A 72,089-nucleotide genomic window follows, 5' to 3' on the forward strand; every position below is an offset into this window, starting at 1 on the left:
ATTTTTAACGCAATCTATATGTTTGAAAACACTTCCTTGTAAACTACGTTTGTCGTACTTGTGCGCACTCCGTGTTCTTTGTCAAAAGAAAGTATCTTCAGACCTTTTTTGCTCGTAACTCTGGAAGCAGCAACATAAAATTGGCTTTGGCTAAAAACAGGTCCCGGGAGATACAGGCCTACATGAGACAAAGATTGTCCTTGACTTTTATTTATAGTCATAGCAAAACAAACCATTAAAGGAAATTGCGTCTCTGAAATCTAATAGGAAACTTGGTGGAGTCCGACGGCACAATGTCATTCTTGGATAAAAACTTTTGCACCCACATTACTTCCGAAAATAACAGTAGCTTCAATAACACAATTACCTAAATGATTGACGACTAACCTCGTGCCATTACATAATCCAGATGTTTAATCAATATTACGTAGAAGCATAATCGGCGCACCAACCTTTAATCGTATGCTATGATTTGGGAGGCCAGAGCATTTTATTGTATTGAGGAATTCAGTGGATTATATTTCGTGGACTCCAAAGTTTCCTTCCTCTTTGCTTATAGCATACGAACTCAAATAGACTCTCTCTTCTCCTGGAATAGTAGATAGAACATTATCATTTACTATCTCCACTATCTCATTTGTTAGGGCCAAAATAGCTCTTTTTTGGAAATATTTAGCTTCCCAAATATGCTCCCGTAGGTCTGGATACGTGCTCTCAACAATTGCTGAAATCGGATCGGCCCCGGGATGAATAAGGATATCTTTTGCAATCTCGATGACGGCTTTGCCATCATTAGGACCGCTAGCATTTCCATCTCCTACGCTTATAATTAGTATCCACTCTGAGAATTCTCACAATTCATCAACAGAAGATTTCGAGGGACCTGATTGTAATCTCATATTGGGAGTAAGTCTTAGGACCTTACACGAATCCCATAAGTAAGATGAATTAACGGTGGCGAACACGATATCCTGCCTAGTTCCTTTTGGTACAACTGGTAATATCTGCCTGAGATCAGCACCGAATACTATCACTATACCTCCAAATGGTCGATGCAAGTTATCCCTATCAACAAACCTCATTATGTCCCTCAAACTTCTATCAAGTGCTTCAAAACAATACTTATGCATCATTGAAGCTTCTTAATGAGAAGAGCAGCTAATTCTGACCCAGGGCAAATCCCGGCACAAGTAGAATTCTCATTTACATTCAAAGGGATACCAAATCTAGAATTAGTTGTTCTTCCGCGTGGAAGGAGGAGAGAAATAATTCCACTCGAAGCTACTGGCAATACGATTTCGCCCTTCTTTCTTATTGCAGCACATATTGTTTTCCAAACATATGTTTTACCCGTCCATCAATAGCCGTAAACGAAAAATACACCTCCTTCTTCACTCGACACGGTATCTTATACTTCTCGATAAATCATCGACTGCTCATCAGTTAAACCTTTATACAATTTGTCGTGTTCCAAGGTCATTTCCTCAATGTCATATGAAAGCTCATCTGCTATAAGCTTGTTTTGTCCTTCAAACATGATTAGTTCATCTGGAAAAGGCATTTCACTAAATTTATGCAAGCTGCTACCATTATTTTGGAGCATAGTTTCAATCTCAGCCAATGCAAAAGCTTCGATTTGATTGTCAGTTAAATGGAGGTCTATGAAACATATAAAAAAAACAGTAAACTATAGTAAGAATGCAAATTGCTAAAAAGTATCGTTTTTTACTCAAAAAATTTTCGTAGTTATTTACATTTATTTTTTTTGAAGACAACGGTGCTTGTAAAGTATGTCATCATATAATAACTGCCATGTCTTCTGCCAAACTTCCTCCGACTTTGACATGCTACCAGATAATAGTAACATAGAGAACAAATGTCTTAGATAATACCCTGATTCTCTAAAACTTGCTTCTGTTATTGCATCGACATATTCCTTGTTATCATCAAGTAACTCCCTTGCGTAGCAAACTTCCTTGAATGTAGGATACACTAAACCATCAACTGTTCTAATGTCATCATAGCATGTCGCGCCTTTTACAAAATTCAATAAAGTTCTAAGATAGAACTTCTCCCCAGATCCTGGTGAGACGTGGTAGATTCGTCCTATTGTGAAACCGTTAGCTCTTGGTGTCCACTCTCTTTGTGTCTGTTTCCAAACAAATTTTGTAGGGAACTCCACATAAGTAAGCACTCTAGATTCTTCATATTTTTGGTTACGTTGCATCTAAGATAGAAATTTTGTATTGTCAATATGAGGTCTGTCTAGTACTGATTCCACATCAGCATGGTCATTAAACAAAACGATTTGTTCTCCTGGTAGATGAAAACTTAATCTTTCAACAGCAGGGGTTTGATAATGTATGCTGAATCCAAAAATCCTCCAAATTGCTTCACAAGCTGAAATATATCGGCAATCATAGTACATCTTTATCTCATCTATTTCTTTAGCTTCACCTTCTTTCTGTTTATCTTAATAAGCCGCAGTTGTAACCCTATCATATCCCTTATTTATATATTTAAACAAATATTTAATTGATCTAGATTGGTTACACCATTCCACGTTTATGTGTCCTTGATATTTAAGAAGCAATTCAGCATTATACGGAACAACATACCGATTATCAAGGTGAACCCCACTCTTCTCAACTATAGATCCATTATCTCTTTGCCTGTACACTGGATATCCTTCATCATCTACTCTAGTTTCATCATTGAACCTCTTGGGAAAATGCTTACTGCATTGCTTGTCAATCATACACGGAGCATTTGTATTTGCTCACCCACATGGACCGTGCATCATGTACTCGCTTACTACTTGATATAGTTTTGGATCTTCACATTTATCGGGCAACTCAGCACAAATAATCTATCAATATCTGAAGTAACAAGGTATTTGTCTTCCTGATGCATGAACAACAAAATATGAGCGTGCGGCAAACCACGCTTTTGGAATTCAACTGTATAAACCACTGAAAATAAGCAGACAACAAAATAATTTTTGATATTCAAATTAAATACAATATATAACGATAGCAATCCAATTTAAAATAACATAATATAATAATAATAATAATAATAATAATAATAATAATAATAATAATAATAATAATAATAATAATAATGATAATGATAATAATAATAATAATAATAAATATAATAATAATAATAATAATAATAACAACAATAATAATAATAATAATAATAATAATAATAATAATAATAATAATAATAATAATAATAATAATAATAATAATAATAATAATAATAATAATAATAATAATAATAATAGAAATAAGGACGATGTCTAACATACCGGCCCTAACCCTGCCAAATATTTTGCGGTCTTTCAGATCTTTCACCAGCCGGTCTAGTTTCATCTTAAAAACTCGACATATGATGTCTGGCCTATCCTCTGGCCTTAGGCCTCTTTTTTTTTACAAATCTAGTAAGCTCTGGCCACTTCGGATTACACGTAAATGTTACGAATATATCTGGATAACCATACCATCTGCAAATAGCCATCGCATCTTGATAGTTTTCTCTCATATAACTATGTCCTCCTGTGAAGGAAGATGGCAATACTATACGACTTCCAGTCGAAGATCCCTCCGTTTCACCTCTTTCGACAACACCTCTTAAATTCTTAACATTCGCGGCTCTCAAGCTTTGTTGGTTGTGTCTAAGAAAAGACAACCTTTCAGCTTTAATCATTGTGTAAGCATCTACTAAGAATTGTTGTAACAACCTCCGAGATAATAGTATTGTTGCCGCCTCCGGAGCTCGGTCTTGTATTTTATATGCAAAAAACTCACGCATTGTGAGTTTAAACCTCTTTCCTGTTGAACCGTCTGTTGGAGTTCTTATCTCTATGCATAATATCTGCTCTAAATCCATCTTCTCCGTATGGAAATAATAGTGGATATTGCATAGCGAGGTAAGAAGGATGAAGTTCGAAAATTTGTTGTAGCTTTCCACCCTTCGTTTCGATAATTATATCTCTTTTGTCGGCACTATCAATATCTCCTACGATAAGTGCAACTACTTCTTATGTTGTTAGCAAATTGTAAGTTCTTCCATCAGACTCTCTTTTGCCGATAAGTTTTAATTTCAAATTCTCACACGTGTTAGATGCGAACCGATCCCTAGCCATTCTAAAATTATGAGCTAAAGGGTTATTATGATCTAACATATCTTGTAATTGTGCGACTAAGCGATCTGCAAACTTGTCTGGGTTTGACGTACTGGTAAGACATAATGAAAAATAAGTTAGATTTTGAAACAGAATATGTAAATTAAACAATTAAAGTTGCAATGATACTTAAATCCATTTACTATGTTGTACCTTGCAGCTGTTTTCCTGTTCTTTATTTCATCCTTAGTATCATATATATGTAAAGTTGAGAAAACTTTGGTCGTGCACCATCAGCAGGCAACAAAGTACCTTTAAGTGATGATTTTGACCACCGATTTTGTAATTGTATGGACCTCGACCTTTAGTTGTAGGTGCAATAATCCTTCCACCCATTGATGTAAACGAATACATCATATTATATCCTCTTATATTCTCAAGAAAGTGGTTGCTTCTATTATGTTTATTCTTCAATAGATCATAAATAATTTGAGGTGGATGTTTTAGTAGAGGTAACTGAACCTTCCCTTGCATGCAACACAACGAAAACTTTGGCTTGATTTTTTTGGTTTTCTTGTTGACTCTCTCATCAAACCACATTTCCGCGCCACAAAACTCACAAACATATGTTGGGTCTCCTAAATTTGAGTAGCTCTCTGTGAAAAAACAAAATCAGTAATAAACATGCGATGTAAACATAAATAAGAAGAAAACACAACAAATTATAATAATAAGTACGACGTTTCGCATGATTTGCAATAGTTATTAAAAAATTATATGCCAACCAGTAACGATATCCATATAATTGAGGTCTTTGTCACTATCGTATCCTGTAACACACTCATCTTGAACGGTAGTATTTGATTGGTCATGAGAACTTGATTCAATAATTTCATCTTTATATAACAGTCATAAAAAATAATGCATTTTAGATATGATGTGAAAAGTACTTCAAATATTACATATATTAAATAAGTAAATAATAAATTAATACCATTTATAATTCTTCGTGTAACTGTTTTAAGGATATTTGAACTTCGAACCACATGTCTCTTAGATCTAATATTACTATGAGATTGTGCCAATTCCAACATGTCTCTAGAAACCATAGAGCTGCCTATTAATTATTGCGTTTTAGTTAATATAAATAAACAAATCGATGTAATTATCGAATACAATCACTTCATTGAAAATTAGAGAATGCATACCTCGAGCTCTTTTTTCTAACATAATCAGCTTTCTGTTACTTCTGGCAATATCAGAAGGAGATTGTGTGGCTAAAGTAAATGTCAAATAAATATCATCATGAGATTTTGCATATTAATTTTATCTAATCGATTAATATAAATAATAATAATTAAATATCGGAATGTATGTATAGCTTATACCGTTAATAACAATGCTGGTAGGATTATTGTTAGCAATAACTATGTTTAGCGGTGCCTCAAAAGACGACTTAGAAGATGATGATTGCAAATCTAGAACAATTAAAATTTGTATATTAATTATGTTAATATCAACATTAAATTTAATTACCATATAAAGGGAATTTATCATATATTTACCTATACGCCCCAATGGAGTAGTACAAATAATACTTGAATCATTAAATATTGTTCTTATTGACGGTGAATTAACAACGGATCATCTGAATATAATACGAAAAGATAAAATAAGTTTATATTTAACTTACGATAATATTTTTTATAATAATAGCCTCTATAGTACACATCTATATCGTTCAATGAACGACAAAAAACATTGGAATTAAATACGGATTGTTGCGTCCCTAAATTGGCCGAAACTTTTTCACGTCTTTGTAATAATATTAGTTTTCTTTTTTGCCTTGCACATCGTTGTTCAATTTGTTTTGATACAATTTGATTTAGAGATCTTGAGGATACTGCAAAAAAACAAAAACAATACAATACAAAAAGTAAAGTTATATAACGATAATATAATTGCCAAATGAAAACCAAACAAACGATAATTTGTCATTATACTAATTAATTAAATTTAGAATAACAATATTTTATTATGACTATATCTTAAGTATTCATAGTATCACAAATAAATTAATATTGAGAGGGTTAAAGATAATATGTTTACATATAAAGTCTTCTTAAAATTCATGTTTTTTGACATTAAAATAGACTGCTTTCATGAAATTAACCTATATATTATTTGTTTTCTTTTAAAAACATAGAATAACATTAGTAACATACCATTTGACTATGTACATTATAAGCCAACATGTAGTGATTATATTTCGGTCAAAACAAAATTTATAACCAACATTTGTTATTATATTTGTGATGATTCACATTCCTCATTTACTTCATTTCATTTCTCAAACTCATGCAACAACTTCTTTTATTCTCTATCTCTCTAACTTCTCTCTATGATTCTTCAAATACCTCTTCATCTACTCCTCCAAAAATTTCGAAATATTCTTCATTTCTCACGATTTTGTCCTACAAAATTTTTATTTTCAAAATCAAATACACAAATTCACCATCAAACATGAGAACACAAAAAAAATCAGATTTATTTGGTTCGAAATATCTCCGGTAGACAATAATATGGAAATGCTACATAATTCCATTTTTTCGAAGTTTTAATTCGGAATTTCTCAAATGTTGATTAGTTATGGATAATTCTAGCAAAATGTAGTTGCATGCCATCATCTCAACACATTCAAGATGGAAATTAAAGATTTTTGGTAAGTTTTAACATTCTTTTATTTTCGTTTTTGTTTATATAGTTTCTGTTATATGGATATGTAGTTTTATATTTTTTTTTGCTTTTTCTTATAAAAATATGAACAAATACAATAATGAATATTCGAAATTTGTTTTGCATGTAAAATTTGATGAATAATGGGTGAATTTAAGCTAAATAAGTTTAATAGGAAGTGACAAAAATATTTCGTTTACAATTTTTTTCTTCTGATAATAGTATACATGATGAATCTATAATTAAAATTTTTCTTTCATTATAATTATTCATATTACTGGTTATTAATACAAATATGATTGAGTAGTTAGATTCCATATTAATGTTTCTGGAAAATTACATTTTTATCTTCAATATAATGAATGTAAGAAACAAATATTTTTGGTAATTTTAACATGTTTTTTTTTCCGTTTATGTAGATATAGTTTGTCTTATATTTATATGCAGTTTTTTTTTTTGATGTTACTTAAAAAGATATGAATAACTACAATAAATTATATTGTTATATTGATTTTCATGTAAAAATTTGGTCAATTATGGGTCAATTTAAGATACAGAAGTTTAATAGGAAGTGAAAAAAATATTTTGCATATACAATTTTTTTCGTACGAACATATAATATACATGATGAATTTATAATTACAAATTTTTCATTTAATTATTAATATTATTGGTTATTATTACAAATGTGATTGAGTATTTAGATTCATGTTAATATTTTTTTAAAATTAAAATGTTATCTTCAACATAATAAAATAAGAAATAAAGTCCTAATATTTTTTAATTATAATTTAAATTTAAAACAGTGTACTATTGAATAATAATATGATTTTATTGGTTTTAAAATTATAGATCTTGGTGGAATATCAACTATAAGTTGGTATATTTTATATTCGGTTCACTTGAATTGAATTTCAGGTAAAATTTTATATTTAATGTTTTTTATTTCTGTCTATAAATATATATTTAACCAAGGTCGATTATAATATTTATTTATACGAATTTTGCAATTATGTAGTTAAAATTAAAAATGGGGCATGTCAGTATGTTGCAAAGGAGATTTAGTAGACTTCAAGAAAATACATTATAAGGTATTAATTTCTTTATTTTTTTATTTTTATGCACAATATGTATACTTTCTTGAGTAAATAAAAATTGGAAAAACTTAAATATGCACAACATAATCTAACATAAACATATTTTAATTTGAAAAAACAAATATTAGTGCAATACAAATAAAATCTAGATGTTTATTAATCAAATTTTTGTGCTGTGTTTTGTAATTAGATTAACTTTGATTTTCCAAATGCAAGCTTAAATTATTTGAATCAATTGTTAAGGATATGTATTAAAATGTTATTCCATACGACTAAACGAATATATGAAGAAAAATTAATTTTTTTATTTACAGTAAATTGGTAAAAATGTTGTTTCTATTAGTTTTCAAACTAACGATAAATAAAACAAAAAAAATATGATATCTATTATTACTATAACATATTGTATGTCATCTATAATCACAAATAGAGTAGTATAAAAAAATAACATAATTCATGAGCTTTTAACTATTTTAACATTATAATGGGAATATTATGCAATATAAATACCATTAGATATATCGCATAAAGGAGTTCTTCGAGTAATACAACTTATGCGACTTCTTTGAGAATGAAAATGTAGTTCTTGTTCTTGACTAACATTATCTGCAAAAAATCAAAAAAATGTTAAATGATATATTAGAAGCAAATATGTATAGACAAATACAATGAACAATATATACCATGTAACATGTTATGATTTTTGTTACGCTTTTCATGTAATAAATATTTCCTGTTTTCCCTTGCTAATTTGTACTTCTCTCTTTGCGTATTGCCCCTTGCATATATGATTGGTGAATATGGATTTTCATTTGATTGCACTTGTATTTCAAAGCTTGTCACAACTATATCCATACCTATTAAAAAGTGGGAAGCTATGTTATTGTAGCTTAGTAACAGTGGAATTACAATCTTGCCCTCTCAACTTGCTAAAATTAGCTGGCTGCCATTAATCACGCCTCGTGTGTTCAGCCTGGTCTTCACCTTCATCACCTGCAAGTTTCCACATCTTCATTTTCTCCATCTTCATTGCCTCCTGTCGTCTTCACTGTCTCTCCTCTCTCCTCTCTCTTCTTCTTCATTCCCACTTTTCAAATTCCATCCCCTTTTTTCCGTCGAATTCCTCCGTTTTAGGGTTCCGTCTACTTACACAAAATCAAACCCAATTTCTAGGGTTTTTGCGACAATGGCGAGAGTGAAGAAAGAGGCAGGTAGCATAAGCAATAATACTAACACACGAGTTAGAAAATTAAGGAGTAGCAAAATTGAAGCTAATTCAACTTCTAATCAGCAGGAGCAGCAACATGTTGATGAAGTTGTAGTAAGGAGAAATTTGCGTTCTAGATATCTCGCCGTCAAAAACTTACTTTCTGGTAACTTTTTATTTCAATTTTGTGGTTTGATTGGGAGTTTGTGTTTTGTTTGAATTGTAATGCTAAATAGATTGTTGTAATTTGTAGGTGATACGCATGATTTGTCGCAGCCGGATTCGCAGAGGTTTAAGTCTATTATTGATGAAGGGGAGAGTTTACATGCGAAAGGTATACACATTAAGTTTAAATTTGGGGTTTATGTTGTAATAATGCCGAAATTTGCTAATAATTATGATGCTCTTCATTCATTGGTTATTTTGATGATTTTCAATTGCTTGCTATTTAAGTGTTTTAGGGTTTTATTTTAGTTCTGAATTGACAAATTGTTAGAGATCAGCAAAGAATATGTGATTTACTCCTGTTTTTACTTCATTTCTCTTCACTTGTGTTGATTTCTTACTAAAATTTCCCAAAGAATATGCGATTTCCCCCCATTTATGAGTTTGTGCTTCAGATTATCCTTTTCTCGTGGTAAAATGTCGGCTTTCTTGATCGATTTTCTCAGTCCCCTCTCTGTTTTTCGATTTTATTAACTAGATTTGTTATCTGGTTTCAACTATTATTTTTGCTCAATATTTGTTTTTTTTGCTAGATTTTTTATTTGATTTCAATTGTTAATTTTATTATCTGAAAATAACATTTTGCTTATTAACATTAGAAGCTTAGATGATGGAATGTGATCTCACCCATTATATCTAGCTTAGAGATAGCCTCATCTCTATGATTCTTACATGATGCAAGAATACAATGGGACGCCATTGGGAGAGCTATGCCCTCATGTTTGTGCAGTTGCTGAGAAAGGGAATTATCTAAGCATATGTGGATTGACCCTTGTTTTGCTTTTATGAAGTTGTTCAACTAATCTGTGTACTGTATAGGCTTTTGATGAGGCTATCTCTGAGCTGGATACAATGGGTGAGAACTCATACAAGGACAACCCATTGATTATGCAGCTGCAGCGTGAGCCTGACCTTGTTGATTTCAGATAATGCGGTATATCTATCTATTCCTAATGAGTTTCCTTATGCCTTTTGCAGCTTATGCCTATTAGGAGAAAAAACTGACATCACTACTCCTCAATTCCCTTTCAAAGACTCTATACTCATTTTCACAATCTCAACTCTACAGATTTCAGCCTAAAGTGATTTCACAAACCCGATCTTCACTTCAATTCGCCGCCTGAGATTTTCATATTTGACTGTGCAACTATTCATGTGCTCCAGCTATTTGCACGTTGATCATCAATTGAAGGTTTCATCTTCATTAAAAAGTTGAATTTTGTTATTGGTGTATTGAGTTTTGTTACTCCTGTTTTATATATGTGAAATTATGATGTTTAATTGGTTTTGTCTAGATTGAGTTCAATTATATGTGGCTTAATTAATGGCTTTTGGGGTTTCATTTTCTGAATTCACCTACCTAAGCTTCAAGTATCTAAATTTTCAGTTTCTTGGATATTCAGTTTGGATAATTGGTGGCTGAGTTTTCATATTTCATAAATGCATTGGAATGTTCTTGCTTAAATCCGTGTATACCATATATGTGTGCATGGTTGTGTCCTGGAATTTATTTGTTTAGCTAATTATGGTGGAATAGTTGATATTATAGTGATTTATTTGCTGCTTTCTTTCGAATTTTTGTACGGTAATTTGTTGCTATTATTTTGAGATGGGTTCGGGGTGTGTGTTACTGTTGTAGTTTTTGTTGCGAATTCGATTATTGTTGATGTGTTGTTGTTACTGCATTTTTAACTATGTGGTTGATAGAAAGGGGTGGCGGTTGATGTATTATGGCTGCTACTATAAATCCATATTGTGCTACCTCTGGTGCTACGATATGTTTTTAATTTGTTACTATACGCAAGCTGCTGCTGCCCCTCTTTCTATTGTACCCTGCTGCTGCTTCACCCCTACAAAATATAAACCCTGAAACTAAACTTGAACACCAAATTACACTTTAGTGAGGAGTAATAGTGAGTTGATGCTCTAGAAAGGCTACCATAACTTTCACCAGTAGTCGATTATTGTTGATGTGGATTTTTTCAGCCTACTTTTGTTATGAATGTATATCTTACTATATTACTCGAGCTCTACTTTTGGTCTCTTATTAATAATTATCTATAATTACCTCTACTCTTATAATATAAATATATAATCATCTATAATCAAGCAATCAAGTATTATATAATCAGTACTATATAATATAGTCCACTTTATTAAAAATTTCCCTTTGCCTTTAGTCTCTTATTAATAATAGTGCTTTGTTATGTGGATTAATAAGAGAGTATTAATAAGGGTGGAAGAATAAGCGAGTATTAGTAAGTGAATGAGTGAAAACATGTACGTAAAAGTGGGGTTGCCTCCACTTATTATCTTACCAAATACACCCATAACGTATGTTGTGAAAATAAGTTGTTATGGAAAGACCCACCTCACATTCCCCTCTACCCTTATATGCTGCTTCCCCTTGTTGCTACCCTTCCTTTCTTATATGAAGCCCCTTGCTGCTCCCCCTGTTGCCTGTTGTTTACAATTGATGTTGCATTCTACTATTGTCACTGCTGCCACGTGGTAGATGATGCCGATGTGCAAGCCCACATAACAATGTGGCATGGCGCTTGTTTGTGGGTTTATATATATGTGTGCGTGATTCAGTTTGTATAATGTGTTGTCGAGATGTTAATATAGTTCAATTGTTTGTTACACTACCAAATTTTATCCTATTGTATATGATGCCAAAAAATGATTGGAAAGTCATTAAGCTCTTACAAATATGATGTTTGTTTAGCATTCCCGCCTTTGGCCCTATTCCAAAAATGTTGGCAAGGATGACTTTCAATGATATTTAGTGTAACTAACATGTATTATTTCTTGAGTAAGAATTCAATATAGATGTAATATGCTTTCGTTCTTATTTAATGGAAATTTCTTTTATCTTAAAACAACCTTGTCAGTACATTATCAAGAAAATACCTCGGATCTTTTCACTACAATAAAATTTCCTTTATCTTAGTGAAATTTTTCTTTATCTTAAAACAATCTTTCTATAATTTATATTACAACTTGAATCTACAATAAGGATTATGATTACTAAAATGTTCATATTATAAAATATGAGTTAGAGAGGGGGAAAGGGTATAAGGTGAGAGAAATAAGGGGAAGAGAAAAGATGGTGGAAGATAGAAGAATTTATAAGACAAGTTAATGCAAGAAGCCTTAAAAAAGCAACAATAAAAAGTGAGAACATGTAAAAAAGGAGATAAATATATAAAGGAATTTGAAGTGAAAAACATGAAAAAAAGAAAGTTTTGGTATGCTATTTATGTAGTGATGAGCACTTGAAGTTTGGGTGCTAGAATTTCAAATTAATTTGATTTGTAATAGTATAAGATAATCAAAATGTCTTCTCATAGTTGTGAAGCTATACGGTGGGAACCTTTGACTTGGATCTTATATATGCTAATTGCTATGTGTAAAATCTAAGTCAAAGGTTTCCACTGTGAAAAGTCGAGCGACATTCAGCTGTCCATTAAATTGATTTTGAATGAGATCTCTATTCTCGTTCATGGAAATAAACCTTATTTAGGTCTGTCATAGAATATGCCATTAAGCAGAAATATTGGTCAGAGGGAAAGCAACTTACAGATGCACCAAATGATATTGCATTTATCATATCTTTAATTGTGCTATATACAATTTTATGTAAATTTGTATTGGATATGTGTTTACTGTGATTTCCCCTTAACTTAAATGTATGATATTATCTTGATTTCGGAGAAAAAAATGCGGTCGTTGTTGCGTTCACGGGAATGACTTGTAATGGAGAAGCATAACGTTTCGCGGCCAACGCGGCATAAATTTTTTTTTAAAATTCACATTAATATGTTCTAACCTTATTTGCTTTGTTTTAGTTTATGAAACATTATTAATCAAATCTATCATAATATCATGTTTCATTAGTTACATAATTAAATCGTAAAATATTTTTGGCCAATATTTAAAAAGAACGGATGTAATGGGGACAAAAGCGTTCTAACGCGGCGAGTTAGCGTTACACAACGGACAACGCGGCGAGAAGTATGTGAATTTTTTTATGGCGCTCCGCAATTGGATTCCGCGAAACAGCAAATTCAAAATTCCGTTATAGAATGACCGTTATGTAACGGAACGGGAGAGTTTTAATTCCATGCATGCTTGATTTGCATGTGTTTTGATCATTTTGATTCAGGGTTATATAGTGAAATTCTTATATATGAGAATATAACTAGGAAATGAGCTTGTTTAATTGTTTACTGCTAATGGGGTGCCTATATGTTTATTCTTGTTTAATGTTTATTACTCTTTTTTGACGTTATGGAAGCATGGTGGAGAGATGTGAATGCCACAGACCTTAGTCAGCAGACCTCGTTGCATTGGGCTGCTGCTAGTGGTTCTGCCGTGGTTGCTTGTTGCAGAATTGGGCACGCGTCGAGGCTTCAAATGCCAATGAGTATAGGGTAATTGCTTTGCTGAATTGTTTTACACATTAGTACATTATTTGTTTGCAAGTACTACGTAACATTTATATGGAAGTTTGTTTGTGCCAATCTTTTGGGTATAAGATGAATTGCTTCCAGAACTAGGAATTTATTCTTTAGAAAATATCTAAATTCACCAAGCTAGGTACTTGCTGTTAGGATGTTGTGCATATCATAGTATAATTTGCAGAATATTGTTTTGAATATAAACCGCATCACCACATACAATGCTTTTACTTTTGCTAATAATTTTTTTTATACCTTAGGGGGCCACGCACTAACTAATTCGTGGGACGGGTGTTTGGTTTTTTTGCACTGACTAATTCATAGGTGGAAATAGAACTTTATTCTAAACTCAATGCACATTAAGTATTTATAACTTGAGAAAGTTTTCATTATAACATACAGAATGTCAATACATTTTCTTGTGAGATTAGCCTGGATTAGATTAATCTCGTTAATCTTCGGGGAGAACCTATATTAGATACGGAAGTGACCCGTATTGTGAAGAAAGTTCTTGGAAAAGAACCTTGTCTAGCCCATCTAACAACCCTACAATTTTCTTTTTCTTTAATATATCAAAAGCAAAAATTGCTCGTAAATTCTTATGGATAGTGTTATGAGTCTATTCTCTTTGATAAAAACAAAATGATTTTCAAATAATTTTGTGATCGTGCACAAAGACGAATTTAATATCTCTTGAAGCAGTTCCAAGTTTGCAAATGTTGTTTCTAGACATTTTGACTTTACTTTTTATAAGTGTTCTTCTGTGAGGAAACTCCAAAATTTTGGAGAAAGTTTGTAATGGTTGTGAGGCTTTAAGTGGGATGTTGAACATTTGTCTATTCTTAGCTAGCCGTCTTTTCTTCTTTTGCTGTTTTTAACTTGTAATTCTACTATTTTGGGTGGCAAGCTTTGATGGAATTGCAAAAGGAAAACAACTATTTTTTCGAACATTTTTTTTCCTTTATAAACTTGGTTGTACTTTTGATTTAGAAAAGTATTAGATCATACTTTCGGAGATCGCAAAACTTGTTATGTTTATTAAGTGCTAAACCTTTCTGATCTCATTTTATCACTTTTATGTTAAATCATGTCTTTTTTGTTGTGGGAGTTGTATTTTTGACTACTTTTGGATGTGGGGTGGGGTTAGGATGTTGGGTGAGAGAAGAGAGGGGCAGCAGCTATGGAAGGGAGGGGATGAGAGGAGAGAGGAGAGATGAGAGAGGAGAGAGAAGATTACATAGATCATAATCAGAAGCAAGTTTTGCTTGATGCATTTCAGCCAAGAACAACAGAATTTGTTGGCCAAAAAAAAAAATGTAGCTTTAACTGTAGACCAAAAAAGTAGTTTACTTGAAGTTTTTGTCACTTAATGTAACAGCAAACTAGAAACTAAGTCGATGTAAAAAAAAAAAAAAAGTCACGTACCAAAAAATGAATATATGGCCTGAGTCTATAAGCAATTGATGGGTAGACATTAGATTAGCAGATACAACCCACTAGATTGTTGAACCTTGTTAGGTTGAGCACCAAGTGGAGACTTGGCTAGGAGCTTCTATGTTGTGTGTAACTTTAAAATAGTGTGGTAATATACTATAATGATCTTTGATCATCCCAGATGAATAATCAACAAGCTAGGATTATAGTTGAACACAGATTATGGACAAATCATCACGAACATTGGACATACCTTGTCTAAGAATATAGACCTATATTTAGCATCTCAAGTGGATTGATCTCGTGTCGTTAAACTTGCGTTAAATAGATGAGATCGTAAGGCGGATTAGTATATGCGTTTGAATGTGTTCATTTCATGCAATCTTGCAGTGTATAAATTTTGACCTACAAAACTATAGTATATACTATATAGGTTGCTTGCATATCCTTATACGCATTTGTTTTTTAAGAGGGGCAGATTTTTTTACTTTCATAGTGCTAATTTTTGTATTTTCAGTTTTCCTTTTACGGAAAGTTAGCTTAAAGCGAATGTTCATTTCGGTAACTCTTGAGATGTATGCCTTATGTTTCCATCATTTTGTGCTTTTGGCTGAGGAATACAATGTAGACCTCTTTCTCGAGGTTATATGACTAGATGTTGTTCATCTTTATTTCTTCATTGCTATATTCCTTTCTATTAACATTGTTGTACATCTGCATTATTCTATCCAGCCAATCATATGAAACTTGATTAAACTTTGTGCTGCAGATCACCGTGAGAGACAAAAAGCAAAGAACAAAACCAATTGGTCATAATAACTTGCCATGCATAAAAGTAAAGTCAAAACTCAAAAATCTTTTTATTACTTGTAGTTATGTTATAGTAGGTATTCATCCGAATCATCATCATAATGTACTTCTGCTCAATCAGGGTTTAGTTCTTGTAGGCTTGTAGTATCGTTTGATTTTTCTAAGCACTTAAGTAGAAGATCCTTTTGAGAAATTCCCTAATGAGTTTACAATTGGTGGTTGGTGGACTAATGAATGTTCCATCTTCTATTACAGGTTTCAAACAAGGGCATTAGATGATTAACATTTGAAGAAACATGTAAGATTGTAAAAAGTTGATTCGACCATGTGTAATTATTTTTGTAGTTCTATTGTAATTATGACAACTTGCATTTAATGTAAAGATGTTGTTAACTTATACAATAATTTACATTTCTGCAAATAATTCATTTACATGTTTGAAACTTACATAATGCAAGTTGGATCTAAATGTTTCAAAAAAGAAGTTGAGAAAGGACGAAGGAGCAAAGCGGGCGACCAATGCAAAATTGCCTTTATTTTTCAATAAATGATTCTCTATAAAGGAAAGCAATGAGAGAAGTTAACTAGGATTTGCCTTCATTGTCTATGATATAAACCTTGAGTAGTGTAGTTGCCCTCTTTGTTTTATACCTAAGAGGGCAAGTTTATTGTCATGGTTGTGGATGGAAGCTAAGAGGGCGAGAAAGTTGCCCTATCGACTGTCATTTTTTATTATTTTTGTTCCAACTTATGGTTAGAGGATGAGTCTATTTTTTTTCAAGGCTTTGTTTGTTTTGTGGCTTTGTTTTTGTTCAATGGGAGCAGATCTTTTAGCGGAAAGTTATATGCGAAAAAGAGAAATATGAGGAGAGAGAAACATGAGAGCAGGAACACAAGAAAAGAGAGTAAAATGGAGGTAGAATTGATGAAACTTGCTTTTTTCTAATGATATTATTGGTGATGATACCTTATTCATGCTTTTTCTATATGTTGTTTTCATCTTGCAATTTAAGCTCTATCTTTTCTTATTTTGCAGGGGAAATTGAAGTTGAAGAAGCAGTTGGGGCCTCAGAGAATAATATATCCACAACTATACTTATGACGGTGGAAATCGAGCTGATCTTCAAATAAAAGGAATCTGCAACCAATCTATTATAGTCGGATGGAGAGAACCTTCACTCACGATCAACCTAGCATCTTTTGTTACTATAGCATGGTTAATACTTTATTACAATAGTGGTCTAAGGGTGTTTAAGAGGAACATAAAGGCTCATATGACTCCTTGTTACTGCAAAGACCCTTATTAATTTTGTAATTCAACAATATACATATATGTAATTCAACAAAATGTGTCTCAATTTAACGTCTACCTAATATAAACTACTATCTTTTGCTGCTAGGCATGATATAGTACTTGCAATGTCTAATAGATATAGTAGTTGGACAACATTTTAGAGAAGGCACAAGACCTATTTTATAACCCAAAAACTATTTGGACTAACAAAGCATTTATGTAATATGATATGATAGCCTTATTAGCTTGCCTACATGTTCATATAATATGCACTGTTTTTAATTCATTTCGCCAATATTTGCATTAAGCCATTCCTAATAGTTTTTGCTTTCTTGGGGGGCCGTGCGCGATAGCGCACGGTCCAACAACTAGTATTAAAAAATTATCAAATATGTCACAACTATCCACATTCGAAAATGATGAAATTTAAATTATAAAATAATGATAAATATATTACCATTTGAAATATCGCTTAAATGAGAGCGTCGACTTGTAAAATCCTCTTCTACTCTTGGCGGCAAAGTATGGGATTGGATTTCGAGTAAGTCTGCTAATCAAACATATAATTTAGTAGAAGGAATACTTGTATAAATAATAAACGTACATATTGCCATGGAATAAATTACATCTACATTAGATAGTGTTTGCTATTTCTGAAAGTTAACAACTTCATCAATTGTAATTAATAGTCTTAAATATAATGTTTTATTGAAATAATAATATTTTATTTGTTTTGTTATTTTCATGTGGATATGCATTCAAATAACATGAGTATAATCAAACACTTAATAACACATCGCATAAGATATATGAAGAATTTAGGTGAGAATCCTAATACTTATATATTAGACTATTTATATATTATTTTTCTTTGCTTTGAAAAATGATTACTAAATCGTTTATAATTAGTTTTTATAAGAAATATATGATATTCCATCAATATCGTGAAATGTTAAATGTAATAATTAGTTACTGTAATTTGTTTATAGTTTAATTGTAATTTAATAATTAGTTATATTGTATTTATTAGGAAGAAGATGGAATATCATATATTCATATATAAAACCTAACTATAAACGGTTAGATGAATACATACCTGTATGATATGCATGTCGTTTTGAACCCCTTCCCTTCTTAACATGACGATATTGTTTTGATGCACTTGGATCATCATTTTCATTATTCATTTCGAATTGGTGGATGAATTGAAATATCAAAAATGAATAATCATACTCTATCTTAATATATTATTTGAATTAATATTATAAACTATGAGAATCGATAGACATACTTAATATATATTATGTAATAGGAATACATAATGTATAGTTGGCAAATATTTCAATCCTGATTTTAGCCTTAATTTTAATTATCAAATATTACCTAGCTACAATTAGTTTAAATTATCATGTAATACATATAGAAGGTTTACAACCTTAATATATTTTTTTTATTTGTCAACATCAGAATCATAATGGATATTATAAGATAATATTACCTTAAATTTGACATACTTCCTATTAATACACACCATTTACAATTTTAAAATTTATTAAATAGATAATACTACTAACGTATATATATATTAAGGTTGAAATAAAGGAAATTAGTCCTCAATATATTATATTAATCGACTTTAAACATTATTTTATGATTAGTCAAAGTTATATTGAAATAAGGGGTGAGAGGATATAACTTAAACTATGTAAAAACGTTTAAAATAACAAACATACTTCCGGTATAATAAATTTTGGAGACACAAATTATTAATGTATTAAATCATTATATTAGAATTACGAACATATAATTATACTTAATACATAAATGATAAAAAGAACATAAGTTCTCGATTACAATTGCAAGAATCACATACTATTCTATGATCATGTGAAACTTCGTAGTAGCATTCATGATCTTCAAAAAGATTTCTATCCAGCTTACATGCTTGTTCTCTATATATCACATAAATAAAATCCTGATTCAATAGACATCTTATTTTCTATCCATACTCCCGAAAAATTAGAACGAATTTTCTTCCTACATTCTACAATCTCTTTCAAATCCATCTTCATTAACGTACTTGGTATCATTTTGAAACCAAGTTCCTTGTAACTCGCTTCTTGACTACAAAGATATATAAGTCCCAACAAATAAGTTGCCACTAAATATCCTTCATTTGATGCTTTCTCGAAAAATGCAATACCATCTTCTATCCTCGATTCAGTAAAAAGATCTATAAAAAAAATATATTATATAATAACCTATAAATAGTACTTGCAAAAAAAATCAAATAACATATATTTATAATGTGAATGTGAAGGCCTATCAATTTATAATATATGAAGAAATTATTGTAAAATTACCATTCCAACTCGAACAATAGCCTCAACGTTGTTGCACTCTAAACATCGTGTAAATAAGAAATCCATCTTATCAATGTAATCCCAAGATACACTTAGCAAGCTTTCTATTGATAATTTTTGTAGAACTTTGTCATCTTCACAAATAATATTGAGTGTCTTGCAACTATATCAAAAGAATCATTATCTATAGACATTATTTATAAATAATTTAAAAAAGTATGAATAATTAGTTGAACATGGTTTGTACCTTACTTTGCACCTAATAAATCTCTAAAAGAATTAGCTCCAACACGTGAAATAATATCAACAACAATTTCTATGGGAATGCGTTCTATTATACATATATTTTTAGACTTCATACTAAGAATTAGTTTATACTATTTGGCTTTATAAAATGTTAAATCATATAAGTTGTATAAATAACTTATTTTTAAGTACAATACATTTAGGAATTGAGAAGACATTATATATATGTTGCTTTTTACGAAATCTTAATAAACGTATATTACACGATATTTTATGCAATAAATACATTGTCATAAGATTTGATTTTGTGAATCATGATTTTTCCGATATAAAATATATCCTAACACATGTGAAATTAAAAAAAATGTGCAATTATACTTATGTTAACTAAACATATGACTTATTCGAAATCAATTTTAAAAATGCAATTTGTAATTGACAGATGTTTTTTACATTTACTTACTGGTTTTGGAAAAAGAAAAAATCGGATACTAATCAAATCAAACATTAAACTATTTTAATAATTTTTTACTAAATAATAAATTTAATTGAAAATTACTTATTATTGATGAGACAATATGGAGGCAATGCGTAAACAATATAATAATAAACTTTATTAAAAAATAAATATCTAAATATTATTATGACATAAATGATAGGAAGAAGAAAAGTTCTCGATTACATTTGCAAGCATTACATAGTATGATAGGTTCATATGAAACTTCATAGTTGTAATTATCACCTTCCCAAAGGTTCTTTTTCACCTCATATTTTATATTGTTATAGCATACAAATAAATCGATTAATAGTAATTTTATTTTCTATCCATATAATAGAAAAATGATAGCAAATTTTCTCCCGATATTGGACAATCCCTTCCAATCCCATCTTAATTAGCGTATCTGGTATCATTTTAAAACCAACTTCCTTAGAATTCACATCTTCACTGCATAGATTTATTAGGCCCAGTAAATAGGTTGCAACTAAATAGCCTTCATTTGATGCTTTTTCAAAACTTGCAATACCCTCTTTAATCTTCATTTGAGTAAAATATTGTACCTGGGAGAATTAATAAAATATTAATTATCAACATAGTGTATACAAATCATTTAATTGAGGTATATAATTAATTTACCAAAAAACGGTTACCATTCCAACTCGTACAATAGCCTCAAGATTGTTACACTCCAAACATCGTGTAAACAAATCATCAATCTTATCAATGTAATCCCACGATAAGTTTAGCAAGCTTTCAATAGATAGTTTTTGTAGAATTGTTTCATCGTCACAATTATCATTAAGTGTCTTGCAACTACATTTAGAAATAAAGAATAATAATTATATAGATGCTATATATATATATATATATATATATAATATATATATATATATATATATATATATTTATATATATATAATATATATATATATATATAATATATATATATATATATATATATATTATATATATATATATATATATATATATATATATATATGTAATTTACGAAAATCTCAATCAATTACTAAACACATAACGTACCTTATCTTGCACCTAAGCAAATCAGCAATAGAAATAGTTGCAAGATGTGAAATTATGTCTATAATAATTTCTTGTGGAAGAATTTTTTTTGCTAACTTACGCTTCATAATAATAATGAGTTTATTGTACACCTACAATAACTAATGCGTAAGGAGTAATCAGATTTAGAAGTAATATGAAGACCGTCGAACTCTTTTAGGACCTGAATTAGATTGCATGTCTTATTGCTAACTCATCGCGTAAGGACATGCAACCCCATACAATGATACTTATGTCTATATTATGAGTAATCAGAATTAGATTGATTAACTTATATAGAGTTTATTGTACACATGACTATATTATGCATATATATGCTAATCATGTAGGGCTACTAAAGAGTATGGGTTCGCTCAGTCTTATTGCTAACTTACGCTTCATTATAGATTAAGTATCATTGTAACTTTAATTGTTTAATATAGTGCAAAAAAAATAAATTAAAGTGCAAGGTCAGATTTACAATTTTTTTTCTTTGACCATGAAATTGGGAAAAACATTTGGATTATATTTTTCAGTTATGATCATAAGCTTTCTTTTTTCACTATGAGGTTGAATTTGGATTTCTTCATTGCTTTTCAATTATTTTTTTCCTAATTTCATATCTGTAAAAACAACTTATTAATAAGAAAACGAAATATTGAAATTGCCTCATACATTGTATGTAGTTGACTAATTATATAGTATAATATAATTATAATGTGTGTAAATATTGAATGTATGATGTGTAATTGCATTGGAATATTAATAAAAATGAAGAATTCGAAGTAATATGATTGTTTGAGTCTAGAATAACCTTCAAATTGCATAAAGAACAACCAAAATGTATCAAACCATTAATCGAATTTGAATATAAATATGACAAAAGAATAAAAAGAAATGAATTTATATTACTCAAGAGGGATAAGGATTACATTTGATGAATTAACAAACAATAAAATACATAAAGAAATGATAACAAAATAAACAATGGAATTTAGAGGATGAATTAAAAAACAATTAATTAAAAAAAGTCTATTCCTATTATTCAAATACTAAAATATTATTAAAATAGATCGATGATACTTTCATAAAAATACTCAAAACCTCGATTGTGATGTAATCCTGATGATGATGCTTATGAAACTTTCTTCCATCGCGTTTGGAGAATTCATCCATTATTTTTCGAATTCGGATAAATAAACACATGTAACAATCTTTATTCATTCAAAATTAGTAAAATCGTTCCAATATTATTGAATGATTTCATTGAATGGAGCCATGTTTTCGTTTTGAGAAAGAAAGATTAAGAATGAGAGAGGTTGGATTCAACTTTAGCGGGCCATTTTTTGGATGGATTTTGTGTTTCTATTATGTTTCGAGGAGAACATAATATTGACTTAGAGATAGGGGAAGAAGTTCACATCAATATGCAAATTGAAAAGACGAAAATGAGTTGGGATGTTTGAAGACAAAACGACACTATTTATAATAAAAAATGTTATGTTTGTTTTGCAAATTTATGTTATTTAGGTAATTAGTATCCAAAATTCTGGTTGATTGACAATCAGAATAACTATTGATTGATTGATTGGTAACATGATTTCGGACAGTATAAATTTAAATTAACTGATTGATTGACAATTACCATTAAGGGAGGCAATAATTAAGATTAATTGATAATTTAAATTACTTCCCGTATTTAGTTGGTTAGTAAAATTTTCGTAAATACCCAATATGGCAATTAAAATTTTCGGCCAACACCAATATTAATTTGAATTTTGAATTACGTAATTGTACCCATAATTAACATCAATCACATTAATATATAAATGGAATATCCTTGATTTCCAAAAATCTCACATAATATCATGAAATTACTTGCCTAACTTAAAAAATAAATCAACTTAAATTTCGATTTCCTTTGCATTTTTCATTAAATTTTCGCCCATTATATTTCGAAATGTCACGTGGACACTCTCATTGAGAGTTTTAGTGTGAGAAGCTCTAGAATTGCTCGATTATTGTGAGCTTGACACGTAGGATTTAGGATTTTACTTTAGATAATAGTATAGATACTCCACGTGAGTTTTCTTTTTAGCCCAACAAGAAACAATCCCCTTTTCTTCATATTGCTTCTACTTCATTTGATAATGCGTGTAGTAACTAGTCAATGGCAACATTGGGCTTTAGCCCACTCCTCTAATTCTTGTGAGTTAAAATAACATGAACTCCAAATTCTTTTTTACTTCTTGTTGCATGGAATTGAGTTAAATGGGCTTGACCCATAAATTCTCCAAGGCTCATTTCCATTTCTAAAACTCCAAAAGTATTATTCACATGTCAACATTAGATATATAATTAATAGTATAAAATATGACATAGGTCAAACTAATAAATAATCATATAAGCCCAATTACTAGGTAATTTATGAAAATGATTAAAACCCACAACTTATAGTTATTAATACTAATAATTAGCTAGTAAGAGGGAATATGAAGGTTATAATATATAATAATTCGCACTTATCAGGTAGAATGCGATAGAACTTCGCGCTTTTTACCTGTTTTATGAGATTTTTATGCTTATTTTGGCGATTTGCACATGTTGGTGCAAAATAAAAAGATTCTCGCATGCAAAATGTGTTCAAGAGTAACGCAAGTGAGTTTTACAGTTGTTAAAGTGTGCACATGAGTAGCACAAGTATTTCTCAAATGAAAATTTAGATCAAAATTTTCGAAATATGGGAGGTTTTGTGTCAAGTTTTAGGACGAAACTTCGTTTACGAGGGGTTAAACTGTAATCCCCCGTAAATTTATGGATTTTATTAATATATTTTCGTATATGTATATTTATATTTAAATATTATTTAGTTTTAATTTTAAAATAAGTTATTACTTTAAAGGTTGATTATATGAAAGTCAAAGGAATTATTTTAAGGATTTAATATAGTTAAAATATTTTGTCAACGAATGATATGAAAAACATTTAAAATACTTTTTGGATTTAAAAAAGGAGTTTAAATGGGCTCGAGGAACCCAAATACTTATTCGATTAGGAAAGTAATTCTAGTGATCTTAGGAGTTCAATCATCAATCCTATTCATCACTAAGCTCTATTTAAAGCCCAATTGTCTTTTCCTAAGACCAAAAGAAAAACACACATATAAATACATAAGACCCAAATTTTACCCACATACAAACTTTCCTCTCTCCTTCCTCTCACATCCTGCATTGCGAGTACCGCCTGCTGCTGCCACGTCCCAGCCGGCGCCTTTTTGTCCTCTATTTCCATTGTGTTGGTTTGATTACCTTGTCTTCCTCCTCAAATTTTATTTAAAAATTATGTTTTTATGATTTGTTTTAATGTTAATTATGTTTAGAATCTTTAATTTAATGATTTAATTATAAATCTATGATTACATAATTTATGTATTGAAGAAATAAAAATTCAGATTTAATTATGTTTAAATTAGATTTTTAATTATCAAAGCATAGTTTTTTAGGGTGTTAAAGATTGGAAAATCATAGTAGTATGTTATATAATATGAAATTGATTATACTTATGAGTTTAAGTATGTTCAAGTATGTTAAATATGTTTAAAGGGAGTTTTAATAACTTATATGTGGCTGGAATTTTAAAAAAAAGGTTATTAATGGAGTTTTATGGATTTTAATGACTAGTATACTAGTATTATGCGAGGAAGTATTAGTAATTGAAGTTTTAGTGATGGAAACAACTTTAAATACTTTTAAAGGAGGTTTAAAGTATTTTAAAATTGCTAGAATTTATTTGGGTATTGATTATAAATTTTTATTAGTTGTTTTAGGCGGAGAGTTCTCTCTAGGCGACTTGTAGAGTTGTTAAAGTGGCCTATCAATTTGTCTACACAAGGTAAGTACATACCTATGTGTTGATTGGCGTAATATCATAATTTTCGGAAGGAAACTTATGTAGTATCATGTATAGGAACTTTGTGAGTTCATATATGATTGCTATTATGTTGGATTTTGCATGTGTTATGCATGCATGCGAACACGTTAAGTTTGAGATTTAATTATGAGATTTATATCATGGTTATATGGAAGATTGATGCAAGCATGTTGGTTGGTAGTTTATTTTATTAATTCACATGGGAGAATTACTATATTTATTGTTATGGATCATGATTGAATCATGTTGTTCTCTTTTATTATTATTTCACTACTCTATGAAGATCGAGGGCCTTATTTGGTAAGTTGATATTTTTATACCTTTGAAAGGTAAGTTGGTTGTTGGCTAGGTTCAACAAATAAGAAAAATTGAATTAAAGGAATTAATCTTGGGTTATAAGCTGTATGATCACTTAATTAATCCTAAGATAAAAAAAAGGTTATGAATGCTTGATTATAGATTATTTGTTTGCTTGTGTGTCATAACAAGTAATAAATGGTAAATCATGTAAAGTGAGACTTGGATAGTAATAAACTTTAAACTGGTGCACGTCTGAAGCTGGACAATCATGAGTTGGGGTACATGGTGATCGGGCCATGACTTCTTCTAGGTTCAGATTGACCACCAATCCTATTTTATTCAAAAGGCTCCTCGATATCGTAGGTCATGAGAATACGGAGTCGCGCCCGTATTTCGTCTTCCAAAGGAAATACTGGTTTTTAGTTAGACAACTCGATCCAGTGACTATTCCATTAAAGTAATAAAAGTGTTGTCAAAGTTTAGTTTAGTAAAAGTTATCTGCAGATTGTTATGCTGTTATTTATCCCTGCTTAATATTTATTAGTATCATGTTAGGAATGTTTATTTATTTATTATCTGGTACTCAGCTTTGCTGATTACATGCTTTATTTGTATGTGTTGATCATGGCTTTGCCTTATTGATTATGTGATGATCCACTCTTGGTGAGCAGATTCTCTAGTGCATTGTCATCTACCGGTGTGAAGATGATGCATCATGAGGTTCGGGAATGGAGAGTTTGTGTAGCATGTTGATTTATTTATCGTACTTTAGTTGATACATTATATTTAAGTTTGGTTTGAAGTTAACGTTAATGTTGTTGTTTGGTTTTAAAGTTGACTTTGTTATTTGTTAAATTTCCATTCTAAATTTAGTTATATGTTTTCCGCAACAAAATTCTGAATAAGTTGATACGTTATCACACAGACGATAATCTTTGATGATTCTCTAATGTTATATATATTTGAAAAGTATTTTTGGAAAAGAGAGAATTATCGGGTGTTACAATAACATGCTAAAGACAAATACGGTAAAGACCGTTAGTCAAATGACTAACAGAAGTCTAACATCATTAGTCAAAAGGATAAGTTGATGTATTTTTCTAAAAGTCAGGGGTATATGATGAATTTGGAAACTTAAAAGGGTATACGGTGCAGAAAACATTTTGTCAGGGTAGATGGTGAAAAAACCGATAAAATAATAATATGAACGATATAAATGATAATGATAACGTGTCTAAAATAATCTTCTTAACACATTTGAGGAGGAATTGAACGTTCGTATTTGGTTATAGTATTAGGACCCTCGTTGCCAATGTCTAGTATGGCCACAGCCTGATGTATACCCTACTCAGTACTTCTCGACCTCTTAGATGACAACTAATAACCAAGACGGACCTACATAACATGCTCAGTATGTAAGCATAAACTATGTACCCTCCTCAGTACATAGTGACTATTTATTCCTAGGAGACAATGTCATCTCACTAGTCATCATCCTCAAACAAAGATAAATAACAAATAATATAATTTCATCGTCTGCCGAATGCTATTCAAGGCCTTACATCAAATTGCAAGAATTTAGGACATTAACCCATCAATTCCATTTACATCAAACTTAGGGACTTAAAAAATCAATTCCAATTCAAAACAACTTCACAATTTCTCGAAAACAATATCATCTTCAAAATGTATAAGTTAACTCATCAAGAACGAGAAAATAATAGAAGTACTTATTTTTTTTTTGGTAAAATGTAAGTACAGAACACCTCAACAACAAGACAACCACAACCAACAAAACTACATTAAACGAAATAACTACCAATCAATAAATACATACATCAGCAGACACAATACATAAGTCTAAAACAAAACAACAAACCACTCCAATAACTACCTAATTCAGACAGTTAAGAACAAGGCTATGAAACCAATTACTATCCTCATCAGTCCAGTTTAGCTCCACTAAACTCTTAAATCTTCCGCACACATCAAGTTGGACATGTTTGCTGACAACATTAGGGTGCAAACAGTTTAGTCCCATAGAGTAGAATTTCTAACCTTCCACAAGTGATACACCATAGCAGCTATTATGGTATAACACACTTTCCTGCACTTCTTGTTGTGGAATTTCCTACCCCACTTTTTCCAGGCACTGTATGAATTCTCTTGAGCATTAACTCTCACTCCCATCCAAGACATGATGAGAATACACACTCTGTCACTATACACACATTTTAAAAAAAATGTTGACAGCTTCTCTATTACCACACATAAGGCAATCTGTCTTCACACACACACCAGCTCCAACTTACAAACTTCTTGTCCTCAGCTTAACCAGGGCAGCAAGCCAAGACATAAATGAATCCTTAGGAATGTTTGTTGTATTCTACACCTAGTAATGCCAAGGAACTTTATCTAACTTACCTTGCAACCAATTGTACCCCTCCTTTATTGAATAACCCTTATTATGATCATTAAGCCACATATTATTAACATATGCTGCTCTGAAAAACATCCTTGACTTTACACACCTTTCTCCAGACCCAGCTTGCATTTATGGATCATACCCCCACCACCTTACACTATCAATTATATATATAAGAACAAACAAATCCAACCAAGCCCAATATAAACACATGATAACAACCAACAACAACTATTTCATATCAGTAAGTAATATAGCTTAACAAAACCAAACCAAAAACAAATTAAACTAATCAAACTACAACAAAATCCATGAACAATACATATATTATGCAAAACAACAAGCAGCTACACGCATGGAACAAGTACATGAGAGCTGGTTAATGATCAAGTAGTGCCATAATCACTTCATACTCAACTTAAACCGTTTTTCCCAACAGTAGCAAAGTTGTAAAAAAAAACCATCTGAAATGCAACACTTCATCTAAAATAACAATTATACATGTCTTACAAACTATAACTTCATGCTCATAAAAAGAAACGATACTAACATGATTAAACATGATACTAAAACTCACCCAAAAATATATATCATACTATATCATAGACCAAATACTTAATCCCAATCATACTAAACTAAAATTTACCCGACCTTTCATGCTACTAAAAATTTAATGACTCAACTATTAAAACTAGCATAATTCCTATGCTAATACTAATCGATCTCGGGTCGCCGTTTGTTAACTTTGAAGACCTCCAATTGCTTTCATTTCTATTACATATTGTTCTGTTCCTACCACGATTCCCAACGATCTGGAAATCTGATGCCGAATCGCTCTGGTTAAAGTAATGTTCCATACGTCCTTAACGGGATGTCTAAATTTTAGGATAATCCAACGGTTAGATCTCCAGATATGGTGATTTTCGTGAAGGTGTGGCAGGGAAATTCGAGATGAACTTTTCTCTTCTTTTTGTCTTCTCTTCTCCTCTTGAAATGGTCGAATAAAATGGGGCTATGGTATGGTTCTTGTTGTCCATAAAACAGAGTTAAAAGAATATAAAATTTAAATGGGGGGTTAAAATAGCTAAAAAGATGGGAGTTGAATAGCATTAAGGTGAGGGGTTACAAACTCCAAACGTCACTTCTTTATCCATCAAAATATATTATTTTTGGGCACCTCTTTTAGGACACCAAACTCCATTATAATGGTCCAACGCGCGATGGAAGCGATACCATAAAATGCATAGCTAAAACGCGAAATTTAAATACTAGAAATATAACATTTTAAAAGTTGAAAAAAAACAAATAATATAAGATATAATATTTTGAAGAAGTAAAATATTATAATTTTAACGGATAATAATAATTAAGGGAAAATAACTCCAATAAATTATGAGCGAAAATTCGTGGTGTTACAGTCATTCTCCCTTAAGAAAGTTTCGTCCTCGAAACTTGAAACGACACGAAAATATGCTATACAACAACTACGTACAAATTTCTTTCTGGCATCTAAGTAACGCCTTGGAGATACTATGCAAAAACGTAAACATTAATCCTTTCTAAACCTTACCAACTATCACATAAGAAAACATATATCACATCAGTTAACATATGAAATAAATAGTCTAGAGGGCTATGATAAGTAAAGTTTTGTTTTGTTTAGTAACTCCCGTACGAAAAATATAATTAGTAGAAAATATAACTTTAGACTAATAATTATATTTTTCAATAAATACTTTAAATCTGTTCACAAAATATAAATTTTAAGTTAGGGTATATTTCTACTTTTAGACGAACATCAAGTCCTTCTTTTATTGGCTCATTCCTTATACTGGAGTTTTTCTATAGAAAGAAGTTTGTAAATTGCAACCCTAAAAGGATGGTCATTGATTAATTTAAGCTATAGATTATCAGGAGAGAAGGTAAAAAAGCAATAAAAAATTAGGATAGAGAAAAAAAAGGAGGAAATAGAGCATGGATCCGGATCATTGTGATCCAAAATTAACAAAAAAAAAAAAAAACTTGGATCATTGTCCATGTGGCGCATGGTGGGAGAATGATAAATATACAAGTGGGTCCTACATCTACTACATGGGAGAAATCTAAGTACTCCATATTTCATTAATGGCCTGTTTGGATACAAACATTTCATTTGAAATGCTGTAATTGGGCCAATTCACATGTTTGGCAATTTAAAGTATTTGGAATTGGATTTGAGCCCAATTACCTACACATATTAAATATACCTCAACCGATATCATTTGAAATCCATAGTAAATTACTGTCATTTGAAATCCAAACCTCACTCTTCATCAATAAAAACATCACGATACAACTTCGTTACTCATTTTCTCTCTCTTCCATTGGAGATTTTCGAGCTTTCTCTCTCCTCGTTGTCTGGTTTCACGATTCTTCGGTTTCTGTTTTGATGGTCTCCCTCAAGCTTTCTCTCTCCTCAACACATCGCGAGCTTTCTCTCTCTTCAACACATCGCGAGCTTTCTCTCTCTTCAACACATCGCGAGCTTTCTCTCTCCTCCTACATTGCGAAATCTTATTTTTAAGGTTGGTTTCTCAATTCTTATTTTTTTTACCATGAATTTGCTGCGAGATTGTTTATGGTTGAGTTATAAATATTGTTTTAGGTTAGAATGTGTAATTGATTGAAATTTGGATTCTATATATTAGTTATTTATATCTTGCGATTAATTAGGGTTTTTTTTAGTCTTTGCAATTGTGTATATGACATACAAATTGATAAAATACAAGATAAGCATAACTAAACTTTCATGAACCATAGGATCATATACGAAACTCAGCATTCAGACATTTAGTCCTTAATCGCTCCTCAAAATCATATTGAATCATCTGATTAGTCTTACTCCTCTGTATAATTTTGTGGATTTGTTTTGTTTCATAAGTGTTGGTTTTGGTGAAAGAAAATGGTTGGTTTTCTCTACATTTAAAGTGGGAGCCATTGAAAAAGGAAGAAGCTACTGTGAAGGAATGAAGTTTAGAAGCTCAAATGAAGGAGTTTGAGCATTACCCATTTCATTAAATCCTTGAGTAATCATGTAAAGGTTGTTGTTTGGAGGTAAAGAAGAGTTAATCAAATATGAATTTGTGGGTGTTAAAGTATTAATGAAAGGTTCAAACTCCTCATCATTTCTGTAAAAATCTAAAGCTGCAGCCATGTAAACAATACAAATAAAGTTCAGAAAATTTGGATGTTAATACAATACAGGTTTTATGATGAAGGTGAAGAAGATTACAAGAAAAAGAAAAAAACAAGTTAAAAAGAAGATTAGGAAGTGATTAAGGAGAAGATTGAAGATCCAAAATACAGTTAAAAGTTGAAGAGAACAGAAAAGGAAAGTTTGGCTCAAATATATTTTTGTTCTAATGTTGGTTATTTTCTTTGTTTTGTGAGAGTAGTGGTGAACCAGACTGCCTTATATCTGATCTGTTTGGCAGGTGCTAATGACAGTGATTAGTGACATAGTGCTAATGTATTTTTTTGTTCTAATGTTGGTTATTTTCTTTGTTTTCTGTTCTAACTTGAAACAGTGGATACATAATGAATAGTGCAGTCTCCTCTGTGAAGATTGTGACTCATAGTTAACGTTTACTATGTGTTTTGCGATATGTAGGAACAATGAATTCCAAAAGACAAGGCAAAAGAGGTGTCAAGAGGTTTATGAATGGGCCGGTGAATGAGTTCGATATGTTAAAACATCTACCGGAGGAGCAAAAGTTAGACTGGATTTTATTATGTATTAGTGATTAGTTCTATTTTGTTGGTTGTAGGATCGAATTACAATTCCAAACTTTAACTTGGTTTGCCAAACAGTATTTGAATTTGAAATTCAACATTTGAAATTCCATGAATTCCCAAACAACTTATTGGAATTTGAAATTCCAAATTTGAAATTCTTAAGTTTCCCAAACACTAGACTTGGAATTGAATTCCGGAAATTGAAATTCCGAAATTAAAATGTACTATTTGAAATGAAATATGGGTATCCAAACGCAACCTAATCTAACAGCTACCATTGCATTCAATTACTAATGCTGCAAAAAAAACACCATCTACTATATTTTTTTTTCTATAAATAGAGACTAATATTGAGCTACTTGCACACATCTTATTTTTTAGCTCATTTTGTTATTGAAAATCATATTTTTTTTTCTTTCCAACATTATCCACCCGACAAAAATAAATTCTCTAACAAGAAAGATGAGTTATGAAATTAAAATCATATTTGTTTAATGTAATATTTTATTATTAATATATTTTCTGATTACATATTTGAATCGATAGTATAAGTTAATTACTATAGTACTTAATTAAGTGCAATACTACCAAAATTATTTTTTGGTAATATCTTTTAATCACAAACATATAAATTATTTACACTAAATAATTATTAATTGATACTTATGTGGAGAGAGAAATATGATGGAATATAGTTAAAAGTCGAAAAGAGAATGTGAATATCTAAAATTACAGATCATCTATTAGAGGTGAAAAGATCATAAAAATGAATGAGGTGGAAGAGGAAGAAAATATAAAAATATTTGATGATCTAAGATTTAGGATCAACCATTGCTTTAACGCTCGAAATCTCCATAATCCAATCCGTAGTAATTTCGAGATTACAAGGAATATGATATCTCTCTACAGATTACTTATTATAGATTACCGGTTCATATTCTTTCACTAGAGTTTTGTTTCATTTATAGAAATTTCAGTTGCTTATTTCTTGCACAATTTGAGTTATCTATCGAAGAACAAAAATTGAACAATTTCTTCGTCGATTCCATTAAATTGAAGACTTAATAAGGAATAATTAGACTATTAAATTTTAAGATTTAATTTTTGCAGTTTACCATACAATATTTGAGTAAGAATTCAAAAAAATCCAGATTGCTTTGATCTAGTAGTAGTATTACCCTTTGGTGATCAATAAAAACTCATAATTTACTTGCCCCTAAGAAGAAAAGAATGGAACTTTGTTGTGATATAAGATCATGTAGTTGAATGTCCAGGTTAGGTTAAATTTTGAGGATTGAATTACAAATATTGAAATCAATTTGTAGTTCTAAACCTAATCTTATGACTTGCTATACTTTTGTCCATTTTTATTAGTTTTCTGTGTAGTTGCAAATGAGTGGTAAAAGTGTTTTTCTGATGAAATGTATTTTTCATAGGCATGGTTAGACACAGTTCAGTTTGCAACAGGAAAGTCATATCTTTGTGACTTTGTGAGGAGCCTCTACAATTTGTTCTTCAGGTAGACTATTTTCACTTTCCCGTATCATTCGAATTGATTTACCACATCTATACGTTTTGAAAGCTTTTTGTTTAATTGGGGTATGATGGAATATCCAAGTGGATCTGATGATATTGATGTGAGTATCAATTATTTCAGTGTAAAGGCTCTCTTATGGTTATATTCGAGCTCGTCTACTTGGCGATCTTCAGATTTGTGATGATGAATCTCCTCAACATAGAATGGTTTATGTTTTCATGAGTCCATCAATGACTTGTCTCCGTAAAGATCAAGATGAACAGTAGAAAAAGCCTAATGAGGCGAAGTCTCGAAGGTACTTTGTTGTGTTCATTTGTTACATGCTTTTGGAACTCTTTAAATAAGATTTTTACATTTCGTGTTCTACTTTGTTGAAGTGTGATGATCTTCTGTTGCCAGCTGCCTCTCTTAAATCCTTTCTATAAATTGAAGAACCATCATAACAATGGGAGTACTAGTCACTCACAACTTAAAGGTAGGTTGCAATTAGAATATTGAAAAGTTGATGTTTACTTTTTATTGGTTATATTTGTTCCTTATGAAACATATTTCGATAATTGATTGTGTATGGAGAATAAGTTTCTTTGGGTTTTCTGTTACATTCATCAAGAAGAAGCTGTTACTTTTAAATTTCTTTGTTGCGCTTTGACTTTGTCTTTGACATTTTCATGTTACAGCTCCTCTTTTTTCATGGTGTGGCACATGGAAAGGAAATCAATTATGTAGTGGTTGCCGAAGGGTGTGCTACTTCTCCAAGAAACACCAGGTCAAAACTTATCCATAATTCTATAGTTATCTCTATTAGATAATATTATATGTAAAGGGATAATATTATATTGTAAAGGGTAGAATGGTACTTTACTAGTCATAGGCCTGTAATATAAACACTATATATATTGAATGCCAGGTTAACCTACAAAAAGTTAACATAATTATTTCCCACACTTGTACATGGTATCACAACCAGGGTTTTAGAATTATTTTCCCCCTTATTATTTTTCATGTACAAAGAATTTTTTTTTTCCTTTTTCTCTCTCTTTATTTTACGTCCTTTTCCTGTCTCCTCTTCCGCTGCCGCTGCTTTCCCGCAGCCGTCGCCGGCGACCACTGCCGTCCAGCCGACGTCGTCCATGCCAACCACGGCTCCTCCGACTACTCTCTTCTCCGCCGGACAACAGTCCTCTACTGCGTCTTACTTTTCGCAGCCCATATTCTCCGGCCTTGCATCTACCCAGCCATGGTCTGCCGGATACTCCTCGCTTGCGTCCGCGTCGCGCGCTAGCCCCCGATTCCCCCCCGGTTTTGCGGCCTCCCACCCAGCCCTCAGTATGGGCGGCGCCACCACGGGTCTTGCTTATCCCATGCCGACTCCTTCTCACGCATGAAATTTCTCTCAATCGGCCCCATATAACATTCACAGTGCTTATCCCATGCGGGGTCTTTCATCAATGTCGCTCCAGGCCAACTTTTCTAACTCGGCTTATTCCTCCAATCTTCCACAATTATCGGCGCCTAATCTGACTAATTTGGTAACAATAACTCTAACTTCTCCCGAGGATTATTTATTGTGGAAAACCCAAATTACTTGTTTATTACTTTCCCATAATCTACTTGGTATGGTTGATGCTTCTGCTATAATTCCCCCTGCAACCGTTCTTGATGAACATGGTGTTTCCATTCCTGATAATCAGTTCTATGAATATTTGCGTGTGGATCAACAAATAAAAATCTTGGATTTTTGCCACACTTTCTAGGGATGTTTTTGTAGATGTGCATGATTTATCTACTTCTGTGGAAATTTGGACTAGATTACATAGATTTATGCAAGCTAGTATGGCCAGATCAATGGAATTAAAGGGCCGTCTTACTCGTATTAAAAAGAATGCTTCCCCGACCATGGATGGATATTTACGTGAGATTAAGGGGATTGCTGATTCCCTTGCTGCTATTCAATGTCCTGTGTCGAACCAGGATTTAGTGCAGTATATCTTTTGTTTTAATCGTGATTCTGAGTACGATCAATATTACTACCCTCCTGCATTATCCATTCCCCATTAGTTTTGATGATTTGCGTCCCAAGTTGTCACTGCATGAACAAATATTGATAAATTCTAAGGATGCATCTGATCCATCGTCCCATCATGCATTACTTGCCGTTAAATCTACTGGTACTGGTTCAAATTCCTCCTCCCAGAATAATTCTGGAGGGAGAAATCGGGGAAGGAATAACAGAAACAAAGGTGGTAATAATAATTGTGGGGGCAACAATGCTCGAAATAATAATAGTGGGAATGGTGGCAACAATAATAATCGTGGCCCTGGAGGAAACAACAACAACAATGGTAATCGGGGACGCTCAAATGGTATAAGTAAATTTTCTAACTTGTCATCCTATAGTATGCCTTGCCTAGATTATATTACTAATAATTTGTCGCTGCAGGAGTAATTCATCAAATAGTAACAATGTTACCTCTACCCCTACTTCCGATACATGTGGTTTGTGTTGGTTTCCAGGTCACCAAGCTGTACTGTCCCCAGCGTTTCAATCATAGGTTTGTTCCCTCCTCCTCAGAAAGTGTCACTCGAGCCTTAGCTGCACTGTCTGTTGGTGGTGAAGCTAATGACTCAGTTTGGTACCCGAATTCGGGAGCTGCTTTTCACATGACTCCTCAGGATGGTACGTTCTCTATTAAAACTCCTTATACTGGGTCTAAATCTGTTGTAGTTGGTAATGGTACCTTACTCCCAATTAAAAGTACTGGACATTTAACTTTAAAAACTGCAAGTCGTCCCCTCCGTTTATCATCTGTCTGGCATGTCCCTAATTTAAAACATAATTTATTATCAGTTAACAAGTTGTGTCATGAAAATGATTGTGTTGTGAGTTTTGATAAAAACTCTGTTTATGTTAAGGACCAGATCACGGGGGAAGTTCTGCTTCAGGGAACTAGTAAACAAGGTGTCTACCCTCTACAGCCCATCATTGTCCTTCATGAGCCTTCCGTTCCTGCTTTCCTAGCCATTAAGGAGTCTGGTGACGTGTGGCATGCTCGTCTGGGTCATACATCTTCTAGCACTTTAGGAACTTAATGTTCAAATAAATACATCACATGTACCTCTAAATTTCATGATGATTGTGTAGGATGTGAGCTAGGCAAAATACACCGTTTACCTTTTGATTCTGTTGAACATCTTTCTCCATATCCTTTATATAAAATTCACAGTGATCTTTGGCAATCTCCTGTTTTGTCAAATCAATTATTTCGATATTATGTTGTGTTTGTTGATGATTTTTCACGCTATTCCTGGATTTGTCCATTACGTCGAGAATCAGAAGTTTATACAAAATTCCTTATGTTTCAAAAGATGGTTGAAAATCTTTTTAATTGCAAAATTAAAATATTTCAAAGTGATGGAGGAAGGGAATTTGACAATTCTCCTCTTCTTCAACATCTTTCTGACAATGGTATTATTTTTCAAAAATGTTGTCCCCACACTCCAGCTCAAAACGGTGTTGCAAAACGCAAACATCGTCATATCATTGAAATGGCTCGTACTATGATTATTCATTCTGACTTTCCTGCGGAATTTTGGGTTGATGCCTCATATACTGCCACTTACACTATCAATAGATTACCCAGCTCGGTTTTAGGGGGTGTTTCACCTATTGAAAAATTATTTCATCGTCCTCCTTCCTATCAATTTTTGAAAACATTTGGATGTGAATGCTTTCCTTTGTTCCTGAACTCTAAAAATCACAAACTGCAACCTAAATCTAAAATTTGTGCTTTTATTGGATATGCATTGGAATATAAAGGGTATCAATGTTTTGATCCTACTACCAATAAAGTCTACACTAGTCGTCATGTTCTTTTTCATGAACATAAATTTCCATATCGTGCGTTGGTTGGTCCTGCCTCTCCTGAGCCTTACACGTCTCCTCATGTCTTGTGTGCTGGCTGGCCTGTTACTAACGTTGCCCCTGACAGTTCCTTGATTCCTGTGTCTCGAGTCGCCTTGGCCAACCCTCCCCACCCGTAGCTCTGCTGCCCCGCACACTTCCTCGTCCATCGTGGCTCCCCAGTCCCCCGTGTCGGCTAGTGTCGAGGATCCAGCAGCTGCTGGCTCTCCTCCTTCTTGCGCTGCCTCGCTCCCCACTTCTCGCAGCCATGCTGCCTCGCCCAGCTCTCGCACGCCGACTGTGCCGAGTTCGTCCCCTGCATCTGCCTTGCCTGCTGTCGAGCCAGCGCTGGATGGCCTGGCCGGTCCCCTTCCCACGTCGGCAGCCTCGCCTGCTTCGGTCTCTCCCATCTCGTTTTCCCCTGGTCTCCCCTCTCCCATTATTTCGAATAAACATCCTATGGGTACTCGCCTTAAAGATGGTGTGGCTAAGCCTCGTGTCTTAATGAACTTATACCTTGAAATTGTAAAGTCTGAACCTACTAATTTTAAACAAGCTTCTAAAGACTCACGTTGGCGTCAAGCTATGTTAGATGAATATAATGCTTTAATTAAAAATGACACATGGGAGTTGGTACCTCGCAACTATGATAAGAGTTTACTTGGTTGTAAGTGGGTTTACAGGATTAAATATCATTCTGATAGTTCTGTGGAACGGTTCAAAGCCAGACTTGTGGTTTTTGGCAATCGCCAGCAGGCAGGTATTGATTACTTTGAAACCTTTAGTCTTGTTGTTAAACCTACTACTGTTCGTTTTGTGCTTACTATTGCTGTTTCTCTTAAATGGTCTATTCGTCAGTTAGATGTCAAAAATGCGTTTCTTCATGGTTTTCTCAATGAAGAGGTTTATATGCGTCAGCCTCCTGGTTTTATTCATCCATCTAAACCTACTCATATTTGTCGTCTTCGTAAGTCCTTTTATCTATTGGTTTCAAGTGCAGCAGTTGTGACACTTCTATGTTTACTCTGAAATGTCATGGTCATCTCATTATTCTTTTCTTATATGTTGATGACATTGTCCTTACAGGTAGTAGTCCTCCTCTTGTTGCCAAATTCATTTCTGTTCTTCCTTCTCAGTTTGCTATGAAGGATTTAGGGGATCTTCATTATTTCTTAGGTGTGCAGGTTGTGCGTACTCCCTCTGGTTTATTTTTGTCTCAACATAAGTATGTCTCTATTTACTACGTAAATTCCATCTTCATACTGTTAAAACAGTTACCACTCCTGTTGTCTCTAGAGTAACATTGTCTCTGCTTGATGGAGAACTTCTTGCTGATCCCACAGATTATCGTAGTATGGTTGGTGCATTGCAGTACTTAACTATGACTCGTCCTGATATTGCTTATCTTGTTAATATGATGTCTCGGTTTATGCATGCTCCTCGTACTACTCACCTTCATGATGTGAAAAGAATTTTCAGATATATGAAGGGCACTCTGGATTATGGATTATATTTATATAGCAGCAGTTCTCCTACTGTTGTTATTGCCTATTCTGATGCAGATTGGCCAGGATGTCCTGACACACGGCGTTCTACTACTACTGGATATGCTGTTTTTCTTGGGAAAATTTAATTTCCTGGCGTTCTAAAAAGCAACCTACTGTCTCAAATCCTCCACTGAAGCTGAATATAGGGCAGTTGCCTACACAGCTGCAGAAACTATTTGGCTCAAGCAACTTCTTGCTGACATTGGCCATTTTCTCCGTCGTCCTGTGATTGTCTATTGCGACAATATCTCTACTACTTATCTCACTGTTAATCATGATCGTAGCAAACATATCGATGTTGACTATCACTTTGTTCGAGAAATGGTTGCCAAGGGAGGTCTTATTGTTCGACATGTTCCTACTCAGTCTCAGGTTGCAGACATTTTTACTAAAGGCCTATCTACTGACTTATTTACTAAATTGTACCAATCTATCCGTTGTTTCACCCCGTAAAGATTGAGGGGGTGTATTGGATAATATTATATGTAAAGGGATAATATTATATTATAAAGGGTAGAATAGTACTTTACTAGTCATAGGTCTGTAATATAAACATTATATATATTGAATGCCAGGTTAACCTACAAAAGGTTAACACAATTATTTCCCACACTTGTACAATCTCTTTATGGAATATAAGTTAGGTTGGAGATGCTCAGTTTATGCCTTCTTTATGCAGATCCTCCACTAGCATTTAGATCATAAGGATGAATGCGAACAGTTGTCTAATTCTATTTTGCATGATGGTAAATCTGCCTCAGCAAAGATGGAAAGAGGTTAGTTAGTTGGAAATTCTTATTATCATTGGTTCTTTTTATGTTCATGATGATTTGAAGCTTCTCTGTTAGTGTACTATGTTCGGTGAAGTCTACCAATTACCCTTTGTCTCACATCGACAACTGATCTGAAGCACCACAAATTTCGCTCACATAACTCTGTTTCAATGAGGATCCTCTAACCACCAGTATCTTGACACCAAAAACCCTATATTGACAAATTCACCTCTAAAGGTCAAGATCCTCCAACTGATGGTCAACTTAAACGCGAATAACACATGATTTTAAATTTTCACTCTTCTGTAGCAATTTCTTTCTCATTCATGGTACTTGGATGGTCCATTTGTCTTAAAAAATGGTAAAGAAAGCTTTGTGAGGGTGTTGCTGAACACGGAGGATATGATGGAGGTGGTGTTGTGTTAGTGTTGAGTGTCGTGTTGAAAGTTTGAACACAACAAACTCGGAACTTGAGACGAGCCTAGCCCTTATTAACACCCTGCTTTTGTTTTGGAATGAGAGATTGTGGCATATTCATTTTTGTATTGCCAATGACCCAACATTAACCTTTTGCCTCTGGGTTGAGATTTGTACTCTTTGTGGATGCTTTAGCAGCATGAATTGTTATTATATCAACGATAGTAGGTGCTAATTAGTTGATACGGCAGTGAAAAATACTATTGGAACTCCTTTTTTTGTTATTGTTTGTCAGTTATTGAATCATAGTCGTGACTTTTTGTTCCGAAATATCCATTATCTTTCTAGCTATATTATCATTATTTGCTTGCAGCTTACGACTATTTATGGCCTGAATACGAGATTATATTTGAAAGGTGCAAATCAACAGCGGAAGTCTCAGAGTGTAATAATACTGGTAGTTCACTAATATCCATTTAGGGAATGGATGGAAATATAAAGTCAATATAATGAAAAGGCTTATATGTAGGTAAAATCATGACTCATAAGCTAATTCATTGACAAACGCTTTTCTTTTTCTTAATATATTCTGGTAATTTCTTTTTTATTAGATGTCCCCCTATTGATACAAAGGGTGACAATGAAAAGAAGAGTTTGGCCTCTTTTTGAAGCATATAAGCCTTCTTGCATATGAAGCGATACTTGTTGCTTATAATTCGGACCTGATTGAAGTGGTTTCAAATGTTGAGACCCAAACTAACAATATTTAACGAAACACCTGCAAGTATGGTGCAATTCACATTGATAAATGAACATAACATTACAAGATGTCAAAACCACACCCCTACTTACTTTTGGCATTCTAGCCAATAACCTTCTTGATTTCCACATTATCTAAAATTTACCTAGTGATCACTTAGCTACCCTCTATTGGTTTTCTTTCATTTATAAATATATTTAAGGAGGCCTAAGGTTTTTGTCTTGCTCTTTTTCTCCCCTAAAAAAAGCGTAATGACGCACAACATAGACCAGGCTGTCAAAATAAAAGTTAAATAGTTATATATTTGTGGTGTTCTCTTTATGATTTCTTCCATTTAGGCTCCGTTTGGTAGGGCGTAAAATATTTTCAGTGTAAAATGATTTTCATGGAAAACAATTTACAATGGAAAACACAATTCCAAAATTAGTTTTTCGTTGTTTTGTTCGATGTAAAAAAAATGAAAGGAAAATGAAAGGGAAAGTAAGGAGGTAGTGAGAGGAGTGTACAAGAGAGAGAAGGAAAATAGTTTTCCCTTCATTTTGAAAGGAAAATGGTTTTCCATCCTTGGATAGTAATTTTACCCCAAAGGAAAATGATTTTACACTCTTTTGCCAACCAAACAATGTAAAACTGAAAATAGAGGAAAACAGTTTTCCGGGAAAACGTTTTACGCCCTACCAAACGGAGCATTATAGAAGTTCATAAGAATAGTACTAGTGAATGAATTGAAAGGTTTTAGAAAAGAAAGACAAATAAGTTAAGACTTGAGATAGGGTCGACTATATATATAATGATCAAACTTTTCAGGGGACTTCCTCTATTTTGGCTTGCTAATTTGTTTTTATTTTTATGTTGTAAAGGATTTGGGAAAGTGATGATAAACCATTATGGCCAGAGACACACAGAAGTCCATCAACAACAAACAATCCTCAATGTACCTACCGTAATGGCCCTTAAAAATTTGAATTTCAGGTTTCCCCTTGCAACGATTTTGTACATTTCTATAGCCACTTATCGCTGATTGTAAGCTACTTTAAATTTATGATAAGATTGTTTTTTCATCTTTATGCTCTTCGTAATTTCTAATTTTTTGCTACTCTGAACTTCCCTTACCCTCCCATATTATTTCTGTAACACCACATGTAATGCCGCAACTTCTTTATGTTTTTTGGTGTTGGGAATGAGGTTGATTCTCTACACATGCGAGTTGTCTTGTTACTCTGTTGTTGCTTATATGAAAGAGTTTTCATTTGGTTCAGCTTTATTCATGAATGAATCATGATGTATTATAGTTTTTCTTAATCCTTTTTAAATCAAAATTTGATTGGCACCAATTATTTCCATGTTAATAGTGATTGTAACACTCTGTCTTTTCATAAACATAATATATACAAAATAGAACATTATATTAAAGAAATGATGATAGCGGAAATATCGACTTACAGAAATGTCACTCTAATCAAAGGTTAAAAGTACACTAAATAAAAAACTAAAGTCCAATTAAAATAATCCAAAATATCCATAAAGAGGCAAAACAACCACATAAACTCAATGTAGTAACTACAAATAAAATAAATTGTTTGAAACAAAAAATATAAATAGCCTTTCTCTCATTACCTATAACATCAAAATAATCACTGCAAAATATATTAACAAACATCCACGATAAGTGCGGAGTAACTAACAGCTATCACAACTCAATTAGGATCCACATAAGAACTATAAAAGCCTTAACAATTAAGTCATATATCAATATCTCGCAAACAAACTTCAGATAAATACATACAATAAAGACAATACAACATGCTAAAGATAAATAGGGCAAACAAAACAAAATAAAAAAGGAACTAATAAATATACAAATAATCTCAAGGATAAACAATATAAATCATCAAAATTTAAATAAAATTATAATATGAACGATATAAATGATATTGATAACGTGTCTTGAGTAATGTTCTTAACACATTTGAGGAGGAACTAAACGTAATTGGATCACAATTCAATCTTCCTATTTGGTTATAGTATTAGGCGAGAGTATTAGCATATTGCTCGCCTATGTCTAGTATGGCCACACCCTAATGCGAGACGATACCCTACTCAGTACCTCTCGACCTATTAGACGACAACTAATAACCAAGACGCACACCTACATACCCTACTAAGTACGTAAGCATAAACTATGTACCCTCCTTAATACATAGTGATTGTTCATTACTAGGACACAATGTCATCTCACTAGTCATCATCCTAAAAAAAATAATAATATAAATTCATCGTCTGCAGAACGCCATTCAAGGTCTTACATCAAACTGCAGGAATTTAGGGTGTTAACCCAGCAATTCCAAAGTGCATGAATTTCAGGGACTCAACCCATCAATTCCAGTTACATCAATCTTAGGGACTCAACCAATCATTTCTAATTCAAAACAAATTCACAATTTTTCCAAAACTATAATCTTTATGTTAACAATATCATCTAGAATATATATGTTAGTCTTGGAAGAACACTTAAGCAACTACAAGAGGGGGGGGGGGGTGAATTGTAGTTGGAGAGATTTTCAAACTTTTTGCGGAAATAAAAGAATGAATAAGCAAGAAGGAACTAATTGCAAGAATAAAGAAAGAACTAGGAACACAAGATTTTTACAAGGAAAACTTTCTAGGCCCAATAGGAAGAAAAACCTTGACCACTAGGGATTTTAACTCAATTCTCTTTAATCACTTTTAGGCCAAAAGACTCTCTTTTGTACAACCTAAACTTGGACCAACTCTGTTCCTCTAGGAACTTGTTCCCAGTCAGCCTGTTCCCTGAACAGTTGACTTCTCCCTTGACTTCACTCGACGTCTTTCTCTTTCTCTTTTATATACCAAGAAATGATTACATATTTTGATTCTCTCAACCCAATCTCTAATACATCAATGTCTAAGAAGAAGAAAAACCGAGCAAACTTTCACTAAAAATATTACATAAAAATTCTGAAAGTTATTCTAAAATATCATTACAAACATCTATTTGTAGAGACCTATTTACTTGCATTGGTTTCTTCTCCACGAACTTCTCCATGTTCTTCTCCATGAACACACGTCCTCTTAGCCACTTCTCCATTTTGTCCGTTGTAATCTATCCGTTGGCAGTTGAGTTTGTTGGGCTTCCACGATCTTCTCCATGATCTCAGCCACTTCTCCATTATCACACGCCTTACATATAGTTAGGTTGTTGTGGTTCCTAAATTCTAGGAACTACCTCAACGTTCACTTTGTTAGCACTGCTGCTTTGGTTAATGTTTGGCGGCTTCATATTTCTAGGAAAACATCAATGCTGCACATACATTTCACTAAACAAGATATTATGGAATCTTCATATATCTCATTAGTTATCACCATAATATAAATCGGATAACACAAGTAAATAATAAATAATTTTAAACTTGATTAAATACTTAATCAAACCTTCATAAAATATTTATCATTTTATTTGTGAACCTTAAGAACATTTATCCGTATTAAAACTAGACAAATAAAATAAATAACACAAAAACATACTAGAGAACTAGAACTAAGACATAAACAAGTTACTTCTAACAAGGAACCTAAAAATCGAATTAAACTAATAAAACGTAAACATTAATTATATGTAATTATCAAAATAGTGAAATAACAATATAAAAGTTAACTCATCCAGTTCGATAAAAAAAATAGAAGTACTTATCATAACGTGGAAACATATTTACAGAATTTTCTGATTCCATGCTCACATCTTAAACAATACATAATAAAATACTCAAACTAGAACAAACAAGAATGTGATAAAGCCACCCCCTTACACTATCAGTTATATATAAGAGAACAAAAAATAGTCCAGCCAAGCTAAGCCCAATATAAACGCATGATTACAACCAACAAGTATTTCATATCATTAAGTAATGTAGATTATCAAAACAAAACCAAAAACAAATTAAACTAATCAAAACTACAACAAAATCCTTAAAGAGCTGTACCTATATGTAACAGCCCGATTCCCCAGCTGCTAGCTAAACACACTTAAGATTTACTAATCACAATCAATGCTTAATAAGCCTCGAATTAAATATTTACTCGCAGAGGAAACATAACCTATAAAACGAACCTGGACCCGTGGGTTATTGGCCCACAGAAATAAATCCTTTATATAAGACTTCAATTACATAGTAATTCAATCTCAAATTTCATGAAAAAAATCCATATTGTAAGTCATTCTAAATAAACTCTTCTATACATAAACTTAAATCTTAGACTTTATCCCCTAATACACAATTTGAATCATAACTTTGCTCTCAGCTCGATTCTGGCTCCCAACACAATCCCACAACAAAGTTTGACTCTGCCACCCACCAAGTGACAGGCCACAAAAATGACAAAACAATCAGCCAAGCTGAGTACACAATGTGTAATAGTGAATACAAGTTTTGTTGTATTTTGAAAACTAACACATAGTTATGATAACAAATAATCACATTCAACAAAGTTATTATAGTTTCACAAAATCAAAATCGTTTGGCATGAACGCGAATGGAGAGGGGTACCATGCAGTACCAACTGTCTCCAAACTGTTGAGGGTCGTCACCCCACCTTTTACTGTTCTGCTTGCAAGAATTAACCGGAGATGTCCTATAACGTCAGGAATTCGCCCTTCCTGGAAGGCAACAGTTAGGGACTCTACCCGCCCTAACTCGGGTGCATGTTCATGCCTCACTTTCATATTTATAATATAAGATATTTAATGATTCATACTTGAATCCTCAATACTCTAACATAACGCCATATTTGACCTTATTCGGTCTTAACTCATATCTGAATCATTTCCTCACTATCATACCAAATCATATTTTAAGAAACATAATATTTTCGAACAATTCCAATAATTAAACAAAAGGATACTTTTATAACAATCCAATAGCAATTCACAACTAACTCATAGAGATGCATCTATAATGATGACTTACTATAAACGATATATAATATCTAAAATTTAGTATAAACGCACATAGGAGCATTTAAATATATTTTGCAGCACATAAAGGTTACCTCTACTCTATAACAATTATACGAAACCTCCAATCATCATAACTTGATTTCCCATATCAATTGAATTATATACGTCTACATAGCCATCTTCCAACAATTACCTCACAGTAACATCAATAATCAATAACCAAGCTTAGACTAATCTGAACTAGAAAACATAATTATCACTAATTCCCAATTTAGAAATTATCAACCTTCAACATCCCAATTCCATAATCATAACTCTAAATTATATAACTAAACCAACTAAACATAACTCACTACCTTACCTAAATCAAGAACATAATTTGGCTATCGGCCAACAAATATATATTGAGAATATAAAGCTAACTCGACACATAAATGAACCTCGATAAACTGATTTCTATCTTGCACTCAAGTCCTTAACCAACCGAATAACAATTCCAACTAATAATCACCTCAAACAATAACAATAATAACAACCAATCTTAACTATTCTAATTAACTTCTTCTAATGCAACCACTATGCTAATCAAAGTGAATCCCGCAAATAGAAATTAACGAAGTAAATACCATAACTCGTAACTCGACTTCATACATATCAACTCCAACTACAATAATTATAACAGACTTCCAATTATAAAATTATGACTTCCCTCGCATCATCAACAACGACTATCCAATAAGAACGATACAACAATAAGAACTAAATAATATCATAAACAACATCAACCACCACAACGACAATCGCCACAACAACAGCAACACATCAATAACAACGTAACAACACCCACTGCAGATAACCACCACCCAACAATAGTGGCACAACAACCCCACCACCACAACGCATTACCACCACCAACCATCCCAAACATCAACAACAATACAACAACGACAACAACATGATAACAACAGCACACACGACAATAATACCACCTCCACCACCAACAATAACACCAACACCAACAACAGAACATCTCCTATGCCCTGCCTTAAATTAATCCATTACTTGTTTCTTACAAATTATAGTGAGTTCTTAGAACAATGCAACTGAATATATATATATATATATATATTATATATATATATATATATATATATATATATATATATATATATATATATTATATATATTATATATATATATAATATATATATATATATATATATATATATATGTGTTTCGACATCTCCCAAAAGAAACCAAGTTCATTCAATACAATCAAAAGAGTCATATTTATAACAATAGTAGCACAACAAGTACATGAATCACTCACTAGCCTTGGAGGATCCTTGAAATCATATTTAAGGCATGTAGCATGTAGCAGCCAGCTCATCTGAACTCTTATTGATCCCAAAGTCACCCTGATGAGTGTTGACCCCTGTAAGAGTGGAATATGGATGCTTAGTTCCTTACATAACAAAGCAGAGAATGAAAAATTAAACATGCTATATGTGCCCATTACCTGGTAGTTTCAGAGGTTTGACGGTAATAACAGCAGAATCCTATTATACACCGTACTAAGAGTCATTATCCAAGTAAAACTTAGGAGACAACAATCAAAATTTCTGCGCAAAATTGCTTCAGCTGTGTTTAGAAAGAGAAAGGTTAAATTCAAATCACCAAATCAGCTAAAAACATGGGAGTGCAAACCAAGAAGAGAAACTACGTATACTTTCATGAGCTAAAGAAAATTTAGAAAAGAACATTTAAAAAAGAAGAAAAATGCATGTCCAAGCAGTTTAATCAGTCAATAATAAACTAAATAGTCCAATACATCCTTAATCCACTCTCAAGATGACAGACCATAAAAACATTCACAACTTTAATTACAGATACGAGAAAACATTAGATCAAGGTTGTTGGAGTTCCCCAAAGAAAGTCAGATATATGGAGGGTCGTGTTATACATAGTTTCTCAAATAAGGGGTATTACAGGTAATAACATATTCATTTTGCAGATGGATCCAATATGACAGACGCACTTGACTTCTGCTACTCACTAACATTTGTCTGAAGTACATCATTAGCTGAGATGAGTTTTTTGCACGGCCTACAACATTATAGGCATCACGATATTGAACAAGCATATTTATACATGAATAGAAACAGCTGGTAGGAGTAGAATATCGAGGATTCAGAATATAAATGACTGCAGAATGAATTCTAAATAATGTAGTCAGCACATGACATCTACAAAAATTTAGGACAATTGGGTAGTCAGACTAGTTTAGCCTAGGAAACTCGTACCGGGATAGCAGAACCTTGCAGAAGACAACAATAAGGAATTCATATTTAAAAACCAACATTAAACAATGATAAACTTCAACAAAATTTAAATTTGCAGAAAATCTAAAAATTAAATACATGAAAATTAAACCATATGAAACATTGCCACATAATTAGATGGGGAAGGGAGAGCAGAGCTTTCATAAATAGTCAACTTAACCTCTAATAATAAGACAAGATCAAGAACTACAAAAAAGGGAGGGAGGAGATTCAAATTTCAAGGTATTGTTAAGGTTTCTCACCAAATTCTGCAAAAGCTGCAATAATTATTGACATTTTAATTAGCTATTCAAGAAAAACACGGCATATCATTTTAGCTTCACCACACTTAAGTGATTAAAAATAGAACTACAGAGCTCTATCAACTATGAATTTTCAAAAAAAAAAAATAACAGAATAAAAAAACAGCGCAAATTCTATGATTCTGAACGATAAACAATTCAGAAATGCTTTCAAATGAAAAAACATGATAGCAAGAAAATCACAGTTTCAAATAGCAAGAAAATCAAAAATAGCAAGAAAATCACAAACTTAGAGAGAAAATGGTATATACGATATGAAACACTAGAAACCGAAATTTGAAATAGGAAATAGAATCACAAACCTGAATTCAGTTACGTAAAGAATGGAAATCTCAATTAGTATCAACCCTTGATTTTCGTCCCTTAATATCTGAACCAACAACAAAAATCAAACCAAATCAACAACAAGAACAACAAAATCAACAAGAAAAGTGAAGTAATTAGCGAAATAACAAATAAAAAATAGCGAAAAACCTTACAATTGCATAAGCGAGCTCATAGGGCTTAAACATCTGATCACCGGGCAGAAATGACCCGACAACCTTATACACAATATGAGAAACTTCTTTCCACGACCTTCAATAATTATCTTCTTCATCATCAACGTCGTCATCATCACCCTTGTCGTCGCTGATTATCGGATTTCTAGGGTTTTCAGTGCACGAAGGAAGTTGCGAGAGATGTATGATTGAGAGTCGAATTGAGGAGAGTGAAAGTGAGGGAAGCGTTAGAGAGAAGGGAGGTGAGAAATTGGGGATTTGAGGGGGTGAAAGAATGAGGCGTTGAGGGTTTTTTTTTTTTAAAAAAGCAACGAGGAGATAATAAGTGGAGAGAATGTAACCTGAACCGGTTAAATGACTAAAATGCTCTGTTCAAACGGAGCATTTGACTAAAATTCTAAATTTGGCGATCTTTTTTCTTATTTCAAATACTTCGTTTTTATGAAAACCAAAGCATTTGTAATGTAGCAAAAGAGCATTTTCCCACTAGTGCAATCTCCAAACGATTTTCATAATCTTAATGTTTAAGGCTCTCAAGGACTTTCTAACTTATCTATTGGCTTCCAAAGCCTTCTTACCCAATAAGACTGATGGTTCTTATCCTCTTTGACCTTTCTTAACCATTAAGAATATAGTGCTTATCCACAAGCTTTCTTAACCACTAAGAATGTTAGTTCTTATCCACAAGCTTTCTTAACCATTAAGAATATTAGTGCTTATCCACAAGATTTCTTAATCACTAAGAATGATGGTGCTTATCCACTTTAAGCTTTTAAATAAAGGTTCTTAAAAATAGGGCTATTACATACTACCACCCTTAAAATAAGTATCGTCCTCGAAACTTCAAAACATAAACTCATAGATCAACCTTAAGTGTCCATATATCAAGCACTACAGCCTCCGATAGTCCTTACTAAATTTCTATGAAAAAGTTCTCAATATTCTCCACAAATAGATTTCAAATATACTCAAATTACAACTTCGAATTCCATACTCTTATTCCCAAAGTTTTAGACATATCTAGACTCTTATTTTTATTCTATAACTCAAAACTTGAACTCTAATTACCCAAGTAACAGACACACATTCCCAATGATCTTTTACCCTCGCTAGGTTGCCAACTAGGCATACGGTCGCAAGGTTGCTCTGATACCATTTGTAACAGCCTGATTCCCGAGCTGCTAGCTAAACACACTTAAGATTCACTAATCACAATCAATGCTTAATAAGCCTCGAATTAAATATTTACTCGCAACGGAAGCATAACCTATAAAACGATCCTGGATGTAACAACCCGAATTCTCCCGAGCAGCTTAGAGAGGATTAAGCACAGTGAAATAAACTCTGGTCAGGATAACCCGGACTATTACCATCACACTCACCGAACTACATCAGAGAGTGTGGAACTCAATTCCCAACTCTATTCAAATTAATTAACTATTGCAACTAGGCTCTGATTCTCAGACTCTATTCCCATAAATTTCTACAGAAAATCCGGCAGAGTTTCCTTTGAAAATAGGACAACGCTAAAGCGAGAAATAATATGAACCTGCTACAATTTCAATAAACAAAATATTTTCAAATCCCAAAGCTCATCAACCACAACGCTTTCGCGGAGCAACAACCAAAAGAGAATAAGGAGCACTAACGACTCTGAAATATAAAGAATTAAAACAAAAGTTTGATAACTAAATATTACAAGTTAAGCGTCCTCACTTTGGTATCACGTATAACATTACAAATATTCTTCCAGAATACAACAGCTTCAACACCAGAAAGATTACTCACAGCTTCAACCTGAAACATTTAGGATACTGCCACCCACCAAGTGACAGGCCACAAAAATGACAAAACAACATACACACATCAGCAAAGCTGAGTACAAAACCCGTAAATAAGCTTAACACATGATTTGGTGGCTTTTTCTTGAAAACGACTCTCAACAGTCATCATGATCAGATTAGTCACCCAAGTTATAACAAAGTATAACATTAATCCTGTCGCACACTTACATGCAATATTATTATTCAATTCATTTCATAGTACACCGTCGTTCATATAATTGCAAGCACAACAAGGCGATTTCCACGGAAACGCAATAGAGACACACTTCAATAACTTTATTTAGTTACCTTTCAAAGTAATACAAATCTAAATTGTTTACCATATGAGATACACATAACATACCTTATTTCCTTTAGTTGATTTCTTATCAGAAATCCAACTTAGATTCTCAAATACCATTCTAATCATTTTCTTATACCTTTACAACTACTTCCTCATCAGGAATTAAATAACATGACAACATTCTATGATATGATTCCTTATCGGGAATCCACATAACAAGATACGATTCCTTATCGGGAATCAACATCCGAATAACTTACCATGATCTGCTTCCCTATCAGGAAACAAATATCAATATTCATATTCATATACCGAATAAACATTCATTACTTACCTGATATGATTCCTTATCGGGAATCTAATATCGAAACAACTTACCACGATATGATCCCTTATCAGGAATCCATTATCGATATAACTTTCATACTCTGTGGTACCATCCTTTTTAACCAGGGGGAAAGAGAACGCGGCGGAGGATACAAAGCTTACACTCCGACAGTGGGGGTTGTCACCCAACCATTCACTTTACTTTTGGCCAATAACCGCGACTAGTCCGGAGTACATTTTTCCGCTGATTTCATCAGCCATCCACAGGTTTCACATTACCTGATATATCGCCCGATTATCGCCCCACATAGCAATGGGCAGGTTTCCTTGTGGGCCCCCCAAGGTTCACAGTCGATGGGGCACTGTTCATGTCACCTCGTCCATTGACTCAGACGAGGCTACTTTCCACTTTCAAATTCCTTTCAATTATCGTTCATGACTCAATCAGATCATTCATATAACTCATCCAATGATTTAGAATCCTTAATAACGATCTTTGAATAACAAACCAAACCAAGTAATTTCCCTCGTAGATAACCATAATCATTTAACATCTAACTCTTATACATACGTATTTCAAATTGATACATCTATGCTTTTCAATTCCAATTACTATCATAATGCTTGTGAGCCACAACTGGTACTAATTAATCATGTCGATAAAATATCCACAATAATATCACTAGGTCTCTCAGTTAGAATTTACTAACGAGAGTTACTAAGTCATTCTACAGACCTGCTTTTGCATATACATAGTTCATACTAGTGTTGCTTTTTATATTCACCAATCTATATTCATCTTGTCAATAATATTAGTTATAAAGTCCCAACAATACTTATAATATACAAGTCTCTCTCTTAGAATTAACTAAGGAGAGTTAACTTAAACAAACAACTCAATCTTCATCAATCAAAGGTTGATTATAAGTAATTAAGTATGATCCAAGTTATACCATTAGTTGAGTTCTAATTAACATATAATCAACAATAAACCTAATTACAGACCATACTCATAGTCATATAGAGCGAGTCCACTCCATTCCAATTAGATTACATGGTATATGTATGTAATCTACGAACTTATACTTCAATAATATAAAGTATTAACTTAGCTTAGGGATTCTAATTAAACAAACATAACTTATCATAGTACTCCTTTTATAGTCATTAAATTGAAACCCTTTATTGAACACATCCTTAATAATTTAATCCGTAATTTGGTAACTAACATCAGTCGTCTTCATATTATTAATAGTAATTGGTTAATCCCTTTCTAATTTTATGGGACGAAACTATTTAAGTTTATTAACTTTTAAAGTCTAGTCCAATAATCATTTCTTATAACAATATAGGACAACACCCATCACATCATGTAATCCTCTCACAAACTAATGCTTTTAGTTCATGAGAACACTATATTGTAAATTCTCATCTAAGTAAGCAACATCATAGAATTACATTTAACCAATCTAGTTATAGTTAGTACGTTGTCGTATGGTTATCAAATCCATCCGCTTATTACTATAATGAAGACTTTGATAAACTAGCAACTCATAAGTAAAACTCTTATTCTATATTAGGTATGTTACCTTTCCATAATTCAATAAACTACCATCAATAACAGCATATAAACGACTTCCATACATTGTAGAAACAAAACCAAGAACATGACTTCATTCTTACATTAATGTATTTTATAATCAACACGCCTCCTAACGCTAATGAAGATTCCTTAAAACATATCTTTAAGACTTCATTAACGTAATTAACAACTTATACGCAACCAATGATTCTAATCTAGTACCTCCATACGTAATTCAGGTTCAATATATTTATGCGTTTAGGTTCAACTCAATCCAATCATAAACTTATAAACTACTACAACTCATTAACATTCATATGTGGTCAATACCAACAACAATAACAATTGACCTTTAGCTAGAGTAAACTAACGAGAGCTACTATACTAGTTATGCACAATTCATACTCTTCCATCTAAATAGTTATACCCTTAGCTAAATTCTAATTATAAGTTGACATACATAACTCCAAGTATTAGTTTTAAAGTTTGACTTTAGAATGACATCATACTTCGTAAATTTAAGTTTTCTAAACCAACTCAATTGACATTCCCTAAATAAATATTTTCAAATCCAAGACCAAGTTATTATAATAGCCCAAACAAGAATGTAAATTATATATTACATAGATATAATCTCAGCATATACCCAAGTTACTTATCTCAAACTCGATAAACTTTCAGACAACGTAATTATAATCATAGAATGGATTATTTTACGTCTTGGCTAACTAAACTAAGAACAACTCCTGCAATAGCAACTACAAATAAGAGCAACCACAACAACCAAGAGGAGTCGCCACAGTGGTAACAACTACAACAATAGACCAACTACCAGAGCAACCACTATAACTACAACAACCACTACCTCAACTACAACAACCACCACCTCAACTACAGCACAACAACAATAATACAACTACATACACCAACAAAAACCCTTCAAAAACAACAACAATGACCAACAACACTATTATAATCTCCACTCAATCATAATGAATTAACTTATCATAATCAAATATTAAATGAAACAAGAATCCAATTCTAGATTAACGCAATAAAATTTGATTTAGTTCCAACTTACACAAACTAACAAGGGAAATTAAACTTGTATTTAATTATGTTATTTCCCTAGGAACACTACAAGAGGGGGGGTGAATTGTAGGTGTAGAAATAAACGTAACTTTTTGCGGAAATTAAAACTTAAACGAATAAACAAGCTAAAGGAACACAAGGGATTTTTACGAGGAAAAACTTCTTGGGCCCAACAAGAAGAAACAACCTCGACCACTAGGGATTTTAAACTCAACACTTTCACTAATTAGGCCAAACAACTCTGTTACAACCTAATTCTAACTCGAGCCCTACCTTGAGTTCCTAAACTCAAGTTCCTGAACCACTGTTCCCTTAACAGCAGTTCCTCTCAACTTCACTCGAAGTTTTCTCACACATACAAGCTTCACTCAAAGCCTTTCTCTTACAGAACTTCACTCAAAGTTCCCTTACCCCAAAAACCAAAATACAATTGATCGAAATAAGCTTAGTGGAATTAGAGTAAGAAGGCAAAGAACAAATGGCTATTATGAGAGAATGAAGGCACTGACACTTAATAAGTTAAACTCACTTAATTACTTAGTCAGACACATTTGGAACTTATCTAGACTTCTATATTTATAGTGTTAATCATGAAGAACGTGGGATTAATGTTAGAGTACACGTTTTAATCCATTTACCCATGATGTTCCTTCCCCTAAGGAACACGTTTTACATCATGTCCCATGATCCCATGAACTATAAATGAACGTGGATAAAATGCAGCCATTACTCCTAAATAATAGGAGTTCCTTCAACATTATCCGAAAATCAGTTTTTAAAACTCTTTTTATCTTTAAATCTGAATTTCTAATCTTTAAGAAAATAATATCTTTGAAATAAAATCTTTCTAACAACCGGATATTTATTTTCTTATTTTCCGAAAAATAATATCTTTTCCAAAACAGATTTTCTTTTTAAAACTGATTTTATCATTTGAAATTAGAAATAACTAATTTCCTATAATCTAGGCATGACTTACTCCATTATCTTTTAACCGTTACACTAAGTACACGCCTAAGTCTAGTTCCTTATATTAGTTCAGTTCCTTTAACATATTTACTAAGTGCCACTGAGTTTGTTCCTTACAGAGGAACAAACGCTTCATTCTCAAATATTCTGCCACAGTTCCTTACCATTCTTTCTTTGTTCCTTTACATTGGAACTAGAAAATAAAACGCCTAGCTTCTATTATTCTTGATCCAATGCTTGCTCCAGTATCAACATAGAAACTTCTTTACTTAGCCTTTGAAATCCTCTCTTGACTTCTTCATTGACTTTGTATTCTCCCAGTTCCTTGCATTGATACCTTAGACACCATACACTTAAATAATTCATTAGTTCACTACTTAGTTTGTTCCTTTGTTTCTTTGTCATTATCAAAACTAGGGTTCAACAATTTCCCCCTTTTTGATGATGACAACAAAGGTACAAACTAAGGAAAATAACAAATAATATAAGTGAATGAAATTAAAAACATAAAGAAGAAAATGAAAAATAAAACAGAATTATGTAAGTAACTGAAGTTTGATTTTTCATTTACCTTAACCTATTTTTGATTTTTTAATTTTTTCAATTTTTTAAGTTTATGTACAGGTTTGTTCCTTAAATCCTTTTCCCCCTTTGTCATCCTCAAAAAGAATAGACTCTGCATGAATTGATGAATTGATTTAACACCTTAAGACCAATATGCAAGCACCATTAGTGGTTAAGTTAGAAAATCAAAGAGTAAACTTGCTCAAACATCAATCACATAATACTAGCCATTCCAAGGAAGAAATTATGCAAAGCATTTAGAAACATAGACAATATAGCAAAAGTCATTGATTATATAGCACTTGTTCCATAACAAAACAAAGAAAGAAAAGAAAAAGGAAGAAACAAAAGTTGTGTTCCTTAAGAAAGAAACAGGCAACAAAAAATAAAAGAAACTAAGAAAGGGAAGGGGAATGGTGTTCCTCACAACTTCTTCTTCAACCACATCCTCCAACTTTTTCATCACCACCCCATGATGTAGTTCAACCTGTTCCTTCAGCTCCTCCAAGGTACGAGCCATAGTCCATCTTCTTTTGCTGCGCAACCACGGTATCACTCAATTCTTCATAAGACTTACATAGTATCAGTTTTGGCATCCAAAGTCCAATGAAGATGATTGTAAAATTTTATCATATGTTGTGCAGGAAGGCGACTTCATTAACCCAGTTAGTGTCATCCGGATTTTCCTGTTCCTTACCCTTGGAACTAGAGGCAGATGGGGGATGTTGTGAAGGAACTGGGGAGGTTTGAGTGGAAGGCTCATCTGTTCCAGGAATGGAAACAGAAGGTGAAGGGTGATAAATGGGAGGAAGAAATGGTGGTGTGGGTGGAAGAGTTGTGGAGGTGGAAGCAAAAGGATTTGGTCCTTTTATTTCATCCTTCAACTGCTCAAAACTTGAAGGAACAGAGAAGGACGAAGGTGAAATGGAGGGTATTTTTGTGAAGGAACAGAGAGTTTGGAGATGGTGGGGTATTGGTTCCTTGAGAGTAGAGGGTACCTGTTCCTCATTATCCGAAAGGACTAAAGGAGTCCTCTTGGAAGGAACAGGAACAGGAGCAATTTTTCGACGAGTGCTCTTTCTCACTCTCAAAGGAACAGAGGGTTTAGGCTTAGTGGCAATGTGTTTGCGCCTCTTAGGTTTTGTTCCTCCTGGTTAGGAACAGACAGGATTATCCAAAGATTACATCATTTCTCTCTTCTAAGTCCAGTTTGGGCATTTTCTTTTTCCTGAGGAACTGGAAGCCATTCTTCCTTGAATGAGAACACCTTCTTGGACGACAACCAAGTCCATTTAGGGTCTTCTCATTCAATGTTCCCTTGTTTGATCCCTATGGTGGTCCAACCAGTAAGTCTTACTTCAAAATGATGAAGTAAGAAGTTATAAGGCACCGTACCAATACACAATGTTCTCAATACAGTGAGTTAAATGTTGAATGAAGAGGGAAGGGAAATTGATTTGTATGTGGTGGTCTAAGCAAAACATGTAACACATATCCAAGAGACCCACTTCATTCCTCTTTTCATGTTCGAGGAATGAGTGCTCTCCAAACCAAGTTAAAAGTACTTTGTGAAGGGAGAGAGTAGTTATGGTTAAGTTTGTTTTGGCCAGCTGTTCCTCCAAAATATTCTAAGATTTTGTCTTGAGGAAAATTGGAAAGGAAACAGTTCCTTTCCTTTTAAAATACAAATCAGTTCCTTTGCAAGGAACTTCCCATACTTTGCTTAAAGTTGCTTGATTAAACCTTATTTTCTTCCCTCTAACTTCAGTTGTGCAAGTTCCATTAGTATTAACAAAATTTGCACAAAACTCGTCCATAGCTAGAGGAACAAGAGCATTATTAAAGGCGAATTCAAACAAGAATTCCATGCCTTGTTCCTTTAGAATGGAGGTTAATTCTAGAAATTCAATTTTATTTGCCCATTCTAAATCGACGCAAAAGCCCAAGACATACCTAGATTCACTTCGTTCGACCCTTTTCTTGGAAGACGAAGAAACAGTTCCTTTGGAAGGAACAGGTGCAGTTTCTTCTTCTTCCCCCTGAGATTGTTCCGGGGTTTCTTCTTCATCATCTTCCCCAATCAATTTTCTTCTTCTCATGCTCCTTCTAGGAGATTCTAATTGCTGTTCCTCTATGGGGTTTTCTTGAATTATGTCGGTTTCAAGGGTTTTAGTTGGAGATGAAGAAATTTCCATTTTTGAAGTGTCGGTTGTTTTTGGTGTTGGAAAAGGTGAGTTTCTTGAAGTTTTTGCCATGATTTATGAAGGTTTGGAGGTTTTTATGGAGTATCAAAGGGTGTGATGAGGTTTCGGATTTGGTGAAGATGAAGCGTTTGAGAGGAACACGGTTTCTTTAGATGAATTGAAGAAGGAAGTTTTGCATGTAATAGTAATTATGACACGCGGGAAAGAAATAAAGCAAAAGAAAAAATAAAAAATAAAAGAAGAAAACGAAAAGATAAAAGAACCAAGATTTAATTAAACTGGTTCCCCTTATTTTTGGGATTTTATCGGATTTTTCGGATTTTTATGAATTTTAATTTTTGAAAGAAAATAAATGCTAAGGAACTTGTGCTATAGGAACAACTAATGCTACATATCAATATCCTTCATACTATGCATGTTTCTTGACCTTAGGAACAGTAAGGGGAGTATTATGTGACATTTGTGAGTTGTTTAGTTTCTTTGACTTCATGGTTATGTTTTGCAACATTCCAATTTGCAATGGTCTTAGGCAATTAAACACAATTATTTTTAGCACACAAAGTCACTCAAATTGATTCAAACATGGGGGAATTGACATAGGAACAATCACTTAATTTTTTTAACCTAACTCAAGCCTTAATTTCTCATATCTATCTCTTTGCAAAGGCTTAGTTAGGATATCAGCAATCTGATAATCAGTTTGACAAAACTCAAGTTTGATCAAACCTTTTTCGAATTTTCTCTTAAAAAGTGATGTCTAATATGTATATGCTTTACTCTAGAATGATGCACTGGATCTTTAGATATACTTATAGCACTTGTATTGTCACAATAAATAGGAACACATTCAAAGTTTATTCCATAGTCACTAAGTTGTTGTTTTATCCAAAGCATTTGAGAGCAACATGCAGCAGCAGCTACATATTCTGCTTCAGCAGTGGATAAAGCAACTGTGTTTTGTTTCTTGGTACTCCAAGAAACTAAACTATGACCAAGGAATTGTGCCATACCTGAGGTGCTTTTCCTATTAACAAGATCTCCAGCATAATCTGCATCTGCATATCCTTTTAGTTCGAATGTATCACTTCTTGGATAGTAGAGTCCAAGATCATCTGTTCCTTTAAGGTATCTAAGAATTCTCTTCACAGCAGTGAGGTGAGACTCCTTTGGATTTGCTTGAAATCTAGCACACAAACCAACACTGAAAGCTATGTCTGGACGACTAGCAGTTAGATACAAAAGTGAACCAATCATTCCTCTAATTTTGTTTGATCAACACTTGTTCCTATGGAGTCTTCATCTAATCTAGTTGAAGTTCCCATAGGAGTGTGATTTATCTTTGAATTTTCGAGGCCATATTTCTTTAATAGTTCCTTTATGTATTTTTGTTGGTGAACAATTATACCTTTTTCAGTTTGTTTGATTTGTAGTCCAAGAAAGAAATTTAACTCTCCCATCATACTCATTTCAAATTCATTGCTCATGAGATTTGAGAATTCTTTGCACAATGTTTCATTAGTAGCTCCGAATATGATGTCATCAACATATATTTGAACAAGCAAAATATCAGTTCCTTTAGATTTTAGGAACAAGGTTTTATCAACCTTTCCTCTTTTAAAGTTATTTTCTAAAAGGAACTTAGATAATCTCTCATACCATGATCTAGGTGCTTGTTTTAACCCATAAAGAGCTTTATCAAGCTTGTAGACATGATTTGGGAGATTGTTATTTTCGAAACCAGGGGGTTGTTCAACATATACATCTTCGTTTAGATAGCCATTTAAAAATGCACACTTAACATCCATTTGATATAATTTAAATCCCATGTAAGCAGCAAATGCAATTAAGATTCTAATGGCTTCTAATCTAGCTACAGGAGCAAAGGTTTCTTCATAATCAATTCCTTCTTGTTGGTTATAACCTTTTACTACAAGTCTAGCTTTGTTTCTTACAATGGTTCCATATTCATCTAGTTTGTTTCTAAACACCCATTTTAAGCCAATTACTTTTTGTTGTTTAGATGAAGGAACTAGATGCCATACCTTGTTTCTTTCAAACTCATTTAATTCAGCTTGCATTGCAATAATCCAATCAGAGTCAGTTAAGGCTTCTTCATGATTTCTTGGTTCCATCATTGATAGGAACGCATGAAATGCACAAAAGTTCCTTAACTGAGATCTAGTTTGCGTACCTTTGGATATGTCGCTGATTATGAGTTCCACAGGATGTGACTTTTGTAATCTCCAAGGTTTTGGTTGAAACTCTCTTATAGGAACATGTTGTTCCTCATGAGTTCCTTGAGTGGATGAGGAACTCTGCTCAGTTGTTCCTCTGTTAGCCTCGGTGGACTCAGTTCCTTCATTTAGAGGAACAGGAGATATCTTCTCCTCCTTGAGGAACAGGAAATCATTGATCTCATTATTTTCGAATTCCTCGTTCCTTTCCTCTTTCACTTCTTCTTCTTCTTGTGAATCTGTGTTCCTTGAACTAGGTTGCGCTAACCCTATCTCATAGTCATCAACCTGTATGCTTGGATTATGTTTGTCAGATTCATCAAAGATTACATGAATACTTTCTTCAACACACATAGTTCTCTTGTTATATACTCTATAAGCTTTACTATGTGAGGAGTATCCTAAAAATGTTGCTTCATCACTCCTTGCATCAAATTTTCCAAGATTATCTTTTCCATTATTATGCACATAACATTTGCATCCAAATGTTCTAAATAGGTGATGTTTGGTTTCTTTCCAAAGTAAAGTTCATAAGGAGTTTTATTAATGATAGGTCTCATCATGGCACGATTAATTATGTGACAAGCAGTATTAACAGCTTCAGCCCAAAAGTTCCTTGGAAGTTCACTAGCAATTAACATGGTTCTAGACATTTCCTCCAAAGTTCTATTTTTCCTTTCTACAACACCATTTTGTTGTGGTGTTCTAGGGGCAGAAAAATTATGATCTAGGCCATTATCTCTGCTTAGGTCATCAAATTTATAATTTTCGAATTCCTTGCCATGATCTGATCTAATGTGCATTATTTTATGTCCACTTAGGTTTTGAACTCTTTTAGCAAAGACAAGGAACTCATCATAAGTTTCATCTTTACTAGAGAGAAAAATAACCCAAGTGTACCTAGAGTAGTCATCTACAATCACAAGTACATACCTCTTTCCACTTCTGCTTTGAATTCTCATGGGTCCACATAAGTCCATATGAATTAACTCTAATGGTTTAGTGGTACTTACAATCGTTTTAGATTTGAAAGAGGATCTTACTTGTTTACCTCGTGCACATGCATCACAAACTTGATCAATATGAAATTTTATGGATGGTAATCCTAAAACAAGGTCTTTTGATCTAAGTTTCTCAAGTAATGAAAAGCTAGCATGTCCTAGACGCTTGTGCCATAGAAGTGAATCATCTTCAATAACACTAAGACAAGTTAAATTGATTTGAGGAACAAGGTCTAGATCCACAATGTATGTGTTCCCTTTCCTTGTTCCTTCCAAATAACCTTCTTAGTTTTAATGTTGATGATTAAGCATTTTTCTTATCAAATTTTACAGTATTTCCTTTGTCACAGAATTGAGAAATGCTTAATAGATTATGTTTTAGACCTTCAACTAAAAATACATTTTCAATGGAGTGTAATGGTGACTTACCGACCTTACCCATAGCAACAATGTTACCTTTCTTATTATCACCAAATGTTACACTGCCACCTTCATAGGTTGTGAGTGAGAGAAACTTCGTTTTGTCTCCTGTCATGTGCTTGGAACAACCACTATCGAGATACCAAGTGTTGTTCCCCCTCACTCCAACCTGCAAAAATCAACTAGTTGTTAGTTGAAGGAACCCCATCTTTCGTGGGTTCCTGTTCTTGACTAGGATTTGTTTTGACAACCCATTTTTTTTTTTTTATTGTCACATTTTTCCCAATCATCTCAGATTTTAGTTGACATTGATTTATGTAATGACCTACCTTGCCACAATACATACAGAACTTATCACTAGGTAGATCAACATATTTCTTTGTCTTGTTCCTTTTCTTGTAGTTTTCAAAACCAAGACCTTCCTTCCTTTTGGTCTGTGGTTTCTCAATCCACTTAGGAACTTTCATGATTTTGCCTCTGTTCCTTGCGACAACCAGTTCCTTTTTAAGATTACAGATCTGTTCCTTTAAAATATTTTTCTCTTTATTTATTTTTTCAATCTCAGATCTGTATCCTTTCAAAGGGGTTGATCTTATATCAAAGGAACTCAGAACAGGGACAAATTCCTTCAAGTGTGAAATCTCTAAATTAATTAGATAATTTTCATTTTTCAAACTCTCATAACATTCTTTGATTTTTAAGTTTTTATCAAACAAATCAAAAAATCTAGTTTCGACATCAGTTCTCATTTTCTTAAGCCATTCTATGTGTTCCTTGCAAACCTTTAAGGCTTGTTCCGTTTGTTCACGTTTTTCACGTTCATCTCTACATTCAAGAATTGCATCATAAAGAAGATCATATATTTCAGTCCTAGTTTTACCATCTAGTTCTGACTCAAGTCCATGTTGACTTACCTCAATTTTTTTTTCATCTTCTTTTTCGTCGATGTTTGCCATGAGGCAAAGGTTTGCTGTTTCTTCAGTTGGTTGTTCCTCTTCTTCTTCCGTCTCTGAATCTCCCCAAGCAGCTATCATAGCTTTGCGCACATTTGCCTTAGAGAAAGGTGCTTTTGATTCTTTGTTCCTTTCAGCAAAGCGTTCCTTGTTCCTTTCTTTGGTTTTGTCGTTTTCCCAAAGAGGACATTCTTTGATGAAGTGATCTGTACTTCCACATTTATGACAAGCAGCTTTGTTAGAAAATTTCTTAGTTTTACCTTTGAAGTTTCCATTCTTCATGTTCCTGTACATCTTTCGAAATTTTCGAACCATGAGGGCTGCTTCTTCTTCTTCAGAGTCCGAATCATCTTCATCATCTGCTTTGAGAGCAATTGATTTTGATTTGGAGCTTTCACCATATTCAGTATCAAGGTGAAGCTCATGAGTCATAAGTGACCCTGCCAGCTGTTCTAAGTTGAACTTAGTGAAGTCTTTTGTTTCTTGAAGAGCGTGACTTTAGCCATCCATCTGTCCTTAGGAAGACTCCTAAGAACTTTCGAACCTGTTCCTCAGATGAAATAAACTTTCCAAGAGAAGCCAACTCATTTATAATGTTAGTAAAACGAGTAAACATGTCTCGGATGCTTTCTTTGGATTTCATGCAGAACAGTTCATATTGATTCATAAGTAAATCAATTTTCGATCTTTTAACTTCATTAGTTCCTTCGTGGGTTACTTCTAGTAAATCCCATATTTGCTTTGCGGATTTGCATCCCATGATCCTATTATGTTCATGGGGTCCAAGTCCACAATGCAATATATAATAGCCATGGCATTTACTTCCATTTTTTCAAAATTAGATTTTCATAATCAGAGAGGGGTTTAAGAGTTACCTCATTTTTGTCATTTGTAGTTGTGACTTCGAAATCACCAACTTCAATGACTCTCCATACCTGATAGTTTTCAGCCTTGATGAATATCTCCATGCGGTTCTTCCAATAGTTGTAGTACTTCCCATTGAACATAGGAGGCCTTTGAGTGGAATAACCTTCTTCAAGTTTCTCGGTGGTATTCATTGTTCCTTGGATCTTTTCTCAATAGGGTTTCCTATCTTACGTGAGTTCTGCTCTGATACCAATTGTTATTTCCCTAGGAACACTACAAGAGGGGGGTGAATTGTAGGTGTAGAAATAAACGTAACTTTTTGCGGAAATTAAAACTTAAACGAATAAACAAGCTAAAGGAACACAAGGGATTTTTACGAGGAAAAACTTCTTGGGCCCAACAAGAAGAAACAACCTCGACCACTAGGGATTTTAAACTCAACACTTTCACTAATTAGGCCAAACAACTCTGTTACAACCTAATTCTAACTCGAGCCCTACCTTGAGTTCCTAAACTCAAGTTCCTGAACCACTGTTCCCTTAACAGCAGTTCCTCTCAACTTCACTCGAAGTTTTCTCACACATACAAGCTTCACTCAAAGCCTTTCTCTTACAGAACTTCACTCAAAGTTCCCTTACCCCAAAAACCAAAATACAATTGATCGAAATAAGCTTAGTGGAATTAGAGTAAGAAGGCAAAGAACAAATGGCTATTATGAGAGAATGAAGGCACTGACACTTAATAAGTTAAACTCACTTAATTACTTAGTCAGACACAATTTGGAACTTATCTAGACTTCTATATTTATAGTGTTAATCATGAAGAACGTGGGATTAATGTTAGAGTACACGTTTTAATCCATTTACCCATGATGTTCCTTCCCCTAAGGAACACGTTTTACATCATGTCCCATGATCCCATGAACTATAAATGATCGTGGATAAAATGCAGCCATTACTCCTAAATAATAGGAGTTCCTTCAACATTATCCGAAAATCAGTTTTTAAAACTCTTTTTATCTTTAAATCTGAATTTCTAATCTTTAAGAAAATAATATCTTTGAAATAAAATCTTTCTAACAACCGGATATTTATTTTCTTATTTTCCGAAAAATAATATCTTTTCCAAAACAGATTTTCTTTTAAAAACTGATTTTATCATTTGAAATTAGAAATAACTAATTTCCTATAATCTAGGCATGACTTACTCCATTATCTTTTAACCGTTACACTAAGTACACGCCTAAGTCTAGTTCCTTATATTAGTTTCAGTTCCTTTAACATATTTACTAAGTGCCACTGAGTTTGTTCCTTACAGAGGAACAAACGCTTCATTCTCAAATATTCTGCCACAGTTCCTTACCATTCTTTCTTTGTTCCTTTACATTGGAACTAGAAAATAAAACGCCTAGCTTCTATTATTCTTGATCCAATGCTTGCTCCAGTATCAACAAAGAAACTTCTTTACTTAGCCTTTGAAATCCTCTCTTGACTTCTTCATTGACTTTGTATTCTCCCAGTTCCTTGCATTGATACCTTAGACACCATACACTTAAATAATTCATTAGTTCACTACTTAGTTTGTTCCTTTGTTTCTTTGTCATTATCAAAACTAGGGTTCAACAAATTAGAATTTCAGGAGGAAAAATACAGAGATGCAGGTGGACCTATGCTCTTGTGAGCAGCGAAGAACAAGGAGGGGAGTTGGGCCTCCGGCGAGTGGTGACGGAGAGCCGACAAGGGTGGAGAACAACAGCGAGACACCAGCGACGAGGTTCTGGCGACCGTTCGTCAATTCTCAGCAGCAAGCCAGATCGAACCACAAACCAGAGGAGAAAGAAAGCTCTAACACGCAACACCGAGAACAACCGTAACAACAACGAAACAGAGAAGGAGAGAGTGGTGCGGATCTCCGGCAGCCTCGGAGAACGCCGGCGAGGCGTGATGCAGAGCGAAAAAGAATAGAGGGTCTGATGGGGAAGAGAGAAAGAGAGAATGTGTTTGGGGTTTCTATTATGGGCAAAATACAACTCAACTAGTTGCACATAAAACTCAATATATAAATTACTAATAATAATAACTTCATAAAATTAAATTAAATAATTATTTTACAATATGAAAAATAAATTTCATACTCCATAACTCAAATAAAATAAGATTTTCGAAACATAATTAACTTAATAATTATAATTAGCCTTTAAATAAACGCTCTTAAAAACAGGGCTATTACACTAGACCTGTGGGTTATTGGCCCATAAATCACAATCCTTTATATAAGACTTCAATTACATAGTAATTCAAACTCAAATTCCATGAAAAAATCCATATTGTAAGTCATTCTAAATAAACTCTTTTATACATAAACTTAAATCTCAGACTTTATCCCCTAATACACAATTTGAATCATAACTTTGCTCTCAACTCGATTCTGGCTCCCAACACGATCTTTCAAGAAAGTTTAACTCTGCCACCCACCAAGTGACAGGCCACAGAAATGACAAAACAATCAGCAAAGATGAGTACACACTGTGTAAATGAAAATACAAGTTTAGGTGTATTTTGGATACTAACATGTAGTTATGATAACAAATAATCACATTCAACTCAGTTATTATAGTTTCACAAAATCAAATCGTTTGGCATGAACACGAATGGAGAGGGGTACCACGCAATACCAACTGTCTCTAAACTGTTGAGGGTCGTCACCCCACCTTTTATTGTTCTGCTTGTAAGACTCAACCGGACATGTTCTATCACGCCAGAAATTCTCCCTTCCTGGAAGGCAACAGTTAGGGACTCTAGCTGCCCTAACTCGGGTGCATTTTCATGCCTCACTTTCATATTTATAATATAAGATATTTAATGATTCATACTTGAATCCTCAATACTCTAACATAACGCCATATTCGACCTTATCCGGTCTTAACTCATATCTGAATCATTTCCTCACTATCATACCAAATCATATTTTAAGAAACATAATATTTTCGAACAATTCCAATAATTAAACAAAAGGATACTTTTATAACAATCCAATAACAATTCACAACTAACTCATAGAGATGCATCTATGATGATGACTTACTATAAACGATATATGATATCTAAAATTTAGTATAACGTACCTGGGAGCATTTAAATATATTTTGCTGAACATAAATGCTACCTCAACTCTATAACAATTATACGAAAACATCAATCATCATAACTTGATTTCCCGTATCATCTTGAATTATATACGTCTACAAAGCCATCCTCCAACAACCACCTCACAGTAACATCAATAATCAATAACCAAACTTAGACTAATTTGAACTAGAAAACATTATAACTAATTCCCGATTTAGAAATTATCAACCTTCAACATCCCAATTCCATAATCATAACTCTAAATTATATAACCAAACCAACTAAACATAACTCACAACCTTACTTGAATCAAGAAATAATTTGGCTACCAACAAATATATATTGAGAATATAAAGCTAACTTGACACATAAAATAAACCTCGATAAACTGATTTCTATCTTGCACTCAAGTCCTTAACCAACCAAATAACAATTCCAACAATACAATCTCCTTCATAATTCCGAATGATACACTATTCCTAGTCATCCTCCAATAATGACCTCATAATAATAATAACAATAATCAACAACCAATCTTAGCTATTCTATTTAAGTTCTTCTAACGCAACCACTATGCTAATCAAACTGAATCCCACAAATAGAAATTAACAAAGTCAATCCCATAACGCATAACTCGACTTCATACATATCAACTCCAACTACAATAATTTTAACAGACTCCCAATTCTAAGATTATGACTTACCTTGCATCATTAACGACGACTATCCAATAAGAACGATACGAGAACAACAACAACAACAAATAGTAGTTACAAAGTCCCCCTCCCCCAAGAAACTACGCAGCAGCAAGAAGAACTGAATAATATCATAAACAACATCAACCACCACAACGACAACCGCCACAACAACATCAACACATCAATAACAACGTAAGAACACCCACTACAGACAACCACCACCCAACAGCAGTGGCACAACAACCCCACCACCACAACACATTACCACCACCAACCATACCAAACATCAACAACAATACAACAACGACAACAGCATAATAACAACAGCACAAACAACAATAATACCACCTCCACCACCAACAATAACACCAACACCAACAAGACAACATTAAGCACAATAACAGAACAACAACAACAACAATACATCAGCACAACCAACAATAGAAACCATCACCTACTATGTTCATAACAAACCTAAGTAAAGCATATTCCCAAATTTATCACTCCAACTTCTTGAATCATAATAACAAGATGAACCATATTGTTCTACTGAATACTTTGCATATATATACTTGAACTATAAACAACATGATACTAGCTCTGGACACATCATCGTAACCTTTTTAATCATATCCAAACTAGTAAAGTATTTTAACTATAACCCACCATAACATCACCACAACAACAGAACAACAACATAATAATTCTACGTACCAGAACCATCACAACTACTCCACAATAGCCACCACAACTACAACAACAACCATAACAGCGACATAACAACAACAATAAGCAACAACTTCACAGCAACTCCACCACAACCACCACAACAACTCCACAACAACAATACCATAACAACTCCACATCAATCATCACAACTCCACAAGTCCATGTACTAAACACATTCCATTTAGAAGCATAATCGTAATTACTTAGTGTATAAGTGTTGTTTAGGTCAAAATAAAACAACTCTAATGAACCTTAGCATGATATATCCATGTTATATACTCAACATACACATACTAAAATACACATCATAAGTAAATTCATTTCATAAACATGCTTTACACTAGAAAGAAACAATCACATAACTATAAGTATGGAAATCTCTAGGTTAAAACCAAACTAAGTGTGTACCTTCTTTAAGGATGCTTAACTCAATGAAACTCCTTAATCCAATTGATTAACTACTCCTACAGCTTCCCCTGAATATATAAAATTCTAAAGATTAGTTTCAACAAGCGTATGGATATGAAAAACTAAGCTTAAATACAGGAGGTGTGATCTGTTTAACTTACATCAACTTATGTGATCTTTTAGCAAGGTTTTCTATATGAGTTTAAGGTCTAAAGATTGGAACCAAAGCTTGAACTACTTTTTATGGATGTCTAGAAGAGTTATAAGTAAAGAAAAATGGGTGTCCAAGAGGAAGAAATAAGAGAAAAGAGACGAAAACCCATAATAAGTTTTTATAGGTTGTTCTCGCGGTACCCCTAGGGGAGGGAAACCTCTTCTGGGTGAAGTCGGTTTCTTGGAGTTTCTAGGTGATTCTTACTTGAGGTGTTAGCCTTAGGTGTTAGCTTTCATGCATTCAAAGGGTTTTGAGAGATCGAGACTTAAGTAGTTGTTAAGCACCGTTTTTGAGCATAGGTCTGAGCTGTAATTTCTTCTGGCCAATTTTTACAATGTAAGCAATTTACCCTATTGAGCCAGGTAATTCATGGGCATAAATGACCATTTTAATCTCAAGACATCCCAAGCATGTCATATATCAAGTTTGGTTAGGTTCTGAACTCTGATTCAACCCCGAGAGGTTCTTTAACTGGAAGTTCGTCGTTACCCGATAATACATGATCTCCAAACGATTTTGATAATCTTAATGTTTAAGGCTCTCAAGGACTTTCTAACTTATCTATTGGTATCCAAAGCCTTCTAGCCAATAAGAATGATGGTTCTTATCCTCTTTGACCTTTCCTAACCACTTAGAATGATAGTGCTCATCCACAAGCTTTCTTAACCACTAAGAATGTTAGTTCTTATCCACAACCTTTCTTAACCACTAAAAATGTTAATGCTTATCCACAAGATTTCTTAATCACTAAGAATAATGGTGCTTATCAACTTTAAGTTTTTAAATAAAGGTTCGTAAAAACAGGGCTATTACATTATATTATACCAAACAACAAGTAGCTACACACATGGAACAAGTACATGAGAGCAGGTCAACAATCAAGTAGTGCCATAATCACTTCATACTCGACTTAAACCTTTTTGCCCAATAGTAGCAATGCTGTAAATAAAATCATTTGACATCCTAACATTTCACCCAATACTCTAACTTTTTCTTATAAAAAACACAATAGTAACATAATTTCTAATAATAAGCATAATACTAGATTTCAACCAAAAAATATATATCCTACAACAACATAGACAAAATTCTTAATCCAAATTATAATAACGTAATTTTTACCCAACCTATCATGGTATCAAAAATCCAGTAACCCAACTATTAAAATTATTCTAATTTATATGCTAATACTAATCGATTTAGGGTCGCTTTTAGTTACCTTTGAAAATCTCCAATTGCTTGCATTTCCATTATGTATTGTTATTTTCCTGCCACAATTCCCGACGATCTCAAAATCTGATGTCGAATCCCTACAGTCAAAGTAATTTTCCATACGTACTCAACTTGATGTCCAAATTTTAGGACAATCCAACGGTTGGATCTCTAAATATGGTCATTTTCGTAAAAGCGTGGACGGGAAATCCGGGATAACCTTTTCTATTCTTTTTGTCTTCTCTTCCCCTCTTGAAAATGGTCGAATAGAATGGGGTTATGGTGTGGTTCTTGCTGTCCATAAAACATCATTAAAAGAATATAAAATTTAAATGGGGGGTTACAATAGCTAAAAATATGGGAGTTGAATAGCAATAAGGTGAGGGGTTACAAACTCCAAAAACCACTTCTTTATCCATCAGAATATTTGATTTTTGGACAACACTTTTTGACCCCAAACATCATGACCAAAAAGTTTTTACGTTGGTCCAACACGGGATTGAAGCGATAAAACAAAATGCAGAGCCAAAACGCGATATTTAAATACTATAATAATAAATAATATGTAATCAAATAAATTTTTTAATATAAAATTTTAAAAGTCGAAAAAAAACAAGCAATATAAGCTAATTAAGGAAAACAATATAGGTAAAATATTATAATTTGAATGGATAACAATAATTAAGGAAAACAACTCGAATAAATTAAGAGCGTAAATCCATGGTATTGCGCCGATTCCCTTGTCCTCTGCCTTTTTTGGTTAATTACAAAAATCACTACTTACACCACAAATAATTACAAATACATGTCTTAGTTAACACATCGCAAAGTCCCATTAAAAAATTACCACCTCAACTAATATCTTACTTTTTCCCTATTTCTGAATTTATTGTCTATTGATGAAGAAAAATGGCTTTTCTTTCACAAACTGAAATATCTCAAGTATGAGTTCTAAATTTTTTCAAAGTTTGAATTAGAAATTATAATAAAAGTCTAATTTATATATTTCATAATTAATCACAAAAATAGAGAGATTCGTTATTAATATATGTAACTTTTACTAATTGAAAAATAATAGAAATAAATATCTAAGATATGTCTGGATCCGTTTCTTAGTTACTATATTACAAAAAAAATATTATTACTGTTTTGGTTATGAAACGGTTGACGACTTCAAGGAAAGTCCGCCAAATATTTGGAGAATGAAGTCCTTAGTGAATAGTTGTACAAAAAGCAAACGTGAGATACCCCCGGGGTGGTTGCGAGGAAACCCCCTCCGACGCTCAAGTCAGTGTTTGTCCAGCTAGGATTTTGAGAGAAAATTGGAATGAGAGAGAGTAAGCTATTTTCAATATATGAGAGAATGTACATGTAGAATAGTACTAGTGGGGTATTTATAGAAGTATTATTCCTCTGACAGGGCGTGTAATCCTTTGACACGTTTACGGCTGTGGCGCCTTGACAGATGGGAAGATTCCCATGCTCTTGTCTTATTAGGCGACTGCCAACCTTGTCGGACTGCGTGGCTGAAATGACTTCTTAGAGCTATGGACGACACTTGTCTTGCTCGCGTCTTCATTAGTCTTTGCAGACTCATTATGCTTGTCCGCTAACGAACTTGGGTTATACCCATACAACTAGCCCCCCAGCATCATTTGGGGTCTTTGACGGCTAAGGATGTTGTTAGTGGACGCGAGCTACTTTCGTCGCGTATAATTTTTCTATGAGATTAATCTGCTGGATGTCACGTGTCGCTGTAGGCAGTTGAAGAACTTTGAAAAGTTAATGATTACCTTTCCGAAAATCACGCCCACTACTTTATTAAGACCTCATTTCGCCTTAACACTTGGCAGTAATGTGGGAAGAAGTTGAAGAGTTTTTTAATCTCAATCGTTCATCCATGCATATAAACTATAGCAGTTGTCTTCTTCTGAATTCTTCATCTTACGCTCAAAAACTCTCTCTTTCATTCTTCCGTTTCTTGACAAACTCCTCCATAACCAAAGCTTGCAGTGCTTGAAAAATAATCCTTCTTGTGCTTTTATTGCATTAAAAAGTTTCTCAATCTTCGAGTTTTTACTTTCTGGTTCTAGTGTGCTGAAAATTTCGTGGTTTTCCGACGAACATTTTCTGGGTCTTTTCGCTCTTGGGATTTTGTCCATTTCCGGCGGCATTCTGAGATTTGTGGTGGATCCTTGGCTTCAAGCTGAGAACTTTTTGGTACGATTCTACCTTCCGAGGACTTTGCTCATCTTTTCCGGCGGTTTTCGCTCTTTGCCTTTTCTCTTTCCTAGCGATCCTTCGTTTCC

At 33.1% G+C, this 72,089-nt stretch overlaps 2 protein-coding genes across 14 annotated transcripts; one reads left to right on the forward strand and one right to left on the reverse strand.

Moving 5' to 3' along the window:
• Nucleotides 1-515: 515 nt before the first annotated feature.
• LOC125493635 (uncharacterized) lies at nt 516-2,758 on the reverse strand. Its single transcript, XM_048637112.1, has 5 exons — nt 2,554-2,758; nt 2,273-2,400; nt 1,893-2,149; nt 884-1,098; nt 516-841 (listed from the first exon to the last, which is right to left on the reverse strand). Exons 1-5 carry the CDS (start codon nt 2,756-2,758, stop codon nt 516-518), a joined length of 1,131 nt encoding a protein of 376 aa, XP_048493069.1.
• Nucleotides 2,759-8,820: 6,062 nt separating this feature from the next.
• LOC104889476 (non-structural maintenance of chromosomes element 4 homolog B-like) lies at nt 8,821-17,473 on the forward strand. Of its 13 annotated transcripts, none has more exons than XR_007269767.2 (7): nt 8,821-9,176; nt 9,260-9,338; nt 9,426-9,506; nt 10,217-10,331; nt 10,467-13,833; nt 16,064-16,129; nt 16,360-16,556. XR_007269767.2 is itself a non-coding variant. In XM_048636446.2 (5 exons), the coding sequence occupies exons 1-4, from the start codon at nt 9,152-9,154 to the stop codon at nt 16,385-16,387; spliced, it is 432 nt and encodes a 143-aa protein (XP_048492403.1). In that variant the 5' UTR covers nt 8,828-9,151; the 3' UTR covers nt 16,388-16,402; nt 17,141-17,473. The 13 variants fall into 13 exon arrangements, 2 of the variants coding, with proteins under 2 accessions (XP_048492403.1, XP_048492402.1); XR_007269769.2 differs by lacking the exon at nt 16,064-16,129 and adding exons at nt 16,930-17,020; nt 17,141-17,473 and having other exon boundaries at nt 8,827-9,338; nt 10,467-10,589; nt 16,360-16,402; XR_008967542.1 differs by lacking the exon at nt 10,217-10,331 and adding exons at nt 16,930-17,020; nt 17,141-17,473 and having other exon boundaries at nt 8,833-9,338; nt 13,698-13,833; nt 16,360-16,402.
• The last annotated feature ends 54,616 nt before the right edge of the window (nt 17,474-72,089 follow it).

The sequence above is a fragment of the Beta vulgaris genome, chromosome 9 (assembly GCF_026745355.1).
Source record: "Beta vulgaris subsp. vulgaris cultivar EL10 chromosome 9, EL10.2, whole genome shotgun sequence".
NCBI lineage: Eukaryota > Viridiplantae > Streptophyta > Magnoliopsida > Caryophyllales > Amaranthaceae > Beta > Beta vulgaris.

Excerpts from the sequence above, each read along its gene's own strand:
- LOC125493635 (XM_048637112.1), bottom strand. The coding sequence starts at position 2,758 with ATGATTGACAAGCAATGCAGTAAGCATTTTCCCAAGAGGTTCAATGAT. Across the intron at positions 1,099-1,892 it reads GCAAGTTTTAGAGAATCAGG|AAGTTTGAGGGACATAATGA; the intron begins GTATTATCTAAG and ends AGCACTTGATAG. Across the intron at positions 842-883 it reads CAATATGAGATTACAATCAG|AGTGGATACTAATTATAAGC; the intron begins GTCCCTCGAAAT and ends GAGAATTCTCAG.
- LOC104889476 (XM_048636446.2), top strand. The coding sequence starts at position 9,152 with ATGGCGAGAGTGAAGAAAGAGGCAGGTAGCATAAGCAATAATACTAAC. Across the intron at positions 9,339-9,425 it reads CGTCAAAAACTTACTTTCTG|GTGATACGCATGATTTGTCG; the intron begins GTAACTTTTTAT and ends TGTAATTTGTAG. Across the intron at positions 13,834-16,359 it reads CAAATGCCAATGAGTATAGG|GTTTCAAACAAGGGCATTAG; the intron begins GTAATTGCTTTG and ends CTTCTATTACAG.